The 60,948-nt window shown below is 42.0% G+C and overlaps 2 protein-coding genes across 8 annotated transcripts; one reads left to right on the top strand and one right to left on the bottom strand.

Annotated features, from left to right (window-relative positions):
- The first annotated feature begins 6,664 nt into the window (after positions 1–6,664).
- On the top strand, positions 6,665–31,602 carry TMPRSS2 (transmembrane serine protease 2). 4 transcript variants are annotated; one of them, XM_068684563.1, is made up of 16 exons: positions 10,081–10,215; positions 12,235–12,300; positions 17,381–17,539; positions 18,739–18,809; positions 19,638–19,830; positions 20,139–20,222; positions 21,453–21,569; positions 22,974–23,103; positions 23,922–24,032; positions 24,721–24,764; positions 25,489–25,663; positions 27,349–27,524; positions 28,724–28,819; positions 29,377–29,519; positions 30,053–30,205; positions 30,378–31,602. In XM_068684563.1, the coding sequence occupies exons 4-16, from the start codon at positions 18,795–18,797 to the stop codon at positions 30,387–30,389; spliced, it is 1,449 nt and encodes a 482-aa protein (XP_068540664.1). In that variant the 5' UTR covers positions 10,081–10,215; positions 12,235–12,300; positions 17,381–17,539; positions 18,739–18,794; the 3' UTR covers positions 30,390–31,602. The 4 variants fall into 4 exon arrangements, with proteins under 4 accessions (XP_068540671.1, XP_068540655.1, XP_068540664.1 ...); XM_068684570.1 differs by lacking the exons at positions 10,081–10,215; positions 12,235–12,300 and adding an exon at positions 6,665–6,688; XM_068684554.1 differs by lacking the exon at positions 12,235–12,300 and having other exon boundaries at positions 10,063–10,215.
- Positions 31,603–32,899: 1,297 nt separating this feature from the next.
- Positions 32,900–54,251, bottom strand: LOC137857686 (interferon-induced GTP-binding protein Mx). 4 transcript variants are annotated; one of them, XM_068684543.1, is made up of 14 exons: positions 54,115–54,251; positions 49,352–49,670; positions 47,662–47,854; positions 46,067–46,204; positions 44,513–44,667; positions 42,756–42,894; positions 41,988–42,186; positions 40,478–40,556; positions 39,412–39,534; positions 38,661–38,802; positions 37,926–38,084; positions 37,122–37,198; positions 35,428–35,667; positions 32,900–33,431 (listed from the first exon to the last, which is right to left on the bottom strand). In XM_068684543.1, exons 2-14 carry the CDS (start codon positions 49,634–49,636, stop codon positions 33,198–33,200), a joined length of 2,163 nt encoding a protein of 720 aa, XP_068540644.1. In that variant the 5' UTR covers positions 49,637–49,670; positions 54,115–54,251; the 3' UTR covers positions 32,900–33,197. The 4 variants fall into 4 exon arrangements, with proteins under 4 accessions (XP_068540644.1, XP_068540615.1, XP_068540634.1 ...); XM_068684514.1 differs by having other exon boundaries at positions 47,662–47,857; positions 54,115–54,250; XM_068684533.1 differs by lacking the exon at positions 54,115–54,251 and adding an exon at positions 52,430–52,538 and having other exon boundaries at positions 47,662–47,857.
- Between the last annotated feature and the right edge of the window lie 6,697 nt (positions 54,252–60,948).

Here is a 60,948-nt window from a genome sequence, read left to right as displayed (position 1 = left end):
CACCTCCCCCCAGCCCAGGCTGCCCAAAGCCCCATCCAGCCTGGCCTTGAGCACCTCCAGGGATGGGGCACCCACAGCTTCTCTGGGCAGCCTGTGCCAGCGCCTTACCGCCCTTAGCAGCAGTTAGTATACATTGTGCTGCTTGTGTATCTTTCTTTCAGTGTGTGTTTTATAGTTCCATCAAAAGTCCCCATTGATCCTGTACTTGTGGATGTTAGACAGTTCCTGGTTGGCTCAGTCACGAGACTTTTTGTGAGCTTTATGCAAAAGCCAGGCAGGAAAGTCAAGTTTTTGATACAGAATAGCACTAGAAAATAGCTTCAACTCAGGTAATTTGCAACTGCTGTACTCCTGAGGGAAAGCAAGACTGGCAGGAGAACAGTATGTGCTGTTTATAAGAGGCTGTGAAGATCATAGTCTCACACATAGCCAAAGGTGTATTCGAAGCACTCTCTGTAACAGCGTTCCTTCCAGTTCCTTCAGTGGTTACCTACGCTTAGAAGGTAGCTTCTGATTTGTGCAATTTGGAGATGGTAACCTAAAAAAAAACTTCAATGTTATTATGGAGAATTGAATGGAAGGAAAAAGAGAGAGGGAAAGGAAAGGAAAGGAAAGGAAAGGAAAGGAAAGGAAAGGAAAGGAAAGGAAAGGAAAGGAAAGGAAAGGAAAGGAAAGGAAAGGAAAGGAAAGGAAAGGAAAGGAAAGGAAAGGAAAGGAAAGGAAAGGAAAGGAAAGGAAAGGAAAGGAAAGGAAAGGAAAGGAAAGGAAAGGAAAGGAAAGGAAAAACAAGGTTCCTCAACCTTCATTTTTGTTCTGCAGACCAATAACTTGCCACCTGTCTCTACTGGTCTGGGGGCCTGCAAAGCACAGCCACGAGAGGTATTTCGTGCTATGTAACGCGTTCACTGTGAGGCTGGCTGAGATTCTCATCCTTTGTGTATCACAGCTACCTTTTTCAGAAAGTTTCACTGAAGAGATTTCTTTCTTGTGGGTTTAAACCAACCTGCAAGCATGTGTCCAAGCATGTGTCCACAGCTCCTGCTGTTAAGGAAGGTTCAATCTTTTAGGCACCTCTGAGAGAGGTACACAGAATTTTTTCTTTAGACTTTTCTTTTTCTGCTCCCTTTCCTTTTACTCAGGTGATGGGAGGGCAATCAGGGCATCTCTCACTTCCAAGAGCACCCTGAAGAAGATGCCAGTGTTAGGGATGTTACCCCATAATAGGAATGACAGTCTACCTGTCTTTCCCTTTGTGGTTTTAGCTTTGGGTATGCAGCTGTGAGCATAATGGCATCTACAAAAATGGACAGCCAGTTTCAGGGGCATTTCACAGGACTGCTAACCTGCATTAGGACACTGAATGTGCCCAGGACAACAGGATATGGAAATGTCCTGGCTGAAAACAGAAAACTGTTGCTCCTGGGAGGGAGAGACTGATTTGGGGGTGTACATCTGACCTGTTCAGAGCTTTGCGAGGTTGCTGTCCTCTCTGTGTTCCAAGTCTGTGAGCAAGAGACACTGCACCATTAATAAACACTTGCACCATTAACCTATGTACTGCCTAGCCATATTTCAGCATATAATGCATTCACAGCAGCATACTCCATATGGGGCCTGCTCTGCCCCAGGAGGGCTTCCTATGCTGTGTTTAGCATCCCAGTTCATCTGAGACAGTGCAGCTCAAATGCCCTTCTATAAACCATAGAAAGTTTAAGGAATTAAAAATATTAAAAACAAACAAACTGCATATTGTCTAGCTCTCCTAAAGGCTGCCAACATCTATGGTCTTTGCTGTGGTCAGGAGTTCAACCTTGGTTGTTCCTGCTGGTTTGGAGAGATTATAGTGCTGCCCCAATCCACAACCCTTTGAATCAGTCCCCCAGGTTTGAACCTTCAACTGGTTACCGATTGACCCTCCTAGCTTCTGCAGTCGTGCTCTCCTGATAAGCCAGTCTCCTCAGGAACAAGCCTGGAGAGCACAGCAAGTGGCAGGACATAAATGCACAGAGCTATTCTTGAACACCCATGAACTGCAGCCCGATTGACCCTCCTAGCTTCTGCAGTCGTGCTCTCCTGATAAGCCAGTCTCCTCAGGAACAAGCCTGGAGAGCACAGCAAGTGGCAGGACATAAATGCACAGAGCTATTCTTGAACACCCATGAACTGCAGCCCGCAACAAATTCAAACAAAATTCAACTCTCTCTCCTGTCTCCACACACCCAGTTTAAGGAAGGTTTAACTCCATGTTTTTGTGCAATTGGCATCTGGCAATATTCATGCTCTTTTCAAAGGTGTGAAAATCCTCTTTATTGTGCCAGAGTAGTTCAGTAGAACTAAGTTCCCTGGAAACAGGGCATGGGATTGCTTCATCTTGAAGATGAAACAACAGAAAGAGAGAGAATAAGGTAATGCTTTCAGTTCTTGTATAGGTAACGCTAACAGCTGAAACATGTACATAGGCATGGGGAGAAGTTAAACGAAAACAGAGGCATAAAGGAGTAACAAAAACAGAGGCATAAAAGAGTAAAATACATAAAAATGACTAAATGCTCACCTAAATTATTGATAGATATTTGCAATGTGCCTCCCACAAAATCTGAATGAGGGAGGACAGTTTTATAGAAACAGACTTAAAAGAAATAAAACACAAAATGGAAATACAACCTTCCAGTACAATTACAACCCAGCTGGTGCACACTTGTCATCTGTGGTATTAGCAATGTAACAGCAAAAAAGTGGCAATATTAATGCAGTCCACATACAGGAGGCATCTTGTCTCACAGAAAACCTTTTTACTCCTCAAGTAACATTCCTGTAATGCTCCATGCATTTCTGGATACTGAAGTTCCCATATCTCTGAACAGTTTTCTGGCTGTGCAATCAATAGCAACACAAGCTTTAGGAAAGCAGCAGCAAGAGATCAACACAATTAGAGAGAGGTGAACAGAATCATGTGGAAAGTGAAATCTGCCTACCAATATAGAAAGGTGGAAAGCATTTGTTTGAATAATAGAACAAGACTGGAAAAAAGGAGAAATTTAGTGTAACATAAGAGAAAAAGCAAAATGGTAGAACAAAGCTTGGGAACATGGAAAATTGTCCCATACAGGACTTTTCATGGGAAACGAACTGAGTAACCTATTTTTTCATTCCTTTTGCTTCCCTAGCTTCTTGGTGGATAAAAGAAAAGGTGGAAAAAAATCTGAGAACAGACAAAACCTGTTAATAAAATTAACTCTCAGTAAATCTACTTTTCTTATATGGATTCCATCTGTGCTATCTATTCTATTTTCTCCTCAAAGCATGTGCAGACAGACAAGAAGATGATCAGGATTTTGTGAAGAATCTTTATCAGCCCCACTTTTCCAATGTCATAATTAGCAACGGTGGTACAAAGTTACCACCTAAAACATGGGCTTTGTTAGCTTTGGATGTCTGGGGAGACACTGTTTTCTTACCCAATAATGTTGTTTTCTACAGAGAACATGCAATGTTTTTTAGAATCACAGAGTATCCTGAGTTGGAAGGGACCTATCGAGGGGATCACCGAGTCCAACTCCTGGCTCCATGCAGGAATGTCTAAATGTGTTTCATGGTACCTATAACTTGAAATGTTTTAAATAAATCAACAGTGAAGATGCCAGCCATAGCTGGTATTTGTTTGGTATTTGTTTTATGAGTACTGTTGTTGTTACCACAGAAATATTTGGGCAAAGAGGCCCATCACCAGCAAAAACCTGTATTAGCCAGCCTGTACTCATTTCTCAAGATGAGTTCAAATTACTTTCTGAAAATTATTTACCTGGTGGCTGTAGAGCAGTTGATGACCTATGTCCAACCAATCCCACAGAAAACAAACACTTCCAGTTAGCTTCCTCTAGCTTCATATGAGGTTTTGATATGTTTTGATGTGTTTGGGATTTGATACCAAAGGTGCTATAAAACCAGTAAGACAAAATTTGATAAGTAAGTGATAAACCAGCATAGGAATTTCCTGTTCAAAAACATGCTTGCTTAGTGCTGAAGTGTTGGCAATTACGTAAAGGTAGAATTAAAGCATAAATCTTTCACCTCTTAGAATAAAATAATAATGCTGTGGTTATCATTATTCATTAGAAAAGATCTGCTTCCTCATGCTGCTTTCTCTAAAGGTAAGTATTTTGGCTTGGTTTCATTTGCACCTTTAAACACAAGACTTCTTTACACAGGTAGCAGACAAGCAAACATAATTCTTTCTGAAGGAATTAATGCAGCAACTGAACAAGAATAAACCAATGAAGAGAGTCAGACCTAAATCAAGAACGATGAAGTAAGACAAAGAAATCTAAACATATTCTAGTCATTAAAGAGGAAAATGTAGCAAGTCGTAAGACAGCTGAATGTATGATGTTCTTTTACTAATAATGTTTATACAGAGGTGTGGAATAGTAATTACTGACACAGAAAATTTCAAAAACATAATTTTTTCTCCACTCCAATATATACCCATATTGCAAACAGGGTTTCACTGAGGCACTTCAGTTTTTTCAGTTGTGGTTTTTTTTTTTTTTTTTTTTGAATGAACTGTAAAATGTTGCTGGAAGTCTTTACTCATGACCATAAAGTTATCCTGCAAAAACTCATGGAAAAACATATAGATGCTTTCATGGTAAGCAGAACTCCCTGAAACTCAAGGAACAGCAAAAATACCCTTACTAGGAATACTGGTTCAGATTTACAGAAACAGAAACCAAAATCTTACATTTGCATATGTAAATATCACTTCCCATAATTGCAATTAAATATGGTTTTCCCCCCAAAATTTGGCTTGCTGGAGAATATAAGAACATGAAGGTGAACTGTATTTTCACTTGCTTATAGCATGCCTGATCCAGTGAGCTGGGTCAATTCTTTTGTTTGTGACCAATCCACGATTTACAGTTTTCTGACTTCATCTCCCCAGTTTATCATGGAATTAAAACAATGTTCAAATGTTGATAAAAATCAAGTACTTCTACCTGATGCGGGAACAGACCATAAAAGCTTGCTTAGCTGCAGGTAAATATAAAGAGGACATTTTATTTTTACCCTTTTGTAGCAGTCTAATCAACAAGTCTCTGAGCACTTTTACAAATATTTGGTTAAATGTGAAAATAACTACAGTGCTCCTGATAACGCATACCTTTAATTCCCTTTTACAGAAGAAGAAATGAAGGCAGATAGGGACAAGTCAGCCAAAGCTATGCAGCAAATTTGGAGCAGAAGTAGGACTGAAAGTGAAGAAAACCCTAAGTCTTTATTATTCAGACAAACAAAAGGCAATTCTGTTTGGATACAATTTATCTCTGGTTATCTCATGCAGGTATTCAGAAAATTCAGCTCATCTAATTCCTTTTTTTTTTTTTTTTTTTTTTCTTCTGCCTAGAATTATTATCAAAGAAATTAAACTCAGTGGAACAGTGGTCTTTCTGGATCTTTAAAAAGAAGTTATTTCTTGATATAGGATGTTATGAGGAACACTCAATACTTTCAAAACAAAATATCATTAAATGATTAGTTGAGAAAATCTGGCTCCTCTAAATTGATAGTAATTTTATCCAAGGTTATATTTAGATTAAAAACATAATATATAAGTTCTAATTAAAATAAATAAATGTGGTTTGTCTTTTTATTTTCCTTGTCAGCATTTTTTCTGTATTTATCAGCAAAACTAGTACATCTGATTCTAATTTTTACTAAAATACTAATAAGTATTGAGTCACTTTCCTTTTGTAAATTCCTATTAAGTATTTTTAAATGCATCTCACAATGTATTTGTGTAATCTTTTTTTTATAAGAACAGTAAGACCAGTCTGCATCGAAACTTATATTCACTGATGCATTTAGTTGCTTCAGGCCTGTTTGCTGGCACAAGAGTAACTATAAATCTGGTTTAACTGGCTGAGTACATCAGATTTATGGCTGCTTTGTGTTACAGATGCAAACACATAGCTAACAACCAGATCAGTGAAAAAAAAAAGTCCCAAGAATCAGAAAAAGTCATACAATAAATTAAAGTTGTCATTCAATTTCTGTGCCACAAGACCATCGCTATTTGAATGTGGATAGCAAACCAAATTTATAGGTCAGATCCCATTCTGATGGAGGAAAATGCAGCTGCATTTACATGGTACACCCAGAAAAATCACACAAAGAACAGTATTTGATCTTTTATTTTCTTGTTTTACAATAACAGACAAGAAACACATTGAAACTCCATGCAGTTCAAGGCAAATTAAGGTCACTTATTATCCCTGACAGTTTCTTCCCTTTGGGAGAAAGCAAAGAATTTCATAACTCTAAGACTTTCTTTGTTTCTGTAGGGGAACTGTGAGAGAGAAAGAATCAAGAAAATCCTAGGTAATTTTCTGGTTTTCCATCTGTGTAGGGCTTGAAACTCCAGAAGAACTCCCTGAACGGTTGGGAAAGAAGTGAGAATGTTCCCAGGGCCACGCCTCTCTGATCTGCAAGTGTGTGTTACCCCCTCTCCTGGTCCCAGATAACAGGTAATTGGTTTCAGTATTGTGGTTTTTGTTTTTTTTCAGCATCTTGAGTTAATATGTTAACAAAAGACTACATTTTGTTTCACAGGTGTTCAACAGTTAGAATAAGAACTGATTTTTGGAGATGTCTGCCCATTTGCTTTGATTTCCAACTAGACCTGAAGCAGGTAAGTTTATGCGTGTGTGTATTCTTGATAATACCAGCAGATGCAAATGTACTTCCAAAGTCAACATATGTTTAGTTTTAGCTTACTTATTAAATAACTACATTTCCAAATTTTGAGAGGTTACTGGTGTAGTTTTGTGGATGAATGCATAACCGTAGCATCTCTCAGGCAGTGTTGAACAGAGGTGTTTCTCATGGTGTTCATGAAGAAATGCCATAATGAGATTCCCAGTGCTTAAAGCTGGGTGAAGGCTGTTGAGTTAGTAATAGTGTTGAGTTGGATTAGACGGTTTGTCATCTGAATGGTTTTGTCAAACTGGGGGCTTTGGCACCGAATTTGCCTGGAGATGCCTTTAATTCTGGTTCTCTTGGTGGGGTAAAACAGTCCTGTGCTGTGGTCCCAAAGTGGCAAGGACAAGCTCATCCTGACATGCTTTAGGAAAGCATTCTGTAGCTTTGCTTTAGAGAAACTTTATCTCCCACATCCTGAGTTTTTATTGGACACTAGAAACACACACAAAAAATCAGATGTAAGAAAGAAAGACAATGGAGTGAATTATACGTTGGTTATTAACAGAGTAGGAAATGAACTGTGTTGATGGAGGACTGCGGGAACAGTACAAGTTATGATTAAAGGGTGGGCAGACCTGCCTTAAACAATAGAGTAGAAGTGGGAAGCAAAGAATGACAAAGTTTTCCTGTGGTGGGATGGTGGGTGATGCCAGACACTTAAGATCAGTTCATTTACACGCTGAAATTCAGATGCTTAGCACGAGTATACAGGAGCATTAACATCCGAGCCTGTAAAAACAAAAGAGCACCCTCCCCTGCCCCTCACATTCATAAATGCACATTCATAAATATGGAGGAGGAAGCGGTTCACTGAGCGCTTAAACTATTAAGTGAGAAAAAGGTGCTTGGTGTGAGCATAGAGACAAGCAGCAGCAGGCTGGATGACGTCTGAGTCCTCGGACACCTGGAGGTCTGGGCTGCTGGACAAGACAGAGCCCCTCGAGAGCAGGACCCCTCTGCAAGCACGCACTGGCCCTGAAACACCAAACCCAGCCCTGCCCTGTCGAAGGCGGCTCGTACTGCGTTACTGAAACGAAGGCTTGGCATCCTGTGCTGCTAAAAGCCAGCTTGAATAACTAAAAGCCACACACACACCAATATTTTGTAAGAGCTTACAGGACCACGACTAGTCCTCGGCTAGAAAAGACGAGCTGAACAGACCTTGCAACTTCTGCTGCCAAGAGGAGGCAGTGTCCCCCTCCCCACCTCCACCTCCGCCGCTCGAGCTCGTGTCCGTTTGACCTTTGTTAGCAAACTGAGTTAAGCTTGCAGAATATTAACCCAGTTAAAAAAAAAAAAAAAAAAAGAGGCTTTTACTACGATAGAGCACCAAAATGTCAACCCTTCAGTGAGCCAGAAATCAACCTCCCAGCCTGAAGCAAGAAAGAGAAGAACTGGGGAAATGAGGGAATGCACTTTTCCCTGACCAGCTCAGCCGTTCTGCCTGAAAAGAAAAGGTGTTAACAGTGTTAATCAACGGGCTGCTGGCGGGTGCCCAGGTCTTCAAGTCTGTAACTAAGCAGGGTGCCATTAATTGTAATGGGGCCGCGCTGAATCCCTGCCACGGCAGATCCGGTATTATTTCGTGGTCCACAAAGCCATGTGGTTACCCATCTAAAGCTTCTCCTTAGCAGGTCATACTTATCCATACCCTGCTACCCTGTCTTCCTGCTTCCTTTTTTTTTTTTTTTTTTTTTTTTTATAACTCCTGAACTGATGAAATACATTAGAAGTGGCTACATATGGACAACATCAATATATAGAGGGATTTTCCTAGGTATTTTACATCTCCCTTTCTCCTTACCTTTAGCCATTGTGCTAGGTATTTGGACAAATCCAAAGGGGGAACTTAAGCACAGAAAAATTGCCTTTGGAAACCTAAATTGTTAGGCATCCTAATAACTGAGGGAGCTGTCTTGAGAGAGGAATGGAACACGCCATCAGTACAGGAGCCTCCAAATGATCTTCAAAGAAAAAGTGAATTTTGAAGGTGGAGGCACGTTCAGATTCTGCCTGTAGAGCAGCACAGCTCTCCTTGATGGTCATGGGGCATCTCTCTTTTGTGGCCGTGGTGACATGTGGCAGTTTTCAGGGCCATCTCCCTCTGTCCTGGCAAGGAAGCTTATCAGGAAACCTCACGACCAGGCACCCTGCTTCAAAAGTAAAATATCTTTAAGCTCTGAAGGCCACTGGCAGATTTAAAGACAAGGCAGATTTAAGGACACAATCGGCAGATTAAAGACAAGGACAGGCCAAAAAGGTGAAAACTTTAGAGAACCATTGTAGGCATGACTTGGGACAATCTTACATTTTGCTTCAGGAGAAATTCAAGACCGGTTTCTGCAACTAAATCCACAGTGGAAAATTACTGAATTTCACCAACTCCTTTCGGGAAAACATGAGCAGAAATAGCCCCACAAAAAGGTCCAGCTGGAAAGTCTGCACAAAAGTTTAAAGATGTTTCAGCAAATGCTTCCCACATATTAGTACTAAAAGATCAGAAGAGTAAGTTCATAATGTCTTTGAATAAATATTAAGAAAGCTTAGTAAAGCTGGAAAAATACTGAAGGTATGATTTTGGCTTCTTGGTGCCCTGGATGTGATTTCTTGATGTGCGTTTGAAAATATAAACAAAGCCCAAACACTCATCACGCCATGCTTCGGGACTTTCCCTTATCTGGAGTCTCACTGCAGAGGTGTTAAGCACAGCATGCAACGATGCTGTAGCTAATTTGGGGCTGTTATTAAAGTGAGTGGAAGTTCTCCACGCACCTATGAACTTACGCAGTTATACGCTGAGGCTTTTGGATGTAAGTGAATTTTTATTGAACTTGTGAGTTCGGTTTTGGCAGAGAGCAGCCTTATTCCTTTCTAGATCTGCTTTACAGGTGAGTTAACCCAAATCACTCGAGTCTTATAAGACTCTGACTTGAGACTACTGACAGCACTAATCTTTTCAGAGTGCCCCTTTCTTAAGCAGACCTCAGGGGCAAAAGAAAAAAGGAAGTAATTTCCCAGGCCGATTTTACGAGCATTCGCTATCAGCTTGGTTCAGGGAAGGGCTGAGGCTCCTGATTTGCATACGGCGCTTTGAGAAGCAGACGACTAATGAGTGCTGATTACTGAGCTTCAAAATCCGTCTCAACCCCCCCCGCTCGGGGGCTGGTGTCTCTCGCTGCTCGCTTCCTTGTGGCGGGTTTGTTTTGCAGACGGGCGCAGGAGGAAGAGGAGGAGGGAGGAGGAAGAGGGCTGGGGGAAGGGAAAATCCCCGCTCCCCCCTGCCGGTGCCCGGCCTCGGCGGGGGCAGGTGCCCGCAGGTGGATGCGGTGCCCGGCCCCTTCCCTCCTCTCCCCCCGCCCCAGCTCCTCCCCGGCCGCCGCTGCTGCTCCCGGCCGGCGCCGCGTCCCGCTCCGGATCCGCTCCGCTTCTGCTCCGCCGCGGTGGGGGCGGCCCCAGGTAAGCGGGGGCTCCCCCCTGCCCTGCCCTGCCCTGCCCTGCCCGGCCGGGCCTCGGCGCCTCCGGGGCCGGGGGGCTGCCCCTGGACCCTCGCTTCACTGCCTGCGTTTGCTGGCGTTTAACCGAGGCTTGACTTTTGGGGGCGCCGAGGGACCCCGGTGGCAGCGTGGAGGCCGTGTCCCCCACCCCCGGTCCAGCCGCTTGTCCCCTTCCCAAAGGCTGGCCCTGCAGCGGTGGGTGAGGCGAGGTGGGACCTGGAAACCGGTAACGTGTTTTTTTTGGGGTGCTGGGGCCAAGCTGCAGAGAGCTCTGTGTATGCTGAAGCCGCCCCAGCTGGCGCTTCTCGAGGTGAATGTTATCTGTTCGTGCCGTCGTGATGAAGGGAAGAGAGATGCTGTGAGATGGGGCAGCTCCTTCGAGGTCGCGGAGGCCGTGGCTGTTCCTATGGAGGTTAAACCAAACCTGATTCTGGGACCTCCTTGCTGTGTCACCGCCGTTCGGTTTCCTGCAAAAGCGCTGACTTTTGGCTAGAGGTGGCACGGTTTGTCGAGTAGCATTTTGGAAGAGCGATGTTGTTGATATGAGCAGAGCGCCTTCCAGGACGATCCGTCTCATCAAAACGTCCAGGCCAAGACCTTGAGGGTTGGAATCGAGCCCCCCTCTGCACACTGCTTTGGGCAGCTTTCTTGGTGATCACACCTTACCGGCACCTAGAGTTTCACGGCAGGTTTGCAGGTCAACTGCGCGTAGGTCAACGAATTTGAGAGGCTGCTCTCACACTGCGCCGTTGTCCTGAGTATCCCTGTTTGCCCTGAGTTAAATTACACCTTCAGAAAGGGCCAGAGGGAGCAGCTTCCCCTCTGAAGGCTGATTTGTGCTAAGTGGGGCAGCGTTAGGTGAGGAACGAGACGGATGCTGTGTGGGACATCGAAAGTTTACATAGGGCGGCGGATCTAGAGCAAATCTGTCGTGGTAGTCCAGCCTAGGTCGAAATGGTATTCTAGGAAAAACAGATTGAAGCAGCATTCTGGGTTGCTGGTCGGAATATTTCCCTTGGAGATGCCACTCCTGGAGGTACAGGACCTTCCCCCGCTGTGTGCAGTCTGCCTCAGTGCGGGGTCTGCCCACCCTGAGCATCTCTGGTGCTGCATCTGCAGCTCGGCTGCGTTAGTGCTTGTCCTGTGTCTTCGATGCGTGGATCCCTAAACCAGTCCCTGGCAATGAGGGTTCACCCTGTGCGTTGGATTCAAACCTCCCGCTGGTCAGCTTGCTTTTCTTCCTTATCTGCCGTAGACCCCTTGAAAGCGGTTTGTAGCCCCTCAGCAGGTGGAGCTCACAGGTTGAAAACAGCTGACCTAGACAAATACCGAAATAAGCCAGTTTTGTTAACATTGCTGGCTTTTATTTATTTTTCTGCAGGGTGGGTGCCTCCTGCTAAGTGATAACCATGTCTGCAAGCTCATTTGTTTGCAACTTGGATGTGGTAAATAGGTGTTCCTGAGAGCTTCCTCCCCCCCCCCCCCCCCCCCATAGAAGCAGCCAGAGGCTCTCACTGCTGCAACCCGAGACTTGAATTTTGCTGCTGTTGAAGCTGAGGTTGTTTGCTTCTGCTATAGGGGAAATGGGCAGAGGCAGAACCGGGGGTGTAATATAGGGAAAGAAAGCACCGAAATGCCAGGCTGGCAGTTAGAGCATCCTCTAGCAATTAAGTGATCAGTGTATGAGGTGCTGGGTGCCGTGGGCAATAGCTGCATCCGTACCAATGGATAGATCCAACTCCCACCACACCAGCAAATCTGATTCTTTTGGACTCTTGCCCTCCCTGTCTTGGAAACAGCTTTTAGTAGGGCTATAACTCTTCTGCCACTCATCATCCACTCAGCTAGGCAACGCCTCCTCTGCCTCCTTTCCCACTCCACCTTTCCTAATTGCCTGCATGTGACTTTTTTTTTTCCCCCCTTATATATAAGCATCTTATTTACTTGTGATAGGCAGTTTCATGGTAACGTTTTTTTTCAGGGAAGATAAATAGAGCATTACTCATACTATGAATACAGCATCCTACAACAGTTTAAAATGAGACTGGTACGTGTAGAACTTAATACCTGTTTTTTTTTTTTTTTTCTTTTGCCTGTGAAAGTAGTATGAATCTTGGTTTGCTGGCCTCGAGAATGCTGTTGTATTGTGGACTTTATTTGAGTTTCTGGTAGAGCTTATCAAGAGGTGCTGTGTTTTTTTTTCTTTTTCTTTTTTTCTTTTACCACCTGTTGATAAGTGGTTCTATAGTTTAATGATGTTTTAGGAGCTAATCTGGAAGAGCTCCAAAGCTATTTCTTAGGAAACCTAGGAATGCTGAGGCTCTATTGTGGAAAACTGACTTTCTTGTAAATATTTGCAGTCTTGTATAGTACTCTGCAAGACCATAGAGTCACAGAATATCCGAGTTGGAAGGGTCCCACAAGGATCATCGAATCCAACTCCTGGCTCCATACTGGACCACCCTAAAACCAGACCATGTGTCTGAGAGCCTTGTCCAGACGCTTCTTGAACTCTTGTCAGGCTTGGTGCTGTGACCACGTCCCTGGGGAGCCTGTCCCAGTGCCCAACCCCCCTCTGTGTGCAGACCCTTTCCCTAACCCCCAGCCTGACCCTCCCCTGTCCCAGCTCCATGCCGTTCCCTTGGGTCCTGTCGCTGTCCCCACAGAGCAGAGCTCAGCGCCTGCCCCTCCGCTCCCCTCGTGAGGGAGCTGCAGGCCGCCATGAGGCCTCCCCTCAGCCTGCTCTGCTCGGGGCTGAACACACCAACATATTACTGCTTGGGCACACTGAGCAGAGCTTACCCTTATTAAGAAGGTTAGTTGAAAAGTGAGAACACTGAAATAACTCAATTTCAATTACTTCAGACATTCAAGTTCTTGTTGATTTGGTTTTGACCCATCCAGAGGTTAAATTTCACCCCAAAGGAATAAACTACGTTTACTGCAATGATAAAAAAAAAAAAAAAAAAAAAAAAAAAAAAAAAAAAAAAAAAAAAAAAAAAGGTAAAAATATCCAGTACTACTTCCAGATGTATTGAGGAACTCTTGTTGATGAAATTATATGAACATTCTTATTTAATTTCTTTCCTCTTTGAAAAGTAAACGGATTTTTAAACCTTTTTATGGTTTATTTATAATTCATGATGTTTTTAGTGCTGCTTGTTAAACAGGGACCTTGACCATGTTTGTTTATTTGTTGTCCAGGCAGTAAAGGCAAGAATTGCCCATTGTGCGAAAAGATTATGCAAGTAAATTTGGAATCACCTCTTTGCTCATTTGCTCCCCACCACTTACTATCACAATTGTTTACCCTTAGCTACTGAAGTTTCTTTGATAACATAAAATGGTTGGATGTAAACTAACAAAAGCATACTTCCTTTGTAGTATCATCAAGAGAAGCCATAATTTGTTGGTTTATTCTGTATTAAGATTGAGTTTTGCACTCCATTAACATTTTAATGAGTATGCTGTATTTCTTTATCTGGATAATAAGAATGGATATTTTTGGATATTAATTGGTGTTAGTCACTGCTTATCTAGATTGTTTGGATACTTTTATGCTTGCTTCTCTTAGAAGCTGAACTTGTCTTTATGCATTTGATTTTTAACAGTTTTTTTTATCTTGTGTGCACGTGTTTGCTTTTACATAGGTATAGTTATCAGGAACTGGTCTGTTTTTTTACTAATTTTTTCAGTTGTTGGTCTTTATCATAGAGCTTAGCAAACAGCTAATAGCATTTCTGCTTAAGGAAATGCCACAAAATATGCATCGAAATAGTAAAGAAATACGGGAAGCGTACTGTTGGCAATATAACTTTGGCATCATTAGCCAATTGACTGAATTTACATTGTTATATTAGTATGGTTGAAGGTAAGTGTTCCATCTTGTTGACTTACATGTGTCACCTGTACACAATATATAGCTATCTCTATGGAAAAGGCTGTGGAAACTAAGGTAGCTGGTAGTACGTGCAGAGTTCTGCACCTCTAGAAGCATGGTACTGTTCTTAATTAGCATTTACAACATGGTGTGTGATAAGGAAGTAACATTTTTATTTCTTGCATGGAGAAACTAGGGTAAAAGCCTAGGGTAAAAGTCTGGTTTTATGAACAAAAACGGGACTCTATCTCCTGTTTGTTTTTCCATTGTAATTTTTTTATTCGTCTTTATGGGATGTTGACTCCTGGTTATTGAAGGATGCACACAGTATAAAAGGAGCCATGACCTGTTGCTGCTGCAAGGAGGCGAAAGCAGAGGCTTGCCTTCATCTGGCAGTAGCAAGGTGAGGGGCTAAGGAAGACGGGGCGGTGAGGAGCACCTACCGCTGAGCAACGCAACTCTGCTCAGTGCCTTTCTTGTCCATGGGACAGTGGTCGAGAGGAGGAAGACAAGCCTTTGGGGGACTCATGTTCTAGGGAGTCTATATCCAGTTAAGTAGCAAGTTATCAAATGAAGTAGAGACCTATCAAATTGCCACTTTTTTTTTTTCTTTTTAAATATACAGGATTGATTTGCAGGAATTCATTGAAAACTTTTTTAAACTTTTTTTTTCCACAAAAAAAGTGTTGGATTCAGTTTGTCTTGGGTGAATCTAATCTTTTCAATTTTATCCTATTCTGACAACTTTTCTTGGAAAAAAAAAAAGATGTAAGTTTTCTAAGTCTAATAAACTGTGACAGAACTGTACTTATAACACTCCTTAGACACATATTAGAAGGAGCTAAGATATTTTAATAATGGCTGCCTGCTGTGAGACAGTGTTCTATAGAATAGGATGGCTTGGGTTAGAAGGGGCCTTGTAGACCATCTACTTCCACCTCCCTCCTGCCATAGGCAGGGATGCCACCCACTAGATCAGGTTGCCCAGGGCCTCATCCAGACTGGCCTTGAACACTTCCAGAAATGGGGCATCCACAACTTCTCTGGACAACCTGTTTCAGTGCCTCACTTCCCTCTGAGTGAAGAATTTCGTCCCAGATCTAAATTTTGTTCTAATCTAAATCTTCCCTATAAGTCCCCTTCAAGTACTGAAAGGTTGTAATGAGATTCCCCCAGAGCCTTCTCTTCTGTAGGTTGAACATTCCCAGCTCTCTCAGCCTTTCTATGTAGGAGAGGTGCTTCAGCCCCTTGACCATCTTTGTGGCCCTCCTCTGGACCTACTTTAACAGATCTACAACCTTCTAGTGCCGATGGCTGTATATTTTATACTCTTACCATTGGCTGTTATTAGAAATGTTCAACATCTTTGATGATGACCTTGATGAGGGAATAGTGTCCACCCTCAGCAAATACGCCGATGATACAAAGCTGGGAGGAGCAGCTGCCATGCCAGAAGGTTGTGCTGCCATTCAGTGAGACCTGGACAGGCTGGAGACCTGGGCAGGAAGTAGCCAAATGAGGTTTAACAAATGAAGTGTAGAGTCCTGCACCTGGGGAGAAACAACTGCTGGGCTCCCCGGCACAAAAAAGACAGATATCTCCTGGAAAGAGTCCAGCGGAGGACCACAAGAGATGGTATGGGGCATGGAGCATTTTCTCTATGAGGAAGGGCTGAGAGACCTGGGTCTGTGCAGCCTGGAGAAGAGAAGACTGAAGGGAGATCTTAGCAATGTTTATAAATACCTGAGGTGTGGGAGACAGAGGGATATGGCCAACCTCTTTTCAGTGGTTTGTGGGGACAGGACAAAGGACAATGGTCACAAGATGGAGCACAGGAAGTTTGGCACCAACATGCAAAATAACTTCTTCGTGATAAGGGTGATGGAGCACTGGGACAGGCTGCCCAGGGAGGTTGTGGAGTCTCCTTCTCTGGAGATATTTAAGGCCTGTCTGGATGCCTACCTGGGCAACCTGCTCTAGGGAACCTGCTTTGGCAGGGGGGTTGGACCTGATGATGTTTGGAGGTCCCTTCCAACTCCTTCAATTCTGTGATTCTGTGAAATTATAGCATTATTTCTTTGCTTTCAGAGTTGTGGAAAAAAAAAGCAAACTTGATTTTTGGAACTTCTGGAATGCTGGAGGGCCAAGTGCTTGTTCTGCTTAATATTGGAGTAAACTGAAGGGTTTGAAATTCAAGGGCTTGACCGCATATGAATGATGATTCCCTTTCGTTCATTGGCTATACTTTACCCAGTGCTGTAAGGTGTTACATGACAAGCTGATCTGCAAGGCTTTGCACCCTGGACATTGCCTTGTTCTTTGAAGCCCACTGCAGGGATGACTTCCATCCCTGTGTTCTTGCATAGGGATCCCTGTACCCTTTAACTCTGCCATCTCACTTTAAGGAACATTTGAGGTTTCTTCAGATGTACCCGGTAATGTGCCATTATAACTTGGCACATATTTGGGGAAATGACTGGTGGGGGAAGGGAAGGTTAATTCTGTGTTCCCACCAAACTTTTTTCTTATCGATGTGGGTTTACACTACTTTTATGTGGGATGTAAATTTAAATCTGTTAGATGTGTGAGGCTGAACTATTGGCCTGAGATAAGGCAGCACCATGCTTTCCAGTTCTGTCGCTCTTGGAATGGGGACTGTTTGGCAGGTCAGTTTGTTTTTCCATGGCCCAGCGTGCTTATCCGTGAATTTGCTGCAGTATCCTTGATTTGTTTATAAAACTTTTTGAAGTGTCTTAGTGATGTATGTTCAAGAAACCTGGATTGTATCATTATTGGATGCTAGCCATCTTTTTTTTTTTTTTTTTTGTATTTGAAACGTGCAATCTAATGGGAGTCTAGTGTTTTTGGTGTAATCTCTTTTTAATACCATGGCAAATAATTTCATTGAAATGTGTATGTACCTATGTCTTGCCTATGTTTTGTGGTGTGATAATGGAAAATCTCTTATTAGAAGTTAGAGGGGAAGTAGTTTAACAAGGACTGAAATGGGAAAGGTGGATAACAGCAAGTTAAACAACAGCGATTTCTTTTCTTTTTTCCCTGTAGTTAATTAAAAAAATAGAATGAGGAAGTCTGTCATCTGCCAGCTTGTAAAGAATTTCAAATTGAAATGTAGAAAAGATTCTTTTTGTTTGCTTGTCATGTCTGGCTTACCTCAGAATCACCTAGTATTCTTCCTTCCATCTGTTAACGTTAAATTTCTGTACCATTTTTCCTTCCTTCTCAGAGAACAAGGAACAACAGTATCTTCCTGTGAAGTGTTACTTGTCCGCTGAGTTTAGGCAGAACTGCATTTCCCAGCTCTACAATGAAGAACTGACTAAGAAGGGATGCGACATAAAAGAGAAGTCCTGCAGACTTAGTCACCAGTCTTGATGGACTTACTGTAAGTAGGAGTAGGACTTGTTTTCTCTTGTCTGCCATGCAAGTAAGAGTTCAACTGTGCGTTATTTTATTTATTTTTCGGTAGCACAAACAGGCGAATACCATGATCAACCTTCCTAAACTGTCACGAGGTATTGGCATGCTCTGGGTGCTAAGCTGCAGTTGACATCTGCTTCAAAGACACTTGAAATTCAGTTCTGGGTGAGGTGACACCTAGGTGCAGGCTCTAAAACAACCTTCTGGTTTAGGCTAAATTATGCTGTGTCTTAGTGCAGCCGCTTTTTATAGTAGCGGCTTGCAAGAGGGGTGGTGGCATTGTGCCGGTGTGCGGGGCTTGTTCTGGAAGCTGGAGAACTGTGTTGCTCAATGTATGACTGAGGCACTTCCTGTGCTTTTTCTCATGTAGGGTAATATTATGAGAGGTCTCTGTAGATTAAATTATGTATTAAAATGCTTGCGTATGGCTGTGTATAGCCACCTGTGTTAGAAAGGTGACAGCAAACATTGTGCATTTCTTGTGTTTCTGCTAATCTTTGGTTTTACCTAATGTTAATGTTTAACTTCAAAATAAACTGCTATATGCCTGAAACTTTGGATGCAGCTCCTTTGTTTTACTGTTTCAGTAAGATTTGTATTCCTGTGGCATGCTGTTTCTCTGCCATGCTTCTTTCCCCTCTTTTTGGTGTGGTAGCCACAAAGTATAACCAAGAAGAAAACTGTTTGCAACACAATGGAGTGAAAATGGTGTGGTTTGCAGGGATACCATCTGTAGCATTATTAAATGAGTTGGTGGCATTTCTATTTCCTTATGCTTTGTTCGTCTTCTTGTTTCCGTGTCATAAGCTTCAGTGATACATGAGTAAGTGTTGAGAGAGGCAGGAGGAACTGTGCCTGGCGCTGACAGCAGGTGGGTTGCTGCCAGGGTGCTCTACAACGTTCCTCCTGTCAGTGAGGGTGAGCACTGCCTCAGTCTTCTCGGTTTGCTAGGTGCTTGTGTTGATGAATAGTGGCCACTGTATAATGCTCAAGGTTGTATTGAGAGGTTATTGAGATCTGATTTCAGGCTGTACCTTAATTTATACCCGCTCTTGAAATACTTCCCTATTTTTTTCCTCTTGATTTGGCATTTTTTCAAAGGAAAAACAAGAGAGGTGGATAAAGCTTTTGGTTATGATCATTTCCTGTTTTTTTTTTTTATAGGTTCAAGCTTTACTTCCAAACACTTGAGTTGTTTCAGTACTACTGACAAAGGAAAGATGACCTCTACTGTAGTAAGTAAACAAAATGCTTCTTTTTTTCTTTCTTTAATGGGGTTTTATTTCTTTACAAGTAACATACTGTTGAGTTATGTACTGGTTAGTAAGTCTTTTAAAATGTGGACATAAGCATTTCTTGTGTTTTTTGCATAAAGGGAAAGATACACTGTGGGACAGGTATAAGAGGCTTGAATTAACTAGGATTTCAAGTGCTTGGATACCTGTAGGAGAGATTTATGCTTTTAAAGATTATGTTTGAGAGAGATTGGCATGGCTTCTGATTTAATTCTTAAATCTCTCACAAGTTAAGTATTCCGCAACCTGTTGTTAAGCCAGTGTGTTTCAGAAGTAGCTCAGGTGCACTAGGTCTTCCCATAGAACAGAATGGCAAGTAAGCATTTTTCCTAGACATGGACAGCTGAGTGCACAGAGGCTGTTAGTTGCCAGCATTTCTTTTGATGATGGTATTGCCTAAAACAGTCCGTGCTGCTTATTTGTTTGCTGTCAGATGTTCCAGTGAAATAGTTGGTACAGTCACCTGGTGGGCTGGGTTCAAAAATCCTTTCTAGATGGAATTACTTTGGACCAGGAAACTGATCTCTTAATATGCCTTTGGGCATCACTGTTATTCTTATTATTCAAAGTATGAAGTATTAGGCATGTGCTGTAAATCTCTCTCTGTGCAAATTTGAGTCACTGGTATGTATGAGCATGTGTGGTGGGTTCCTATGGTAGCAGAATTACTTAGTAGGGTTTTGTATGGAGACGGTATCTTAAATTTGCTTTGTCTTAATCACAGTCTTGCCTTTTTTTTGTTTCCTTTCCTGTAATGTTATCATTTAGGGCCCACCGCCATACTTTGAAAATCATGGCTTTCAGCCAGAAAACTATTCTGCCAGGCCACCAGCAGGTGCTAACCCATATCCACCATACTTCTCTACAAATGCTGCATCAGTGCCAACCTATGTCCCAAGAGTTTCAACCTACCAGTCGACTAGTCCAGTAGCCCCTTCAACTGGGAGGACTTGTTCATCAGGCAAGATTTCTTGGGATTTTTTCCAATTTTAGGCTTAATGTCTTCCAGAGTAAGGGGGTTTTCCCTTCAGATTCTGGTGTTGAAGGAATATGCAAGAGCCTGCTTCCTCCTTGTGGATGAAGAAGTGGTGGCTGGGATGCAGGTGTAACTGCATCCACAGTGAAGGAAGGGTGTTGGAATGGAGAAAGTCTGGTGGAAAAACACCATCTACTTTTAATTTCAAGGAAATATACGTAATGCTGGTCTCCATGTTGGAAATTTCTTATTTGTAAACCTAATTTCCCTTTCTGCCCTTGTTTCTGTTTCAGGTGTAAAGAAAACCATAATAATTGTAATATCCATTTTAATAGTCATTTGTTGCGCAGTTGGTGCTTTCTTCATTTGGTATTTTGGTAAGAATTACTTTTTTGTTTTGTGTTCAGAAAGAAAGGAAGTAAAACACTTTTATGGTTAGAAGTATGCATTCCTTTATCTTCTTATGCTGAATTAAGGATAGGAAAGACTTTGTTATCTATCTCATAAGAGATAAAGTGATGTTGCTTGAAAAGCCACAACTATGTGCTTTTAAAAATTATTTTTAAGTAAACAGTGTTGCTATTGCTTTCTTTTCCATTTGTGAAGTAAATGTTTTTGAGATCAAGCGATGTCATCACCTTTTTGACTCCTGGAGCCACTTATTCAGTTGGCTTTTCTGGAAAGCTACAAAGCGTCTGGGAAAAGCTGCTGTAGTACAAGTGTACATCGCAGTAGCTTTGCTGCAGAGCAGTTTGTCTTACAAGGTTTTTTTGCATTGGTGGATACCTGGCATGTGACTGTCTGTGGACAACTGATCCTACAGTACATTTCATTAGGGAAATGACTACTGTATATTGTCTCCGACATGAAACTCTGTTCTAACTTGACTTAAATTCAATGGAAGGAAGGAGACTGAAGTAAATCTGTGTAGCTTAACTGGTAGAGTGTAAATGATTAAGATGTATTTTATTTTTGTAAAATGGGATATCTCTCGGAGCTGAAGTTATTCGTGATATTTGTCTCTGTGATGGCTTTGATTTGAAAGTGTGTTAAAGTTGTGTGAGCCCAGTCCATGTAACCACCGTAATCTGGAACACAAGTGATATGTTCTGTGCAGGACAGGAAAGGAAGAGAGAAGGTAGTTCATTTAAAACTGCTAGATGACACTTTTGTGTTCTTAGGGTTTTTGTTTGTTGTTTTTAACTGATTTGTATGGGGTGAATGTAGTCTCGTTTTAAACAGGACTGAAAGCAACAGGATGTAATTGGAGTAATTTCTTTCTTCCTCCTTTTCTGATTATAAATCCTATGCTTTATCAGCGTGAAGTTAATTCCTTTTAGACAACTTAATGGTGTTTGTTTATTCAAGGGAAGCAATGGACAAAATCCAATCAGCTGCATCAATAATTTAATTTGACAAGCAATGTAAGGGAGAGATAGCAATAAATCTTCTGTTGTGTCAGGCTAGGTCTCTTCCTATCTCTGAGTCTGAGCTTTCTGATGCTTTGCTCCATCAAACTGGCATTCTCCTTAAGGTGAGAGTTGGCAGTAGTTGCTTGAGGCTAAACTGATGTTCGGTCTAATAACTGTGCTGCTTTCTCCTTACAGTAGAGAATCCTTGCCTCGGATCGTTAGAGTGTGGGTCTTCAGGAGTGTGCGTGACTCCCTCAGATTGGTGTGATGGAGTGACCAACTGCCCAAATGGGGAGGATGAAAACCGTTGTGGTGAGTGCTGGTGGTCAAGGCAGGGGACCTGTAGCCAGCTGCAAGCATTCTTGAGCAAATCCCCTTGTCTAAAGCTTGCCTAAGTTACCATAGGGCCGGCTTAGGCTCAGTTATATCTCTAAAATGCTTTAGGAAGTTTGAGTGCTTCAAATCCTATATTCAGACTTTCAGCCTGTTTTTGGTCCAGTTGCACAGCTGAAACAAAATGACTGGCTCAGCAGGTCATAGAATAATTAAGGTCAGTATAAACTTCCAAGATCAGCTGGTCCAACCATCCCCCTACCACCAATGTCACCCCCTAAACTGTGTTCCTAAGCACCACGTCCAACCTTTCCTTAAACACCCCTGGGGACTGTGACTCTACCACCTCTGAGCAACCCCTTCCAATGCCTAAAAGTCAAGCTGGTTTGATTTGGAATAAGCTTTAAAATATTACCTTCTAATTTAAATCTAATTTGTGCAAACCTGAATATAACATTGGTTCTGGAATGAACAGTCATAATTGACTTCTTAGTAGAACTTCAGGTGATAGTGGAAGTCTTCTTCCATATATTTCACATTCCTTCTTCTCCCAATACTTTATTTTCAACTTTATAACTGCTTTGTGTAAGAAAGCTTAGTCTGATTGTTTCCAACTCAAAAGGTGTCAAGAGGAGTTTTGGTGTAGAGCTGAAAACATAAGGTGGAAATGGATTCAATTTACCCATTCCAAAGGTGTGGCATCTTGATTCTAACACCTGTGTTTTGCTCATTCTCTGTTTGGGACCATTCTCTGTACATGCTTCATGCAGTGTTAGTGTTTACTGGCATATGCTCTAAAGCTGTTCCTCTCCGTTTGGTCGAATAATGTGTTTTTGAAGAAGCTTGTTCAGTCTGCTCTTTCATTTGAACTATTTTATATTGAATTATTCTGAAAATAAGTACATAGTAGGGCATGGAATGTCAGAGTTAATTGCTCCTTGTTACATTCTTTGTCTACAGGCGCTTGTCTGTTTAGTGTATTTAAGATATTATATATAATAACAGTTTCTGTTTTATTTATACATAATACACAGTTGTGTAGGTAGATGTTAAAAGTGCTTGGTTTTTTCAGTCTTCTGCAGTGGTGGAATATGAAAAAGAATTTCAAGAATAAAAACTGAAATGACAAGATGAAAACTATGTTGTACACTTGCCTTTTAAACTGGTAGTTATTTTAAATTGCCTTGCGTAAAGGAATTAAATCGCTGTTATATTTCTGTCTACTTGGTATTTAACCAGAATTTGAGTAGATGGCAGCATTAGATTAATACTGGTTTATAGATGCAAGCAAATATAATGGGTATTAAATAGCTTTAAGTAGAGAAAGAAGAAATATAGCACGTGCAGTGTTCTTATATATTTTTTTTCTTACTTTTCTGGCAGTTAGACTTTTTGGACCAAACTTTATCCTTGAAGTTTACTCACCTGTCAGCAACACCTGGTATCCTGTTTGCCAAGATAACTGGACTGATGATTTTGGAAAGATTGCGTGTAAAGATATAGGCTATAATGTGTAAGTCTAACCCTTATCAGTCTTTGAAAATGCATAGAATGGTTAAAATTTCCCTCTTGCAGTTTTTAAGAATACATATGTGAAATAAAAAGCAGCTGGCAGTCTCCTGAGGACACACATAACAGATGCTGGTGTGAAGAGCAGCATAAACGTTTGTGGCCAGAATGCTGTCCATGTTCTCCCTGTGTAAACGCTGTAGCACAAATTCTTCCACAGCTGAAATACTTTGTGTTGCCTTTCTTTGATGTGGTTGGCAAATACTGTCTTCTGGTGTGAGCGGGGTAATGCAGTGAATTTATTGTCCAGGAAGAACTTGCACACCTGCCACTCAGAATTAAGGTCTCTGAACCAGCAATGCCTGAAGGAGTTTCCGATCAGTAAGACAGCCCAGCAGCTACTGTACAAGGCTGGTCCTCATCTGGAAAGCCCTGCAGAGCAGCAGCACTTACTGCCCTGCAGATGTCCCACAGAATGGCTGTTACATCCTATGGGACCTGAACTTTGCTATGCCCTATAAATGTACCAGCAAAGGCATCTCTTCATTATGTTCTATTTCATAAGGCTGAAGACTCCTACCATATACACGTACTAGATAAAAATATTTTAATCTAAAAACTGTCTGATGGGAAACTGAGATTGAATGTTTAAAGAAACCTGTTTGTCTGGCATTGTACTGCTCCATTGGGTTCTGTGCTTAATATAAAATATATACATATTAGTGTTGTTCATGTCAGAAGCTCTGGCTTGGCACCATTTATTTTCACTCGTTTGAAAACTGGAACTGCTGTGTTTCTTAATAGGCTCTTTCTGTTTTACAGAGATACATATCAGGAAAGTCAAGGAGTAGCAGCTGAAGTCAGCTTTAAAAGCTTTATGAAGCTGAACACAAGTGCTGGGAGTACAGACTTGTATAAAAGGCTATATACCAGGTATCTTAATACAAACTAATTACCTTTTATAAGGGGTATCTTTAGCTGTTGTGGGACACACAGCTTCTGCCTACAGCATAATGCAAGCACTTCTTTCTCCGGGGGTTGTTGGAGGGAAAGTGCCTTTTAAATCTGCTTGCAGCAACTGCTCTTACCTCTATTTAAAAGCACATCTGTCACTTTTCCATCTTTCCACTCCTTTTCAAAAAACATAGGTGTCCCATCCTGTTCCCATGCTGTATAGAAGGTTGCTCTGTCTACTGTACCTTGACTCTGAAGCCTCTCATTTCCTTTCCTGTAGACTGCTGTACCTGCAAGGTTTCTGTGGCTCCCTTGTTGTTCAAAATCTTCTACGACTGCTTCATAAATCATCTCAACTTTATCTTACGCTGTTCTTTATCTTGCTCCTCAATAGGCTTACAAGCCTTTTGTGCTGCCTACCTCTACTGGAGTCTGCGGGCTTCCACATGACAGTTTTGGTGAATGCAAGAAATGGTGGAGGCCAGATGGGTGTTGGTAGGGTAGCTGGAGAGAGAAGAAAAGAGGGAAGCCTCACCAGGAAGATGAGTGAAGGCAGGGCACGTAGCTGGAACGGGTAGGAAGCAGCTGGAGAGTGAGCTTTGCCCACTGTTTGCCTTGCTAGCTGCCTAAAAGCCTGTTTCATTATTTTTTTTTATTTCTATTGCAGCCATGTCTGTACATCAGGAAAGGTGGTTTCTCTACGCTGCATACGTAAGTGTCCTTGTTTTCCAGACCTTTGCATGTTCACACCTTTGAACAGCTGTGGCAGTAAATCTTTCTGAATCGACGTAAATAATTGCCGTCTTTTGATGTGTAGATGATTTAACCGTGCTTCCCAAGCTTCACATTTTAAGGAACAGAATTGAGGAGGAGACAAGGGGGGTATTAGGTCCCCAGTTGCTCTCTCTCTGTTGCTTCTGGTTCCTTTAAATGGCTTGCCCGTGGTGCGCTCTGTATCCATCGCTACGTTGCTGTGGTGGGAAGTCTGTAGTGCGGTCACTGACATGTGGCCATCAGGTGGACACCGTTCCTCACCATAATAGCGGTGGTGAGGTGACTCCTGGGCGTTGCCTGTTCCATTGCACAACACGGTGTTGTGTGTTTATGTGGCTCATTAAAGATAGTCAAACGGCAGCACTCAGAGCATGCAGTGAACCACCCTCGTATGGTTCACTTCTGAAGTGATGAACTGAGGGCAACAGCTACCAGCGAGGCAGGGCAGTGTTTGCGATGTGAAGGGTGCCTGGGCTGTGTGAGGCTCAGCCCAACTCGATCCCATGAGTGAGCACTGTAGGGCGATGGCTGGGATGTGGGATCAACCAGCAGCAGAGTCTGCTCTCCCCTCTCTGCTGTGCCACAGTGAAGCCTGGGCTGAAGAAACCGCCTTGAAGACCATCTCTCTCTAATGCCTGTCTGTGTGTGCCTGATTCCCCAGAGTGCGGCCTGTCCACCAAAAGCACAGCCATCATGAACAGGATCGTGGGTGGCAGCGCGGCAGCGCTGGAGCAGTGGCCGTGGCAGCTCAGCCTCCACGTGCAGGGCACGCACGTCTGCGGGGGCTCCATCATCACCCGCGAGTGGCTGGTGACCGCGGCTCACTGCGTGGAGGGGTGAGTGCCATGTGGGGAGAACAGATCTTGCAGCTTTCTGCTTTAAAACGGAGTCAAATGCGGGCATTGGATATGGTATTTTAGCTATATAGACTTAGTGTTGAAGGAAGTTTTGGAAGCTGCAGATAGTCTGATTTCTACAGGAAGAAAATTCTATTTTGCTTGTTGAAGAGGGAAATTAAATCGGACGGATGTACTGGGCACGGACACCCACCCAACTTAAAAGGCAAATTCAAAGCACCAAACTGATGCCAGACAACACAATGCTGTCACAAAGGCGTTACACTTTGCCCCCAAAATGTCCAACATTACAAAACTGTAGATGTGATCAGTTGAAACATGTCTGTACCCTTTATTTCCTCATATCTTTATGCTATAGAGTCAAGCAGTAAAGCCCAAGTCAGTATTAACTGTAGATTTATACCTATCCAAGGAACACTTTTTGTAGGCATGTGCAGAAGAAAATAAAAAGAAAAGCTTTGTCCCTCTTTAATGGGAAAGCACAGTTTTAAAGGACAGTTAAGGGTGCTTTGTGGCAGAATGTTTCCTCTTCTATTGGAGGAAAATCCAGTAAGCAAAACATTTTAACGGTTGGTTGGCTGGTTCACAGTTTGAGACGCAGCCATGGAAAAATAACTTTGTCTTTCACCTTGAGAAAGGAATGCAAGTGTTTAGTTTTATGTGAAGATCTTATCCCCCCCCCTCTGTTTTCAGATGTGAGCTCTGTAATACGTGACGTGTTAGGAATGGCAACCAAAGTGTAGCTGGGTTAAAAATAATACATGCTTTCAGGATTTTTTTTTTGTCACTTCTGAGGGAGAGAGTTTTAACAGTTGTGGAAAGCTTTCTACTGAGCATTTGTAAATTGTACTGGATCACAGTAACTACTTAAATTACATCTAGACCATATGCTTAGCATTTTTATTTTTTTAAAAAAAAGGCAACAAACACCACCAAAACAAAAAAACACAACCCAACCAAACATCCTAATAACATTTTCAAGATAATGAAATTCCTTCACTAGATCATGTTTTTACTAATTCTGGCTTCTGCTGTCCTTCCGTGCTTTGGATCGTGCACAAGTGATAAAACTGACATGTGAGACTTTAGAAATAACAACTTGATCCCTCAGCAACTGAAATCAAAAAGAGGCTTCAGTGTTGCAGTCTCAGCCTATAATTTGCTGTGCTGAGTGACTAAGGGGATAGACAGTAATTCTTAATCTATTTGAAATATTTTTTTTTGGTATATTTATGAAACTAGAATCAAGCTTTCACAGACTTAGGTATCATACTCTGTCTTTCAAAAAAACTGACCACGATATTATTATTATTATTATTTTTTGATTAAAATAGCTCCCTTTTATGCTATTTATCCATTTCACCTTTTTTTGATGTGTATGAGACACAGGTATCTGGACAAGGATGTCTCCTTTTTTTTTTTTTTGAGGGGGGCATGTTAATATGTTTGGATTAACGTCAGTAAAAATCATGCTGTTAGTTGGCTGATGAGGAAAGGCTGGCCAAAAACAGAAGGCATGAGTTACTTTTTAATTTATCCTCCGAAGTGGTAGCCAAATGCATGCACGTTCTTGGTGATGGATGCTAAAGACAATTCTTTGAAGTTTGTAAGCTGAACTCCCTACCAGGGAAACAAACCTTTTAACATACTTTTTTTTTCTGTAGACAACTTTCTGACCCATATGTTTGGAGAGTTTATGCTGGGATTGTGAGCCAGAGTGACATTACTTTAAGAGCTGCATATAAAGTGCAACAAATAATTTCCCATCCAGATTATGATACAGACACTAAAGACAATGATGTTGCCCTTATGAAGTTAGAGACACCGTTGAGTTTTACTGGTAAGTATTCTATTCTTTGTAAGGAAAAAATCCAATGCCAATGAGCACATCTCCTAACATCTTCTGAAGTTAGTGAAGAAATCTTCCTTGCAGATATTTACTCATGGGAAAAGCAAAATGTGGGTAGAGACACCTTCAAGTGCCCTTTGATTTCCTAAGTAGGGTTTATTTATGTGTAGTACCAGGTAAGGGAGTTTGGACTAGGTTTAAGCTTGTTCACTTTTCCCCATGGTCAGTAATGTACATTTACTGCAGAGTACTGTAAGGTGTTATCACTCCTGTATGTGCAGTCTCAGAGAGTAAGGGTGGAGCAACTGACTAAATGGCAAACTAAGCTATATCAAATAACTACTGGGGTGGGGGGGAACACACACCACCCCCACCCATCCCACACCCACAAAGTCCAAAGAAACAAAAATCCTGTCCTAAGAAGTTCCTGCTCAGAGGGAAGAACGTAACACCTCACGTTAGTAGGTTGCTAACCTTTTTTTAAACACATGAAGCTGAAAGGGGCTTTTCTTAAAAGTAGATGCATATTCTTTATAAGCAATCAGGAACATGAGAAGACAAAGCATTATTTAAGCTTTTAAGTGCTTTATGTATATAGGTCCTATATGTGTATAGGTGCTTTATGTACAGGTACTGTATATTTCAGTGCATCAGCTTAAAACTACTAGAGGTAATCTGGAGGGGCTCATCTTCTGCTGGGTGTAGGGAGGTTGCTTTTACCAAGAAAATTTGTCTTTTTTTTTTTTTTATTTCTGCATTTTATACTTCTTGTATACAGGCATTGAATCCTGCTTGCGTTATTTTCAGCAGGGTTTTGTAAACAGAATGAAGCTAGCTGTTAGAAGTCTTTGTTCTCTTCTTTGTCCTCCTTTACTGATCAAGAGGACTGGTGTTAATTGTTGATGAATTGAGCTAGAACCATTAACTGTGTTTGCTCCTCACTTTGAGGTCAGGATGCGATAGGTAGCCCTCTAGGAAGGGGCCACTGCTGAAATTCCTACTGCTGCTTGTGTTGCACAGTATTGTATTATCCTTAAGGAGAGGAGAAAAAACATGGTGTGTGTATATATTTAAAGCAAGTTATGGTCATGCTGAGAAGTTTCATTTGCATTTTTTTTTTTTTAATTTATTATTATTATTATACCTGGACATCTGGGATTACAGACTGTCACTGTGTGCTTTTTTTGTAGATAATGTACAGCCAGTTTGTCTGCCTAATGCAGGAATGACGTTCCAGCCCAATCAGCAGTGCTGGATATCTGGATGGGGAGCAGAGTCCCAAGGAGGTAAGAGTGGCTCTGGGATATTCGGGTCTTCTACAGAGCTGGTCCTCTTCTGGCTAGGTAAATGTATAAGAAGGAGAAAGAAAAGGGAAGCAAGCTTTCTTTCAGTGCCAGAAGGTCCTGGTCTGTGGTAGGCATGGGGTGGGGGGGTGGGGGGGGGCTGCTGGGGAAAATGGACTCTGATTTTGGGTATTGCTTCCCCTTTGTTCTGGGCTGTGAAACAGAGAACCTTCTTACCCCTTGCTTTGCTCATGGGCCTTTAACAGTGCTGTGTCTTATGCAGTTGATTCAGGGTTGTGGTGAGCAGGTCCTTGTTCTTTTGCCTTAGGGTACACCGATAGCAATGCAGAGTAACTTCCTGACCTCTGGGAAGGGAGTTGTGGTGTCAAAGTGTTCTGTGTGATAGACCATATGTCTTAAGAGTCCATGCCAAAGTTTCTAGTGGGTTTATTTCACTCTGAACAGTGCTAGCTGCTGGGATTTGTAATAGCAGTGTGACCTGAGGCTTGTTCTAATCTTGTCTTTTTGTGTGTGTGTTTATGTGCATGTTTCAATTTTAGGTAAAACATCAACTAACTTGAATTATGTCATGGTACCTTTAATAGAACGTTCTAAATGTAATTCGATCTATATCTATAATGGTCTGATTTTGCCTACAATGATCTGTGCTGGATATCTAGAAGGAGGAATTGATTCCTGTCAGGTAATTATTACTAATAAACACTTGATAATAATCTGGCCGATTTATTTTTCATCTTCTTAGTAGGAGTTTTGTCATCTATTAATTAAAAACAAATCCTACAATTATATATTTTTATGATTAACACTTTGGGCTTCCAGTTCATTTTGTGGCATCCTGAATGGTAGCAAGTGCTGAAGTCTTGCTATATATGCCAAGAGGGTAAGGTGCCACGTTTTAATGCTTTGAGGATGTTTTGTGATTGTGTACTTGAAAACGAAGCTCTTCATAATCACTACAATACCCTAGCATTACACTTGTGAACAAGAAAGTCAATGAAGTCTTATCTCATCCAGTGCTTTGGGCAAACAATTTTCCTTCCTATGGCAAACAGTTACCATTTAATACTGTAATTGCCATAGCATTTTGTTTTAGTTGTTCTTCTGAAATGGTCTTTAGCTTTTTTGAAACCTAACCTGTAGTCCTGAAATGAAACGAATCATATTCTGTATCTTTCCTGATGGTCAGGCCACTGATAGTATGGATGTTTTGTGCAGGGTGACAGCGGAGGTCCTCTGGTAACAAACGAAAGCTCTGTGTGGTGGTTGGTTGGAGATACCAGCTGGGGAAGTGGCTGTGCTACTCCCAATAGACCTGGAGTTTATGGGAATATGACTGTGTTTACAGACTGGATTTATAAAAATATGCAGGTAAGATATTTTGGTCTTTAATATTTTTAAATGCCCCAAATATCGAAGCTTAAATTTAATTATTCATATCCTGTGAGCTGTCTGATAAAGCGATTCCATTGAAAAGCATCCAAATAATGGATAAGGTGGTCTGTTAGCACAACTATAAATTTTTGTTTTTTGTTCTAAACAGGCAAACAGATGACAATGCTGTCTGTCCTTGTTGATGATCGATGTTTCTGAGAACAAGAAAAAATGAAGCCATGGGATATTTATTCACTTTTACAAATGATTTTTCTCCTTGAATTTTCTTTTTAAAAATAACATGAAGGATTGCACACTCGGTTCTGTACTGGCTACAGTGACTGATTTTAATCAGTGAAGGATTATCACAATGAGCACCTTTCTTCTTGATGTGGTGCCTGGCAGAAAGTTGTTCTGCCAACTGCTTTCTGATATGTCTTTTTTTAGTTGAGTACTTTCACTTGATAATCAGGTACAGGTTTATAATGGCAATTTTAATCACAATTTAACGTAAGATTTTTGTAGCTGGATACCGAGAAGGTTTAGTAGCATTTTAAATTGAATGTTAAGTAATGTGAACATTGAATCTCTGAGCTGCTGGTTGGCAATTTTAGAAGTGAATGTTTTGTGGTATATATGAAGGGAAGTTTTCATGCACTACGGTAGAGACACAGGAAAAAAAATACTGTATATTCAGGTAGTTAAAAATCCTCAGGACCTTGACTGCCGTCATTCAAGTCAGACTGTTCTGAGAGAGCAGTCTGGCTATCTCAGTAATTAAAAGTGCTCTTCTGCTTAAACTGCTCTGAATCTGGAAGGGGCAGGACCTGCTGTCACTCGATGTGGACCAAGGAGAGGGATGCTTTTGGAGCTGCAGTGGGAAGCCAGGAGTTAACCATCCTGACAGGGGTCCCTGGCTGAGCACATCATGATGACTCCTGAACTCTCCCTGTTGTGAAAGCTGACATCTGGTCTGTCCTGTCCTGTCCGTGAGTCTGTGCTGCAGGCAGCGGACCTCTGGCTGCAGTGCATGTCCAGAGGCTGGATGTTCTGTGAGAAGAAATACAACCCCATGTTTCTGCCTAACCAGATGAACTACCTCATTTATTAAATTTGGCTTTTAATTCCTTAGAGCTCTCCTTTGGGTACCTGTATGATGCTTTTAGCAAAAGGCAGTTAATATCACAGTGCCACCTCGACTAGGATTTTGAAAATAATTTATAGCCAGTACACAGGATCAAAAAGCCATAACAAGTCATATTTGTTAAGAAAGATAATTTTTTTTTTTTTTAATGAAATGACTCTACTAGTCTTGTTTTCTCTTTTGGTACTGAAATGCAATTATCTTGCATGAAAACACTGCACCAAATAAATATATTTTTTTCTACAAATAACTTTCCTTTGTAGTGTTTTCTGTCTGGAATGCTTTGGAAGCAATTGCTGAATTCAGTGTCTGAAATCCTCTGAGTATCTGATTTAAGAAAAAAAGAAACAAGACGACAAAAAAATGTAAGAGGGTGATCAAAGAAATTCCTTTACCTGCAGTATTTCAGGTCCTTAGAGAAATCCAGAAGAGCTGGATGTCCAGGAATGCTGGATGTCTTCAGTGGCTGGGTCTGATGAAATCACATTTCTGGTGAAACTGAGGTAAAGGGAAGTTTAGCCTGAAGGCAGTGGGTTGAGGCACTTTCACCCTGTTTTGTTATTGCATTTCATGCAGCCTGAAGCAATGTGCATCTGCCTCTTTTCTCAAGGTGCTACAGGGTGTTTTCAATGGCACTAGCGTCAAGTGTGCCTCGGGGTTTACAATGAAGTAGTCATTGAATTTGAAGTACGTTCAAAACAGAAATTAAGTATGTTCATTGTTTTGGTATCAGGCCATTACATGGCTCGTGAACTGCAGTGTTGCAAGTCTCCAGTAGCAACTGTGGAAAACTGTTAATAGTGCTGGACAGGGTTGTAAAAGCTGTATCCTCCACTGGGGTGAGGGCTGTGCTGCAGAAGTCAGCCACCTGCTGCTGCAGTGTGGTGAAGAGGAGGCTTCTCTTGTAACCATCTTGGAAATTACTTCATGACAAACTGTCATAGGCATGTGTTTTTTTAGCTTTATCCAGCCCATAGCACAGTTTTGCCCATAAATCCTCCATGTGAAAGATGTCACAAATACAGTGCAGTATTACATTTTGTACCTGCTTCCATGAAACGAAAGACATCTTTTGGAAAGGTTTTCCTCCTCCTTTGGGGGGTAAGATGACAGGTACCAAACCCCATGCTGAGACATCCTTCCAGTGTTCAGTGTCCATAATGGATTAAAACACCCAGGACATCCAAATCCAGCTGTCCAGTGAATCCTCCATCAGACCCAAAAATTCAGCCAAGGCTCCAGGCATCCAAAAGAAAAGAGTCTTGGGGTTTCTCTACAACTCTGAGATCTGAAAAAGGAGAAGCAGATATAATATAATCCTGGGGATATACTTATCAGATGTGGTTAACTGTATTTCCCATTAGGCTGGAATTGTTGCATACCCACTGTGAGCACCATCTCTACCTCCTGGGATGAGACTTAACAGTGATGCCACCTTGCACAGGCATCCTTCAGGCAAGGGCAGGAAATACAGCAACCAGCACAGAGCGAAGCAGAGGAACGCTAGGGATGGGCAGTAAGTGCAAAAACAACAGATCCACCAAAACTGGAGCTCAATCTTTTCTTTTAAAAAATATTACAATGATGCACAGTAGACAAAGTTTATAAAATGAACATTTAGAAATAGGATAACATTCATTTAACCACATCTCTACTAATGGAGCATTTTAAACAAGAGTAGGTGTTCGTGTGTAACAGACTATGGAAAATAGGACAGAATAGACCACTCTTGAAAATTTGAGAAACTGGCAGTAAAGGTCAGTGCTGACTTTATGTTTCAGAGGGTTTTAGATCAGTAATACTAGAAAATCAAAGTAGAAAAATACGTCTGAAAAGTGAAGAAACCTATAGACAGCTAAAGTCCTTCAGACATTGGTAGGCTTTGCTGAGCCGATTAACTCGGCCACTGAGGTAATTCCTCATTTTAGCAGCTTCACTGTCCTCTTGAAGTAAACTGTTTAATTTTTCCCTTTCTTGCAAAAGATGCAACATTGAGGTCTGCAAGTTGTCGCCGAAGTCATGAAGGACAGCAGACAGGATGATCAGAGGAATCTGATTGGAGAGGCGTTTACTTGCTCCCTGCAAGGAGGAAAAAAAAAGTTACAAGATTTGCTTCCCAAAAAGAAAAAAAAAATGGGGCTATAGGTAATCTACTAAGTGACAGCATGTTTTAAACTGTTATATTGAGTTACTGTTCAAAAAGTGAGTGCTTCTAGGAACTAAAAAATATTTCCTGTTAGTCTCTCTCATGCCTAAAAATCTAAAAGTTAAGATTTATGGGAATATCAGCTGTTCCTTTTTTTTTGGTTGTTTTTCTGTGAACAAGAGCCAAGGTATTTCATTTCCTACTTAGCTCTATCGGCTATCATTTTTAAGATTTATGCTAGGACATACCCACGAATAAAACTTGTCAACAATTTCTGGTATCAAACCTGTTCTCTCTGAACACCACCAATCTGTTATGGTACTGGAAATTAAATTGCGCTTTTTTTGTTCCCCCCAAAAGGTAGCAGATTTCTATATCTAGATGGGGTTTCAATGTGATTGTCCTTTTGACTATGACGGGTTTGGAGTAAGCTTTACCTTTAAGGGATAACATCTTCAGCAACAGTGAGACTGGGCTGCAAGTACATCTATTGGAAAAACTATAAGAATTTTCTACATAACCTGAACAACTCTCTGGCCTGGTTTATCTATGCAAATGGAAACAGATTGTCCTAGAAGAGGTTGGGAGGCCCTTTCCATAGAGATGGCCTCAGGGCACGGGGGCTTAGCTGGTGCTCTTGGGCGATGGGAGGTGCAAAACCTCTCCGAGGCTGGGAGGGAACTGAACCCACCCTTGGAGGCCTTAAAGGGTTTAGGCCACCATCTCCAGAAAAGTCTACGTTTTTTTTTTTGGCTTCAGATATCTTTGGAGCTCAGCAGCTGCAAATCTTTGATCTACAAGGATGGAATCATACTTACGGTGAAAAATACTGAAGACTAGATATTCAGTTTCTCTTACTAGTTTGCAGAGATCTAGTAATAAGGAGCAGTTCAGCTGAGTCAGCAAGAGACTTACTGAGCCTATGTATCCTCCAGGCACTGCTGACTATTGCTGGGGGGCGTAGATGCCTTAAAAAAGGGTGTTTCTCTGCAGCAGAGCTCTACCCAGAACTCTGGCAGACCTGCCATAGGTGACATGGGTTCATGCTTGCCAGGTGCATGCTTGCCATTTGCAAAGGCCATAGGTGCTTAAGAGCTCTCCCCTCATTTCATCTCATCTCATCTATTTGGCCTCTCATAAGTTGCATGGAGATGTGATGCCCTGGCATCCATTGGTGATTGTTGAAAAGGCTGCTTAGGGCATTTACAAAAATGTAGAACTCAAGACTTTGTGGTATAGCAGAGGGTATTGTGGGGCTGGAGGGAAGAAGCTTATGCAATTCTGCTTTTATCTCTTGCTCTATTAAAACTGATGGCTTTCTCTCCCTCTCAGTATGGAAATCTGGAAGAGTAGCCTGAACATTTAATTGCAAGAATTTGGCAAAACCTTGCTATTGAAATTCAAGGTGAACCACTACCTAAGTTACTGCATTATTAATATTTAATTGGTGCTTTCTGAGTGAGTTCTATGAAACAGAGACCAAAAGCGCCTTCTGATACTATGCATTCTCTTTGATCTCTTGCTCTGAAATACTCTTTTATTAAAGCATCCAATTTTCTTTGCTTAACGTCTGCTGAGCTATCTGCAATGTGTTATATTCGCCTGATCTCTATATAGAGCCAAATTCATTTTAACCAAACATCTGATTACCACTCCTCCCGCCCCATGAGTTAGTACCCAACTGGCAGCCACAGCAACCACTTTCTGGAGGTAGCAGGACATGCATGATCAAAGCTCCTTTACTGGAATACAGGTCTTGCCATCATCTGAGTATCAATAACTTTTCATTACAGGGCTAACAGCTCTTCCCCATCTTCTCCTCTCCCCTAAACCAGGTAAGTAACAGTCCTTCCATCCCCCAGCACTTGTCCCCATAGGAAAAGCCAGCCAGAGAGCATTGCTGTGCGGGCTTGTAGGCCGTAAACTCACAGTAAAATAGGCCTTCGTGTGAGAAATCATTTCCTGGACGAAGATGGCATTCTTATCTGAAACGGATGCAAAACTGATCTTCTTCCCACCGTCTTTGCTGAGTATTTCTGCCTTGGTAGAGTTTAAATCATCCAAGTAGATGTTATCCTGGCAGTATACGATTCTCTCCATTTTAAACTGGTTCCGGATGTGGTTTTCAGCATTCATTGCTTGTGTATTTCTAATGACATCAATTTTGGCCTAGGGGAAAAAAAAAATAAATAAAGTTCTGAGATGCTTAGTAGTGTCCTTGGGGCAAGATGAGGTGGATGTGGTATTCCACACCTCACTGCAACACTGGCTAATCCCAGGTTGGCTCTTGGTGCATGCTGTAATGCTCTAGCTGCAGGTTCCTCTGCCACTGCAGAAAGAGCAGGAATAGGCAGCATTTGGTCTCTCCATTAAACAGGAGTGGGTTCAGTCATACCCTGGTGCGTAGACCCTGAGGGAAAATACCAAGACTGGTGGGAACAAGCAGCAACTGCCAGAAATTAGTTCAGCCAGCCCTCTTTTTTTGCATGCCTTTTGGATGCTTTTGCATGCATTTCAATTGCTTGTTCCTCTTGCATTAAGCCGTGATAGCAGGCACTGAAGTGAAATGCATTTCCTCTCCTACTGGTCTCAAAAACTGCTGTTTCCTATCTGTTGTCAGCAAACCAACCTTGTCTACCTCCTTGCTATCTGGCATCTTCATTAAAATAATCTGATGCTTTCTGGCCTTTTTGGTGCTTCCACCTAGAAGCCTGCAGGAGCAACAAATTCCCCTTAGTCATCCTTAAGGTCTCCTAAAATGCTACCTTAGCATCCCTGCATCAGAATAGTTTTTTTGTTTTGTTTTGTTTTGTTTTGTTTGTTTGTTTTTTCCAGACTCTGCCAAAACCTCTTCCTTTCTTAATTTCTCTGATTGTGCTGTGCCTAAAGATGCACCCAAAATTCCTCTGTGCTTGGCTGAAATAGGTTATTTGCTTGCTGTCTGGTTGACTTGGGACTTTGGTAGGATTTGGCCATGCAAGTCACATAGCAAATCACCTGTTTCACTCACATTTGCCTTTGAGTTTCCCTTTAACCATTGTGCCATGTGAGTGGGCTCTGCTTTCTGGCTGGCCTGCGATGCTTCTCACCTCTTCCTCAAAGCTCTTTCACAGAAAAGGTCTTTGAGGACATCAATGTCATTTAACTCCACCCCAAAACCTGGAAGCCTCCAAACTGTGAACAGGAGTATGCTGGCTTTCATGGTTAAATGATTTTTGGCTTTTCTGCCACTGCTCCTTTTAGTCAAAGGTGAGGAGCTTGCCCTGGCTAACACCCTGGCTTTCCTTTCAGAAAGCAACAAGCATCCCCCCAGTGCTCAGAGGCTACCCACATGCTTAGAAATCATTGCAGGACTTAGAACTGAAATTAATGATAGACTTTTCAAGGCAGCCACACCACATTTTCTGTGCACAGAATGCAAAGAAAAATGCACTTTCATTAGTGTCATTACAAACACGCTTGTTTTCAATTTCTTACTTACTTTATACAAATCATAGACTGTCATGACATTGCATGGTTGCATATAGGTAAAACAATGGGATAGGTACCATAAGCGTGGCTGTGTTTACAAATTACATTCTATTTTGCTCTTGAATTATCTCAGGCTATAGCTAGTTCCTCACCTGAGCAGCTCTATGTAAATTTTTAAAATTAGCAAAATGCTTGTTAGTGAGCTCCAGAAATTTCTCTTCAACCAATCCTAAGGGAAGAACAGACAGACAAAATAAAGTCAGGTAAGCAAATAAGTTTTTAAAGCTATTGGCAATACAAGGCTTGGGAAAACTGCTTGCTTTCTGCAGTATGCCCTTATAACTAATATAGACAGATGGGAATTTAGATTTCTAGGTTGAAGAGCATGAGCCATTAAAGACTTCCTGTAACCACTTACTTATCTGGTCAGAAATTAAATATTGCTGAGATTTCATTGATAAAGCAATTTATGTGCTTGCAGCTGTGTTTGACCAGGTGGTTCATCACTTGGCCAAGTAAGCACATCTCAGAGTGGCCTTCCCGGGGAAGCACTGAGTCTGGCACAGATGCCAAAGCTGCCTTCTAAGGCAAACATGGGAATAGTGACATACTTTTTCCTTTGGTGTTTTTTACTGGATACGTAAATCCCTTTCCCCCACTCCCAGCAGTTGCTGCTTAATGTATATAACATGCAAAGAACTGGCAAAGAAGCTGGAATCTTGGTTTAGGTTTTGTGCATGCCACTCCTTGCACCTGGGAACACCAACCAGCTTGGCTGGTACCAGGTACTTCCACTGCACCACTTCATTACAGTGTTATCTGTTAATAGTTAACTAACTCCCCATTCCCAGCCATGGGGAAGTGTGTTAACAAATTCTGAAGAGCACGTCAAAACACGATTATCAGGCACACCAGCGTCACCCATGTGATGGCCTCATGTGGCCTGTAAGACATACGGATCACGTTGTTCAGTATCACAATAGCTGGCTCCTCTAGGTCTAGGATTTGCTCTTTTATAATGTCCTCAAACGTCCTGTAGTTGATGAAGCCTGGAAACTCCCGTCCACGGTACTGGTCTTCATATTTCCACATTTTACTGGGTATGCTTTTTTGAACTGTAATATTAAGATAACATTGCTTTACTACTAAGTCACTGCATAAATTTCTGATTAAAGAAATTATCTTAAATTTCTTAAAGAAAGTCTCTTTCTTGTCTTTGAAAATGCTCTTGTGAATAACAACTACTGAGCCCATCTTTCAAGCAACGTGGTTACTGCAGAATGGAGCTCAGAAATACTGGTTCTTCATGGAGCTGCTACCCTCACAATATTGGCCAGTACCAGTCACTGCTGAGTTCAAAACCAAACCACAACAAAAAAGACCAAAATTACAAAACGTAAATAATAACAATACCAACAAAACTAATTAATTACATCGTATAAATATTATTATTGTTGTTTTTTCTGTTATTGAGAAGAACGGTTCAGAGAATCAGCACCCAATTCTCTGCCAGGGTTCACAGGCTTGCTTTTATTGCTCTGCTGAGAGAAGAGAGGCTCAGACATCTCTGTAAAGACAGCAAGCTGGATCTCTGTTCCTAAGAATCAAAGCATAACTTGCCTCGCATAACAGCAGATAAATGCTCCTGGCTTCTCTCAAATAAGGTGTAAATGATGGTTTCCTATACTTACCCTTGGCAGCATTTTCCATGAGAAGTAGTCCCCATGTTTGAAATTCTTTGCGGAGTTTTGCAAAAAGTCTGCTTTCATTTCCAAACAAGTGTTCCTCTCCACGTATCACCCGAGAGACATCTTGATTAAATAGCTTGATCAACTGTAATGAATTAAAAAGAAAAAATGAAACAAAACAAAACCACAATGTATTAAAGTTTCATTTATTCAGACTAACTTATACCTGTTAAGTAAATCTGCTGTTGTGATGGTGAGATAGGATTAATTGAAAACATTCCTTCTTTAGAATTTTTATGCTCTTAGCCTTTTTTTTTTCTTTCTTTTTTTTTTTTTTTTTTCTTTCCCTGTGAATTCTTAGAACCATTTACTAAATTGTAATGGATATATTGTTATCAGGAAGGCATTTATTCTCACAAGTGCTGTAAACAATGGAAACTCTTCAGAGAGTTTCAGTGAGCTGGGCAGACAAGTGTAGATTTTCATCCTCTGAGATGCTTGATTTTGACCAATCAAACAATTTGTTGTTAGCTCTTTCGTCACATAATCAGAGGAAAAAAATTGCTAGACAGGAACATGAAGTCCTGCAGTCCAAAATTTTTGCAGGTATAATGTATTCCTGCCAGAGGTCTGCCTAGGTAGCTCTCAAAACCCTGCAGTGACAGATCCAAGAAGCTCCCTGGTCCATCCTGTTGCTTTGCTATCTTTAAAAAGGTCTGCTCAACTCTGTAACTAAATCAACATTGATACTTACATCTGTGAGGAAAGCCAGCTTTTCTGTTTCTATTGTGGGTGTGCCTCGTCTGTATTTTTGTAGTTCCTGCACTGATTTTTGCAGCACCTCACGTATTTGGTTCTCTATTGTAGGCAAAGTTTTCTGGAAGGTAGACAGGAAAGAAGGACCGTTAGGTAGGCTGAACACATCTGGTTTGGGAAGGAAAACAAAATAGCTGCAGGAGTGACCTAGGCCTGTACATGACCTTTGCTGCTCTCGAGTCAAAGAGCTCCATGTCACCTGCATCCCAAGAGTCACGGTGGGATAGCACCACATTGCAAACGTGGCCTTATATGTCTCAGGGGCTACCTGAGATACCGGGGTGGACCTCCCTGCAGAGGAGCTGCAGTCTAGGTTTCACATACAGTGAGCCAAAAAGTGTCTCCTGGCAGCTTGTGATGGGAATGTACTGATCCTTCTATTCCTGACAAATACATGGTTGGACATGTCTGTTTGATTGCTTTTTTAATGTAAGTTTACATAAATACAGATTTTTTTCCTCCTTCAGGGCTGAGTTTAGATGATTGTTGCATTTTAGCATTTCCCTTCATGGAACAACTATATTATTTTGGATATATTTCTATAAAATAATAAAATATATTAGTTTACTAGTATCATAAAATAATTACATCTTAATTGAGATTTTGAAGACATTTTCACTTGATAGAAATTACTGTGTTTTAGAAAGCTGATAGTAGTAACTTGTTGCTCACCCTATCAACACTTTACAGACAAAAAAAGTATCATGACTGCCATTTAAAAGGCAGGGGTTATAATACACAAGCAGATTAAATGAATTGCCTATTGCCAATCTTTTGGTTAAAGGCAAATCTGAGGACATACCATGGTTTTCCTTGCCTCTAACTCTCACCTCAATTTGCTCTCAGATTGCCATATTGAAGGATAGTTAAGTATCTTTAAGTATAAGAAGGATAGTTATGTATGCATATAAAGAAAAAAAATTGCAGTTCAAGGGGGAAGGGTTGGATGTATTTTTAGGTAGTAACTGGTACACGTAGCTTAGTATGACACCTCTGTTACTTACAATAATATGTGCCACAAGTTCATTTGTGAGCTTCATTGCCAGATGAGGAATAGTAGCCTTGTTTTCATCCAGAAGAATGCTGCAAAAAAGGGGGAAAAGGAGGTTTGGGACAGACCATGTTTACAAGGTAAGGAGGCAGCACTGATGATGTTCTGCTGTACACACTGAGTAAAAAAATAAAAAAAAATAAAAATGCGGCAGCAGCCAAAGGCTCTGTGGAATCCACATCTTTTCTGCAAGATTTACTTAACAGCCACTGCAACTAGTGGAGCCAAAGGAAACGGAGAAGAATTTAAAAATGGCCATTTCTAACAACAGATTATTGTACTGCTGTTATTCCTTCATGTGAGAAGTATGCTGGTTCAAAATCCTTTTTACCTGTTATTCTTCATGTAATGATTGATTTGCTGCTGACTTGTTTTCTGGGGAAACATCAGCACAAACATTATCTTTTATCATACTGAATTTCGCGGTGTTTTCCAGTGAACAGAAATACTTCGGTACTTAACTGGTTGTGCTCAGATGCATAACCTGACTTCTTTGGGACTATTCTGATCTCCTGAGGTTAATTGCGCTTAGAATCATAGAGTCATCTGGGTTGGAATAGACCTTCAAGATCATCAAGTCTGACCATCAACTTGCCTACTGAGTCTCATCAGCAAACTATGCTCCTTAGTGCCACATCCACATGTTTCTTAAATACCTCCAGGATGGGGGCTTCTCCACTTCCCTGGGCAGCCAACCTCTCTGTGAAGATATTCTTTCCTTCATCCAACCTAAACATCCCCTGGCCCAATTTGAGGCCACTTCCTTGCATTCTATCGCTTGTCACCTGGGAAAAGTGGCTGACAGACTCCTTGCTGCAACCTCTCTTCAGTAGCTGTAGAGAGCAATGAGGTCTCCCTCACAGCCTCCTCTTCTCTAGACTAACCAACTCCAGTTCCTTCCGCCCCTTCTCGTAACATTTGCATTCTCATCCCTTCCCTTCACCAGTTTTGTTGCCCTTCTCTGGTTGTGTACCAGTACCTCGATGTCCTTCCTGTAGTGAGGGGCCCCAAACTGAACACAGTACTCAAGGTGTGACCTCACCAGAACCAAGTACAATGGGATGATCACCTCCCTTGTCCTGCTGGCCATGCTATTTCTGGTACAGGCCAGGATGCTGTTGGCCTTCTTGGCCACCTGAGCACACTGCTGGCTCATATTCAGCCGACTGTTGACCAATACCCCCAGGTCTTTAATGCTTGGCAACTTCTCAGCCAAACTTCCTCTCATGAAGTCAGAGTCAAGGAGAGTTACAAATCACACTTGCAACAAAAATATATTTTAAAAGAGTATTTGCCATGTAAAATTATTCTGGCTTACTAGAAAGCAATACTGCATGGACAATGAGATATAGTGAGTATAATTCATTTTTGGTTTTAACCCTAACTTAAATCTCAACATGTCAACAGGAAGATTTGAAGTGACTTTAATATGCTTTGGGTTAGCTCCTTTATATGAGAAGTACCTGAAGTATTTGTGAGTCTTGAAGAACTGTCTCTCCTGATGGATGGCAGATGCCAAGGTCAGTTTGTTGTGGATGTCCCGTTGACCACGACACTTCACAATCATGTAGCCTTTTCTGAGGGGGATGACCTCATTTTGTACTATGCTAATGATGGACTCTTCAGTTCCTAGGTCCACCAGATCAGGTTTTGTGAGGATCCCTGTGAAGTTACCCAAAGAGAAAGTTAGTCAGGTACAGAAGTTGACAGTGGAAGAGGTGTAGTAGGACATCTAGCTGTCAGAGTGGAAATGTTCCCTGCAGCTTTTTACAAAGCAGCTGTTCTTCATTTCATTTTCTCTTCCAGAAATCTCTCAGCTCCTGGACCTTGCACTGTAATATTTGCTCTATAGTAGGGTTCCCACCATGCCTATTGCTTTGCAAACCTTTTTAGCAGGGAGCAGCAAGGTTTTCCCACAAGTAACTCTGAGATTGACAATTTCCAGTTATTTACAGTGGGAATGCCAGTAAGCCTCAAAAATGCGGTATGTTTAGAACAACTCCAGCTTTGTAAACAGTTTATTTAGATATTTTATTTTATTTTATTTTATTTTATTTTATTTTATTTTATTTTATTTTATTTTATTTTATTTTATTTTATTATTTTATTTTATTTTAATTTTCCCTTCTAGTAGCTTTGAACTAGAACTTTGCAGTTCTGGTGTGTAGCGCAAAACATTTGACCTTCATGGAAGTAAAAGATTTATACTTGCAGTCAAAAAAATATCTTACCAAGTGTCCTTTCTCCCTTAGGGTCCACCTCTTGAGCCATTTTCAGTGCTTCTGTTGTTGCAATATCCACATTACATGGCACCACTACCAAATTGATTGTCTCTTTGCTGCTAATAATTTTTTTAATTAGCATTTTGATCTGAAATGTAATACAGTAGTAATTCAGTGAAATCAAATGCTTGCATGTAAGATATGAGCATTTCTAGCAATATAAGCCACCTCACTGTCTGATGACACAAAGTGTCACATACACTGAGAATGCTATTAAATAGTAAAGGATAACATGGAAATGTGTCAACAGAAGAATGCAGCCTGTTTTCCTACATAAAGATAAATCAAAACACCCAATGTGAATGAGAGCAGATTATTGTTAGGCTTGTCCTGAAAAAAATATGTAAATTAGAGAAAATTTAACCCCTCATACTATGTAAAATTTAAACTCATACATATCATCTTTCATTAAGGAAGTACTAATGATATTTCATAAATAATCTCACATGAGAAAAATGAGTTATGATGCCTAGTTACACACTTATGGAGTGAAAGGAAGTCACTATCCTGACATAAAATTTGTATCTCTGAAAGGAGAAAAAATATCTTTGGCTTACCTTTCTGTGGATGATTTGTGAAAAAACATCTCTCATGACACCTAGTTGGTAACATTTCTATGTTTCAATGCCAAAGCAAATGAATTTTTCAGAGTTTGTGTTGTATTTTAAAAGGCACACACAGGCCTATTGTGTTTATACTGAAGCAATTTATCTCTTTATTCTGAGTATTGGTAAAGGTGTCTCTTCTCTAATCCCCATTCATCCCAATTTCTGACGTGATAAAGTGCTATAGCACAGACATATAAGTGCTATATGTCTGAAGCATGCAGGCAGCTGGGTGGGCAGTGTCACATCAAACCTGCCACTTTCTTCTGAATACAATGGAGAGGTTACTTTCTGATTCTGAAATGAAATTACACTTTCCTAGAGAAAGAAGACCAGACATGGTCTATTTTGTCTATTCAGCCATGTCTCACTTTTAATGCTGATATTTCTAGTTTAATTCGTTTTACTTTTATTCCAAATTCTTGTGTAAAGGTATTTTAGGAGAGACAACATAGTCAGCTTCTGCACAACACTCTCACAGCTGACCCCATATTCTGGAGTTTTGTGTTCTCCAGCATTTCCTCAAAAAGCCACCAGGGGAAGCATAGAGATATCCTCCACGTTAATGCATATTCTTTATACTACAGAAAGGGTCTCTTCTGATCTGGTAGGCGATGAGAACAATGAGCACGAGTACCCTTCTGATGTATGTTGTAAGCAAGGGATGAGAGTACACCAAGCCAGTAAGAGGGCTGATCTGCATTCTTGCTCAGGAATAACATAGGAGAACTCAGACATATTCACCAAGTATTTCCCCAGCACTGGGAAGACACAACCCTCTTGGGATGCATCTATCCTCCAGCCTAGATGCATCCCAACTCTAGATGCAGTCTAGCCCAGGGGCAGTGCTGTGTTCAGAGACCTGGGTCTGTGTGGATGGGATGTTCTGTGCTGCCCTGGCAGGCACCTGGGGTGGATCCTGGTCATCTCTGTTCCTATTAGAACTGTTTTCCTGAAGGCCTGTCTGCTTGCTAGCATAGCTATCATTCTAGTTCAGAAGCCCAGAACAATTATTGCAATGTCCTGCAGCACAGATCTGTATGTAAGGTAGGTTACAAAAGTGAGTCTTTCCATAGGTTGGCATAAGAGACTGCATTTTACCTGTTCCCCAATGTCTTGTGGCTGATTCTTCATGGCCACTCTGGCAATTCCAGGAAGATCAATTAGTGTCAGGTCTGGGACGTATGGGGAACAGATTTCTAGGGAAATTAGTTCTCCACTAATGTTGCCCTTTGTACCAGCCACAACATCCTGGGCTGCAAGGGGAAAAGAGCAAAGCAATGAATACAGGCTTGAAATGATGCATCGAAGTGAAGAAGAAGTGGGAATCCCTGGAAGTCTTTAAAAGACGTTTAGATGTAGAGCTTAGGGATATGGTTTAGTGGGGACTGTTAGTGTTAAGTCAGAGGTTGGACTCGATGATCTTGAGGTCTCTTCCAACCTAGAAATTCTGTGATTCTGTGATTCTGTGAATATGATGACTTCAGGAAGTACGTACTACCACCTAGGCAACTAGTCATTTTAGGCATTTTTTTTTTTTTCCCAGATGCAGGCATGAATGTAAATCTATTTCTGCAAAAATCCAAGGAAATTATTATGGACTATGTGGAGTCCTTTTGGAATGGGAACTGCAGTATTTCACAGACCATATGCTTGTGGACTGCAACATATAAAGACAAAATACATACAAATACTTAATAACAAAAGTGATAGGATAAGGTATTATTCAGTTGCAGAAATTACTCCTCAACATCAAGATACTTTGCAGACATTAATTCTTGGGTGTTTTAAAAGATCAGTAGGTACTATTCTATACTCTTCACACGTTGATAGTAACGTTGAGAGGCCAGGCATTTTGTCCCAGATCTTATAAGGCAATGATGGACTGTGAGCAGCACTGAGGAGCAGGGAGACACTGTGACCATTCTCATTAAAGATTTTCAGCTCTGTAATTAGCTTATTCAAATCATACGACCTACCTTGCAGTTTTTGAAGGATATATTGAAAATCTCCAAATAACATATTGAAAAACTAATGAAACATTACATTGAATAACAACATTGTGGAGCTGTTCTAGTCAAGGAAATATGAACAATCTCACTTTCACATTTAGGGCAAGTGCTTACTACCTTTTAGGTAAGAAAAATGTTTTCTCTTACCACAGGAAATACAATAAAAGTAAAGATGTGACATGGGAAGGGCAATACCTGAGGCTGTGGTCACACTAACTGATGGGAGCTCTGTATGCTCTTCACTCTGTCATCTTTTAACTTTCTCCAAAATCATTGGATTTCCAGCCACAGACACCACAAGAATTCCTCAAGGTTTTGAGCTGATGACACAAACCATTTAGGGCTTCTCATGTTTCAAGCTTGACAGACACAATCCCCAAACTGGGCAAATGGCAGCTATCTGAGGACATAGCCTGAGCTTGTATCAGACATCATGGATCATCTTCATCACTGAAGCAATAAGTAGCACAACTTTCTTAACCTACATGTATATTGCACTCCCTCACCTTCGTCTGCTTTGAATTCAGCTTTTAGCAGCTATGATCCCTGTGTTAGTCCACAGACTTCAGCTCAGCCTAGGAAGCAGAGCAAGGGTTCAAAGGAGATTGAGCAATTCAGATCAGGGCAATATGCTACAACTCACCATTTCTTATTGCATTCTCCACCTCTGATGCATGCTGCAGATCTGTACTGATATCACGGTAAGAAATTTTCCCTTTCCATTCCTGCGAAGTGGGTATTTTTTTCAGTTTAAGTTCCAGGGGACATCGAGTAACGATACCTACAGTGATGCCAAAGACAGAGGTAATGCCATTAGCAGTTGTGATACATGAGAGACAGAGAGTGTGTGTGCACAGCATTGCCTAATATTTCAAAGAGCTGTACAGAAAAGTTTGAAGGGACATGGCCAAAGGACACTCATCTGACTTCCCGCTTGGTGTCACCAGCATTATGTGATGTCAAATGTGGCTTGGCCAGCCAAGTCTTGCCTTGCAAACCTACAAGGATGGAGATTTGTTCCTCTCTGCATGACCTGTTTTGATGCTGCGCCTACATATTATGAAATAAAACCTTTTTCTCAAGTCCAGCCTGAAAGCCTAGATGTGCTCAGGTATTGACAGCCAATACAGGACTTGTAGAACCCATGTGTGTGTATATACATGTATGGAGATGCACACACATGTATGAAGCTGGAAAGTGAATCTTCCTGAGCTGCAAAGGAAGTCTTCCAATGAAGACTTCCTGAGCTGCAAATGAAGTCTTCTCTGATATCCATATGCTAATAAGCAAAGATATACATTTTTTGAAAAAAAAAAAAAAAAAAAAAATCTGTAAGAAAATCTTGGTCCAACAAACAAACAAACTAACTAACAAAAACCAGAAGCAAATTTCAAAACTAGTCACTCTTTGCTGGAAAATACACATGGTTAGATGATGCTGCTGCCTTTCAGCCTGTCTACAATTTCAGGCAAGTATCATAGAATGGCTTGGTTTGGAAGGGACCACAAAGATCATCTGGTTCCAAATCCCCTGCCATAGGCCGGGATGCCACCCACTAGATCATGTTGCCCAGTCTGGCCTTGAACGCCTCCAGGGATGGGGCATCCACAGCCTCTCTGGGCAACGTGCTCCAGTGCATTATCACCCCCTGAGTGAAGAATTTCCTCCTAACCTTTAATTTAAATTTCCCCTCTTTTAGTGTAAAACCTTTCCCTACTTGTCCTATCATTATCTTCCCAAGAGTCCTTCTCCATCCTTTTTATAAGACCCCTTTAAGTACTGAAAAGCTGCAATGAGGTCTCCCCAGAGCCTTCTCTTCTTTAGGTTGAACATCCCCAGCTCTCTCAGCCTTTCTTCATAGGAGAGGTGCTCCAGATCCTTGATCATCTTTGTGGCCCTCCTCTGGACCTGCTCTAACAAATCTACATCCTTCTTGTGCTGGGGGCTCCCGACCTGGACACAAGTATGCTACACTACATGCTTCTTATTCCTGCTCCCTTGACCACCCAAACCATGTGACCATGTTTTTTTGGGTAACACTACAGTGCCCCACCTTCACATCCATTTCTTCAGCTGGAAACTAGAGCTAAGAAAGCCCCTGGAGTCTCATCATTCAGATATAGTCTCAGTCATGGTGTTACCTACTCCCAGATACCAGGAAAAAAACACCACCATCAAAAAATGTTTCACTTTGTCAGACTGAAATTCAGGTGAGAACCTGAGAAGGTGATTTCTTACCGTTGCCCCTAGGAAGAGAAACACCAGACAGGGCTTCGAGGATGGAGCTTTTCCCAGAGCTCTGGTCTCCAATCACTGCGATTGCAGGCAATGACAGGTCTTTTTCTATTCCAAGTGCTCTCAGGCTGTCAATGAGATCAATGCAAGGCCGGATCTTCTCCTCATACTGATTGTACAAGGTGTGTTCTGCTGCCTGCTGGAGTTAAACTTCCAATGATCTTATGAATTTTCCATAATTTTAAAATAAATTATTTCCACAAAACAAAACAAGTTAAACCCCAACATCCTTCTTGGCACATTTTCCAGCTCATCATTCTCTAGTAGACTTTATGTACTAGCTTCTGGCTGTACTTCGTATCACTATGCATCCTTGCACCTCCATGCTATAAATGGATGATTGTAAATATAGCTAAATCAGTTGAGGTTGGCTCAGTGACTGAAACAACCTTGGTAAAAATAATAAATTTTGCATGCTATCCTGAAAGGTGAAAAATGAAAGGAGATTTCAACATTAAATGTGCTTTTTTTTTTTTTTGTTTTGTTTTTTTTGTTGTTTAATAACTGACATTTTCTTCCAGTGATCTACAGACGTACTGAAGGATATGTATGCAAGTACAGACTGGTCACCATAATAAAACAATTTAGTATAGAGAAGATTATCAAATCTTTGTTTTGAAGTTTGGAGATTTAGTTGTTGAACAAACACCAGATCATTCTGCTGTGGTGTTCTTAGTAGGTGGCTAAAATCTCATGATATCATGATAATCTCATGATATCTTTTTGCCTTTTGAATTATTATTATTATTATTTAATACTAACTGCAAGGTATTATACACATGCTCTTCATTTTCATGAAACCAGACTGAGTAATTTCCAACCCTTACCCAGCTGGTCTGCCTGCTGTTAAAGATGTCTATTTAAGTGTATAAAGATCATCCTGGTGCCTTCTCTCAATTCCTCTCACTGTATTCCAGTTGGCCATCTCCAGAAATGCAATTTTGAGAATATCAGTATTTTACAGTCCCTAACGGGCCACCACCATCACTTTTTTATAAGAAAGCCACTTCTGAAAATAAGTCAGATGTAATCAGAAAGCAGATTTTTCTTTCAAGATAAGAAAGGGGGTACACGTCCCTAGCTGCAGGAATTTAAAAACCATATTGTTAACCCTTCCCCAGTATCTTCATTACAGTGTTTGCTGGCTAGTAAATCCCAACCATTAATTTTAATTAATGGGGTTCTCAAGGAATTACCCCATTAATTAAAAAAAAAAAAAGACTTAAAAAAAATCTTTTCCAGTGTTATATATACAACAGATTATCTTTAAGATTTCTTTATATTTCTGTTGAAGGTTGCAGAGCCTCAAATAAAGAGTATCTCCGATTTTAGGATTCCCATTTAATGCTTGCTAATTGTTCCTAATGAAACAGATGTATCTCACACATTAAATTGGCTGCTATGACTCTGCCATGCTTTTTACCACACCTACACTATTTATGCCTTCCAATTAATGGTAGGCACACATCTTCCCAGCTACACAAATGAGTGCTTGGCCTTGATCCCCAAAGTTCTCCTCTGCTTAGACTTAACAAATGCCTGAAGGAACAGAAAAATTCATTTGGAGCACAAAGTGAAGCACAAGGGTGAGCATGAGAAGATCTGTGCTGTTCCAAGCTGCTTGCCTTACCACGTCCTGTTCTCCTTCGTGCAGCTTCATGGACACCTTCTGCTCGTGTTGAGACTCTCTGGTAGTCTGCTCTGGCACAGGAAAATCTATTTCATCATCCAAGTCTGGTGGCAGTGGCACTGCAGAAGCTTCTATACATACTGGTGAGGAAAGTGATTGAAAACCATCTTTCATCAGGTTAGGACTGCATCTTTTGGCCGTTGCTTTGACCTTGAGATTTCTGTTGTACACGTTCCACTGGTCTTCTGGCTTGCTATGTGGCTTGTCTGTGTTACGCTGAGTAGTCATTCTTATCAGCTCCAACCACTCTTTTGTACAGCTTCTGAAATCAAACAAGGGGCACTGAGTGACTCCAACTTGCAACAGAAACCACAGCACAGAAAATCAAAGCACTGCTTTTACCTACTGGTTCAAACCCTTAGCAGAGATTAAGTGGCAGAATTCTTTTCAAATCAGTAAAATTGGTCTCCAGAGTTGAAACACTTCTCCCCACCTCACTTAGGCCACTTTTTTTTTTTTTTTAAGAGAATTTGCTACAGGGTAAACAAGATTGTTATTATTATTATTTTTTTTTTTTTTGGGGGGGGGGAGGTGGTGGTTTCACACTGATGGCTAGCTAAACTCCAGAACATCCTCTCTCATTCTCCCTCCTCAAGAGAACATACAATGGAAAAAGATAATGGGTTGAAACAAGGACAGGGAGATCACTCACCAACTACTGTCACGGGTAAAACAGACTCAGCATAGGGAGATCAGTGTAACTTACTGCCTATTACTAGCAGCCTAGAGCAGTGAGACACTAAAAGCAAACCAAAAACACCTTCCATTCATCCACCCTCATTTACGTCCTCCCACCAAGCAGTGCAGAGGAACGGAGAATGGAGGCTGGGGTCAGCATAGTCCCATATTCCAGTGAAAATGAATGCCAGGGATGAGGCATATTCCTGGGAAAGTGATTTCCAGAGAGAATGATTTAAAGAAATAAACAGAACAAACAAACAAAAAAGCATTATTAAAAATATATATTTATATATATATTAAAATATATATAAAAATATAAATAATATATATATATATATATATATATATAATATATATATATATATTTTAACCTGCCTGTTTTTCCCAAAATCTGCTTATGCTAAACACTTGGGAAAATTATGAAGTTTTGAAATTATGAATGATAAAAAACATATTTTTTTTCTGAAAGTAACTCCTGTTCTTTCATGTTTTTAGTTGAATTAAGCATACAGGTTTTGTCTTTTTAGCAGATGTCAAAACAGGAAGATTAGACACAACATAAGCTATTTTTCCAATGCATAAAAGAAGTTTACAAACAAATTACTTCCTTAATTACTATTCAGTCTCTTTTTAATAAAGCAGTACTTTTAAAAAATATTCCTGTCTCCTTTAATCGACATAAAATATAAATGTTTATGAGGAAAAGCTTGATTTTTTATCAACAATAAAAGACAACAGAACTACTTTCATTTCCATATAGGTATTCATTTCTCATTTTCCTTACCTTTTTCCACACTTTCACTCTCGTTTCACTATGAACTTGATCTATTAATGAATTTTAAGTTTTTTTTTTTTTTCTTTTCCTTGAATGATAACTCAGAGCCTTATCTGTAATAAACATTCCCCCTTCACAGACAACCAGATTCTTTTGTGTTTTTCTATTGCCACGGAAAATAAAGTACTGATGATAATGTTTCTGATAATAATCCCTTCTACTGCCCCTCTCTCCCATTCTCCACCCTCTTTACAATTCAGTGGAATGAATGCATTCTACACGTTTTGGTTTTAACATAAGTATTACCCAGGAACAATTGTCCATCACTTTTACGTTATTATTTATATTCATCGTGCTGAGTTGAGAGCTGTTCTTGTACCACTATTAGCAGATGGCCTCACAGACATGGATGTAGTTCCTTCAGACAGTGGCTATGCAGCAAGCTTTATAGTCACTATAGTCACTATAGGATGAGATGCAGAAGTGGTGAAGTGAGGCCACCAGGAAACAAAAGAAAAAGAAAAAAGAAAAAAAGGCTCCTGGAAGATAAACTTATGGCACCTGGGAATATTAGGGACTCTGAAAACACGGCGACAACTTTGAAATGTTTTGCTGCAAGGGCTGTTTCTGACCATGTACATAAGAGCTTCTTTTAGCAAGGAGATAAGCAGCTGCAGTGGTTAAAGCAACCTTCTGAAGCTGGCCAGAGTCAACAGGCAGAACCTGGCACCTGAAAGACATGTACTGATTGCACAAGTCAGACAACACCCTGCTGACACCAAAACTGCCATGGCATTGGTACGATACTGGTTTCCTCAAACTTTAAGCGTTTGCCTGCCTCTGTGCCAGCAAGGTCCTCCTGTACCATAGGAAACTCTTCTGGGCAGGATGACCCAGTGAGGGCGGCACAAATTGCCAGCCTGGAGACAAGTTGCTTCTCTTTCCTCTGACAATCCTGGCTTTACATCTCCAGAAGAAGTCACAAAACCCATCACTGATTCCAAAATGCAAACCATGGTGCTGAGACTGTAACCTCCCCCCTCTCTTCTGAGCAAAATTTATCCAGTTTGTCCCGCCAGAGGAGCGCACAGACCTCTGCATGACCACAGGATAGCTGTGCAACCTGCACAGCCTTTTGTGTTGTGATTTTTAATTCTGTCTTCTCAGAAAAAAAGAAAGCAATGAAATGCTCACAACGTTATACACACAAACTGCTGGCTAGACCATGCTACTGAGCACTGCCTCCCCACGTTACATATTTTAAAGAGTGTATTCCAATTTAAATGCCATCTTTCGGTTGTCTTCTTTTAAAGAGAGTTAAGCCAAACTGAATATTTTTGTTTGTTTGTTTTAACCTGTGCTATATTACTATATGTTGGCAGAACTACTAATTTCTTTAATTTTTCCCCACCCCAGAAAACAACAAATTCCTCTCCTGACAACCTAATTTTTAACCACACTTACTTTAGATTCTTATGCAGCCTTCTCACCAACTATTAAAGCAACAAAGACAGCAATTAAAATCATATGGTTATTTTTGAAAGAAGGTAAAGGAAAAGTTGTACCTCACAGTACCTGTCTGGCAGCAAGGAGAAACAGTAACTGTTCTCAATTGCTTTGAGTGCTTTTTTATGTACAGGCTCCACCTACACGCTGTGACAAGAATTGGGAGAAATGAAACTGCTCCCAGTTAGCAGCTTTGGAAATAGGAACGTGATGTCTTTTTCCTTTTTATACCAGAGCCACCTTTCTTCCTGGTGCATTGCTGAGGCCAGAAACGAAACTCCATCCTCATCCTGTGATTTCCCCCTGCAGCAGGACCTAAAATGTGCAAAATGGGGTGCTGGCAAGCAACAGCTCCTTATCTCCCCCTAATAGGCTGGCTCACCAAAGTGGCCACTCTGCACCTCTGTCGCTCACCAACAATATTGCCTGGCACCTCTGCCATTTGCCCTCTGGTCCCACTGCAGCGGAAAACAGGGAGTTTTGTTTCTGGTCTCTGCTAAATATCAGGAAGAGAGTTGGCTGGTGTGTAAAGAAAAGGATCGGGGAGGAATATATTGTTTACCAGGATAGGGAAAAAATCAAAGAAATGGATGTCTTGCTGCTGCCCAGCACCCCAATTTGTACAAGTGGCAGGAGGCTTGTGTGTGTGTGTGTGTGTGTGCGTGTGTGTGTGTGTGTGTGCTTTTGGCATCTCCATGCCTGCCCCTCCAACCTGGCCATACTGGCAGGGCTGAGCCATTGCTGCCCTGCGCTGCTGCCAGGCACTTCTCAGGGCTGCGCACCAGTGCAGGGCAGGTGAAGTCTCCAGTGTTTCCGCACTGTTTCTCAGAGTCATTGGCTGTCTTCACTCTCCTGCTCCCATTTTTGGTGTTTTATGTGTTCTGAGCTGTTAGGCAAAATCAGCTTTCTCTGTTATTTCTCAGTTCCTCTGTTTCTGACTGCTGCCTTTATCAGCCACTCTCGATTCCATTTTTTTTTTTTTTTTTGAGTGATTCTCAAATTGCCCAACTTTCCCCTGCAGATTAGACTGACCAGAAATGGCACTGTTGCAGTTTCAGAGCCAGCCCATCTTCCTCCCTCCCTGTCCCACCCACTGCCACCCCCGGGTCACCACTATTAGGGCTGCAGCAGGTCCTGGCCTCCCTCTGGCACTGGTCATCATACCCTCAGGCACGTAGGAGACAGACCTGCAAGGGAATAAGTTCCCACATACACCAGCTGGGTTATTAATTTTGAGCATTGCCGATGGGGTTGTCTTGGTTAAAGGGTTTTGTTCAATCCTCTGCATGTTTCAGAGAGGATTTCTGAGCAGCACCAGAAGGATTCTGCAGCTTGCTCTGCAGGAACAGGACAGGGTTCTCCTTTCTCCCATTGTAGAGATTTAGGTTCTCCTATTTTCTCCTGAATCAGCGTAATAACATCTTTAACACACTGGAAAACCCACTGGGAAATAATGCATTGAAAACAGGTTTCATCTTTATGTAATGATTTATTCCAGCATGTCCCACTGGCAGTACAATTCTACGGATTAAGACAACACAATAAAGGATGTATAAAAATAGATTAAACTGAATTTCATTCAAATCTCAGCTGTACAGAGTATGTTTGGAAATAATTTTGATGAAGAAAAAAATGGGACATACTGTAAGAGTATGCATTGATCCTTGTTGAATCACACAATATTTAAGCCTGTGAGCAGCAGCTGTAGGAAAAGCAAGTGAAGAGAACAGCTATGTCACTGTACCTGCTAAATATGAACCATTTGCTGGCAAATCATCTTGCTGTGATGCCCACCATGGGGGACTTAGGTCCCATCCAGGCAGGAGGCTGTTAACAGAGGGTAGAGCTGCTGGTCAAGGCACATGTCCTGGAAGAGAAAGGGCAGACACTTCTGTAACCTTGTTTTGAGAGAAGAGATGGCTCCACTTCATCATGCTGCAATGCCCAGAAGAGACTAGAGGGTGAAGCACATCATCTCTGCTTCTCCAGGTTTCTCCTACCCTCTGCTGAGCAGAGGGGGAGCCTCCATTTCCTCAATTTTACTGCATCCCTAATGCAGGTAGAACCAGCCCTGGCAGCTGAGGGAGGTGGTGCTTCCCTGCTGAGGTGCTCTGTGAGAAAAATGTGGAAAAGGAGTGCTCACACTTGGAGTGGACCACGCTTTGGTCCATGTAAAACAGGAAGCAGCAGGGAATTTTTCCTTCACTTCTTTGACAAAGTACCTCCGGTTATTCAGTAAGTGCGGTGTTCCAGAGCAAGGTTATTTGGCATTGAAGAAGCAGAAGAGATCACCCCATGGCAGATTAACTAGGGAGGTAAATGAGAGAAGATAACCTGGCTGTGCATTGAAATCATCAACAGCTGGAGATCCCTCAGAGTAGAAGAGGGCCTGGGTTGGTCAGCAATTGCATGGACTGGAAATGGACAAAAGCTCAATGCTAAAAGCCTTGCCTGTATTGCTTTACCTAGAGACAATAAGAACTCACTTTTTCTGTCTTTCCCTCCAAGTCTCTTGCAGTAATGTGGCTTGCGGAGGCAGTGCTGTTTTGTCTAAGGGTGCATTTTACTTCATCTCCATGACATGCTTTTGAAGCAAATCTCAGGGTTGTCCCCAGCTATTGCATTTTGCCTCATGTCACAGAGGAGACTTGGAGCATCCTTTCTGGATTGCTTTGGAGCTAGAGAAAGCCAGCAGATGTGCTCCAAGATCATACCTCATATACCACAGCCACTTGCAGGTACATGGTCCTTGAGAGCAAACAAGATCATATGAAGCAACCTCCTCCTCCTTCCCATGGACTGTGCAAAGAGTATTTTGACACACAGACCCGCTCCTGTTGGTGTATGCCAAGGGAGGCAGGCATGGCCTAGGTGAGCTGGCAAACCACGATGAAAAACAGATGGGCTCTGTGGTCCCAGGGACAAAAGAACACAGGTCCACCCGAGTAGGACCATCAGCTCTGCCAGCCCTTGGGTGACTCTGCTCCCCAGCCCTGCCTGTCAGACTGAGTTATCTGCTGTAAAGCTGGCATGCCTGGCTGTAATATACTTGTGTGTTCCTGTATGTGATAACAAAGAACACTGCGTTTTAAGTGAAGGGGGTTAAAAGCCTGATCTTCCATGTCAGGAGAAAGCAGTATCAACAATAAATGCTAGATTCCTTGGTGTTCGATACTGGCCAACTGCAAGCTAATTACCACTGGTGCCTTCAATAGCAAAGGAAAGACTTGTGAGGAGTCATGTGTCTTTAAACGGGAAGAGAATGCCTACTTCCCATTCCTTCAGCGTGAGGCTTTGCTTTGAACACGTCAGCTACAGAAACAAGTTCAGCAAGAAGTTATTTCCTGTTCTGGCTTTAACTTGCTGAGTAAACGCCCCTGTAGATGCACTGAGTACTGGCAGCGGGGATCCTGTCTCTAGGCCGGGATTTAATGGCTGGTTGCAGAAGTTGCTTTTTAACAGATAATGAATATCCAACAAAATAAGGTCCCCTGGGTCACAGATGCCAGGGTGGTGAGCATCTGTGGGAGATCAGCCACAGATGCTGAACCCAGAGAGGCGATGGGGCTCTGGCTGGGAAGCTGATATATTTATACAAGTAAAAGTCAAAGCATCCCAATGTTTGCAGAGCTTTTCTGTGAGCAGGGGCGGTCTCTTGAAAGGCACTGAACAAAGCTGTGGTTTGTTTCCCAAGACGACTGCACAGAGCACAAATGAAGGCTGTAAGGTTCGCTCTAAGAGAGTCCACTGTGTGCCATCATGTCTGAATGTAGGGAAACAACTCAACTCAGCAGGCAGGGGTGTTATTCTGGGAACAAGGAGACTTTAATTAGGACTGTGCAGAAGAATTCTCTTCTGAACCAGGGCTTGAGTTTTGCAGCCCCAGAAGGCTCTGATTTTAGGGCTCACTCTGCACTTTTTCTTTCTCTGCTCTCTTTGACTCCTCAGACATTTCTCATTGCCTTTCCCTTTGACTACAGTTGAAAGAAGAAGTGAGGGAGTTTGCTTTTTGCCTTGCAGCATCACTAAGATGCTGCTGCTATTGGAGGAAAGCCCTGTAATTTGTGTGCAGGGGTGTGACAGAGTGAGCATGGATCCTGGCTCTCCTGATAGGCAGTAGTGCTTTTATGCAAAGCAGAGCTCTGGGCAAGTATTGGCCACATCATTTCGGGAGCAGCCTCCTCTCTCCTCCCTGTGTTTCTGTGTCATGCTTACTGGAGCTCATTTTCCACAACATTGCTTCCAGATTGCTTCTTAGAAAAAACCCTGAGGCAATCAAGTCACTCTTCACACAAATGTAGGGTAGATGAGTCAGCACACCAAGCCATAGGGGTTGCAAGGGACATCTGGAGATCACTGAGTCCAACCCCCCTGCTAAAAGCAGGTTCCCTACAGTAAGTTGAGCAGGAAAGTGTCCAGGCTGGTCTTGAATATCTCCAGAGAAGGAGACTCCACAACCTCCCTGGGCAGCCGGTTCCAGTGCTCTGTCACCCTCACCATGAAGAAGTTCTTACAACATATTTGTGTGGAGCTTCCTGTGATCCAGCTTTTAGCCATTGTTCCCTGTCCTGTTGCTGCACACCACTGAAAAGAGCCTGGCTCCATCCATTTACCTCCTGCACTTTAGATATTTATAAACGATCACATCACATCTGTCTTCTCTTCTCCAGGCTGAACAGACCCAGGTCTCTCAGCCTTTCCTCATGGGGAAGATGCTTCAGGCCCCATATCATCTTTGTGGCCCTCTGCCGGACTCTTTCCAGGAGATCCCTGTCTTGTTTTGTACTGGAGAGCCCAGAACTGGACACAATACTCCAGGTGAGGCCTGACGAGGGCAGAGTAGAGGCAGAGGATCACCTCCCTTGACCTGCTGGCCACGCTCCTTTTAATGTACCCCAGGATGCCATTGGCCTTCTTGGCCACCAGGGCACACTGCTGGCTCATGGCCTACCTGTCATCCACTCAGGTCCTTTTCCTCAGAGCTGCTTTCCAGTGGGTCAGCCCCCAACCTGTACTGATACATGCAGTTATTCCTCCCCAGGTGCAGGACTCTACATTTGCTCAAGACTCTACGTTGAACCTCATCAGATTCCTCTCTGCCAAACTCTACAGCCTGTCCAGGCCTTGCTGAAGCTGTAGTTGCATGCAAAGCTCTGTAAGCCCGTTTGCTGTTTCTGTATGATCCACACACTTAAAAATACTGGGAAACCTGTGACCATGCTGGTGATCCTTGCAGAACAAATATAAGAACTTGGACAGAAATGGTTGCGGACCACCCCATCCACACTGCACTTGGGAGAGGAGTGAAGAAAAGTCTAGACTGCTAATAAATCATGCTGGTGTTGGGATATTACAGTGAGTTGTCAGCACATGGAGTCTTTCACTAGGGGTGGGGTAGAATATGATGTCCATGTTGATGGCTTCATCCTCCCCTCATTTTTTCTTTTACTCCCTCTCTTCCTCCTTATACTTATGGTCATTTCTATGCTCGCTAGCACATATTTACACCTTTCTCTTTCTTCATTGGTATGTAGTTCCAGGTTACATCTGAATTCACAATATATGGTACCATTTACACATGTGAAATAGCATTTCCTTGTTCTATTTACTTCACCTACAGCCAGTTATGTCCAGCTCCAGCTCTGAAAGTTTTTGTGTTATTTATTTTTTTAACTGACCATTAGTGAGTTGGGTTTCCAGTGCCAAGCCCATGTCCCATCTCTTACCATCCTGCACCTGCACTCCTTAATATCACAGTCCATTTCTTCTCGAGTCCTCTGCTGGTTGTATTTCCCTACATTGCATCACTGTTTTGGAGTTGCAGATATCACATTTTACTATTTGTTATTGCTTTTTGTGTAAAACCATGGTTGTACCATGCCAAAATAAACAAAAGTAAAACAAACTAGATATAGATACCCAGTCAATTACAGAAACAGTTGTCATAGCTTAACCAAGTAGGCAGTCTACAGGCAGACCATAGAAATTTCAGATAGAACAGATCTGACAGACCCCAGTGCTGAGGCCTCACAAATGCAGCATAAAGGTTTATAGCCTGTGGGTATTAATGACAATACCAACTAAAAAGCTACGTGATTACAGCATGTTGGAGTATCCTTCATCTTCTACGTTTGTGAGGAGTGAAATAAATTTGTGCTAGCCTGCTGTTGTTTAACCCATGAGACAGCTGAACAGCATTTGACCTTCCCCCCCCCGTCATGGTTCTGCTCGAGTGGGCAGCCGAGCTCCACCACAGCCACTCTCTCACTCCCCCTCCTCAAAGAGGAATGGGGAGAAAATATGTGAAAAGGGCTCAATGGTTGAGATGAGGACGAGAAAATCATGCAATAATTATTGTAACGGGCAAAACAGACTCAGCATAAGAAGATAGTAAGATTTATTGCTCATTACTAACAAGCTAAAGAAGTGAGAAACAAAGGAAAGAAACCAAAAGCACCTCCCCCCCCATCCACCCTCTTCCACCTCCTCCCCCCGAGCGGCACAGGGGAATGGGGGTTATGGTCAGTCTACAGCACTTCTTCTCTGCCGCTCCTTCTCGGTCACTCTCGTCCCCTGTGCTGTGGGGTCCCACCCACGGGATGCAGTCCTTGACGAACTGATCCGGCGTGGGCTTCCCACAGGCAGCAGCTCTTCCAGAGCTGCTCCAGATATGGGTCCGTACCACGGGGTCCATCCCTCAGGAGAAAACTGCTCCAACCTGGCTCCCCTACGGGCAGCAGCTCCTGCCAGGTCACCTGCTCCTGCGTGGTCTCCTCTCCACGGGCTACAGGTCCGGCCTGGAATCTGCTCCGGCAGGGGTCTTCCACAGGCGGCAGCCTCCGTCGGTACAGGGCCACCTGCTCCACCGTGGTCTCCTCCACGGGCTGCAGCGTGGAACCCTGCTCCACCGTGGTACTCCATGGGCTGCAGGGGGACATCCTGCTTCACCATGGTCCTCACCACAGGCCGCAGGGGACTTCTGCTCCGGCGCCTGGAGCACCTCTCCCCCTCCTTCTGCACTGACCTTGGCACCTGCAAGACCGTTTCTCACTGCTCGCACTCTCCCAGCTGCTGTGTGGCACAGCGTTTTTTCCCTGTCTTAAATACGCTCTCACAGATGCGCAAAACAACATCGCTTATTGGCTCAGCTCTGGAAAACAATGGGGCCCTTCCCAAACATGGGGCAGCTTCTAGATCCTTCTCACAGAAACCACCCCTATGGCCCCCTGCTACCAAAACCTTGCCACGTAAACCCACTACCCCTCCCCCAACCCCCCCCCCCCCCACACACACAGTGGGATGGGGGAGTAAATTGAAAAGTGCAAGAAATTACAGATTGAGATAAGGACAGTTTAATAAGGAAAAATAAGGAAAGAAAAGGATAAAAAAAAAAAAAAAGCAAGAAGAATAAGCAAAGGAAGTAGCAATTGATGCACAATGCAGTTGCTCACCACTGACCAAATGATGCTCAGCCAGTCCCCAAGTGATGGCAGCCCCCCAGCCAATTCCCCCCCAGTTTCATTGCTAAGCATGACACCATGTGGTGTGGGACATCTCCTTGGCCAGTTTGGGCCAGCTGTCCTGGCTGTGTGTCCCCCCCCCCCCCCACCCCCCGTTCCTGGTGCATTCCCAGCCTCCTTGCTGGCAAGGCAGTGAGAGAAGCTGGCATCCTTGGCTGTGCAAACACCTCTCAGCGACAACATTGGTGTGTTACCAGCATTATTCTCATTCCAAATACACAGCACAGCACCCTACCAGCTACTAGGAAGAAAATTAGCTCTCTCCCAGCCAAAACCAAGACGTAGCCTTAGACCCTCTTCTCCAGAAACACATGCTTTGCTATGCCAGAACAGCTGCAGACTCATTATATTTGTGTTATGAAACTACACTTTCACTCTCCAAAAGCATCATATACTTTTACAACTACAACAATACCAATAAAGCAACGGTCAGTTTCCAGCAATATCTTATTCAAGCCTTCCCATATGCTCCGCTATGCAGCATTGTTTGAGCTCAGCAAAACAACACACGTGGGGATGTTTAATTTCACCTACTTGCAGTAATACCCCAAGCTCCAGGCTGTACCTACACGAACACTATATTTGCAGACACATTTATATTTTAGCACCACGGCTAGGTTCCTTCGCAATCCCTCTGACCTGTTGCCCCCTCTAGCACCCAAGGCTTTTAGCTGCACATTTGTGTTGGCAAGGCACACAGCAACAGGGAGCACCTAAGGAACACATTCCTGCTTGCCACCTCTGCTTCTGTTAACAATCCAATTATTTGCCAGTAGCCTGGAAGAAAATACTTACTGTGTTCATCAGCAAGCAATAAAACATTTAAAGAGCTGTATGAAAAAAAAAAAAGCAGTAAATCTTAGGACAAACAAAAATACCTCAGCAAATAGGTCAATATTGCCCATACTATTTCCTGCAGCAGATGGTAATCAGGGCTAAAATTTGTACCAGCTGGGGCATTAGTGCTTCTGGATGTTTACAGGATTTTTCTGATGAAGTTATTGTAGGATTGATATCTTTCTTTCTTTCCTTCTTTCTTTCATGACAAAGAATTATAG

Source organism: Anas acuta, chromosome 1 (genome assembly GCF_963932015.1).
Source record: "Anas acuta chromosome 1, bAnaAcu1.1, whole genome shotgun sequence".
NCBI lineage: Eukaryota > Metazoa > Chordata > Aves > Anseriformes > Anatidae > Anas > Anas acuta.
The sequence above is the reverse complement of the archived record's forward strand: the minus strand, read 5'-3'. Positions and strand labels throughout refer to the sequence as shown.

What these genes read in the sequence shown, in the direction of transcription:
- TMPRSS2 (XM_068684570.1), top strand. An exon ending in TATAAAAGGCTATATACCAG is followed by an intron (nt 24,033 to 24,720) that starts GTATCTTAATAC and finishes TTTCTATTGCAG; the next exon opens with CCATGTCTGTACATCAGGAA. An exon ending in GACACCGTTGAGTTTTACTG is followed by an intron (nt 27,525 to 28,723) that starts GTAAGTATTCTA and finishes CTTTTTTTGTAG; the next exon opens with ATAATGTACAGCCAGTTTGT.
- LOC137857686 (XM_068684514.1), bottom strand. Translation starts at nt 49,636, where the DNA reads ATGACTACTCAGCGTAACACAGACAAGCCACATAGCAAGCCAGAAGAC. An exon ending in AAGACTCACAAATACTTCAG is followed by an intron (nt 40,557 to 41,987) that starts GTACTTCTCATA and finishes CCTTTTTTGCAG; the next exon opens with CATTCTTCTGGATGAAAACA. An exon ending in GATACTGAACAACGTGATCC is followed by an intron (nt 37,199 to 37,925) that starts GTATGTCTTACA and finishes TTCTTCCCTTAG; the next exon opens with GATTGGTTGAAGAGAAATTT.